We start from the raw sequence: 72,089 nt of genomic DNA on the forward strand, positions 1-72,089 counted from the left end.
TCCCAAGTTATGATAGACTCTATGTGCGCCCAGGGCTCACTTTAAAATTCCAGCATTTTGTGCTGAGGGTCAGCGAATAATATATTACATCTAATATTTTATATAATTTTATTTTAGGCACTTTGGCACGCCTTACAATACTGTTAATAGTAGGGTTTCATGCACAATAAATTCCAGCATCACACCCTCTATCCAAATTCTCACTTCCCTCCACGATTTATGTATTGCTCTGCCCCATCCATATTTTTAATGCATACAGAAAAACAGCTACAGTTAAAATTTCATGTCATAGCGGTCTAGGGTCAGAATACAACGCAAGATCTCCATCAGCTCTGAATTAAGATGGGAGCTAGATTTGTAATACTAGCAAAATTAGTTAAATAGGGAACATAATCTGTATTTGCTAGAATCAAATTTATACTGATTATCTGAACACAATCTGTAGTTGCTAGAATCAAATTTATACTTAATCTCTGAACTAAAATTATATTGAGGCTGGGGAATTTTAATTTAATAATATCATAGAGAAAGTTTATCTAGCAGCTTTATAGAAAGGCATCTCAGTAGTAGGTGGTGTTCATGAATTTATTATCTGTATTTATAGATTTTTATGTTTTAATATAGTTATGTTTTGGTTTCTGTTAATTTTAGGTCTTCACTAGCAGCAACTCAGTTCTCTAAGACTGAAAAAATAGAGACGACACAGAAAGAGCTATAAGGGTAGTACATATATTAGAAGAATATATCAATTGGAGATGGAGAGACTGTATGGTGATCAGGATTTCTGCACAGTCGATACAACTGGGTCATTAAGGTGACCAAGACCACCAGACCATAAAACTTGGTGTAATCATTTCATCTATCTTAATAACCAAATCCAACCAACTGCACAATGATACAATCAATTGCTCAGTAACTATCTATTATGATGGCAGAAAACAAAACAAAACATATTGGCAGTGTTTGGTCAGTTCAATAAAGCTACATAGGCAAGTTTGCCAAGTATACACTGGCTCTTCGTTTTATGCCTTTTTCTGTGGTCCCAATGCATTGCTTTCATTTTTATTACAATTACTTGACTTCCCAAGATTTTCTCATGCGCTTACTCCTGTCTATTAGTTTCTCTTTAATTTTTTTCAATTTATCTTTTTAATCACAGATATTTAAAGCAATCAATACTTTCTTTTTAAAAACCATCCTTCATTTTATATCCTTACCTATTTGTTATGTCTTATTAGAAAACCTGTTTGTTTTTTGTGTTTCAGATTTTTTTTCTTTTTGGGTCACACCCGGCAATGCACAGGGGTTATTCCTGGCTCTGCACTCAGGAATTACCCCTAGCGGTGCTCAGGGGACCATATGGGATGCTGGGAATCGAACCCGGGTTGGCTGCGTGCAAGGCAAACGCCCTACCCGCTGTGCTATTGCTCCAGCGCCAGTGTTTCAGATTTTTAAGCTCACTGAATACAAGCCTTAAAATTTGCCTTCTTTTTGAAAGGATTAACTAAATCAGAATGCTGGTGTAAGTTGTATTCTGTATTTGCAAACAAAAATATATGCATATTATTTTAAGAACATTGATTCAAGTATATGTTTAATTTTCTTTCACTTGTGACGTAATTCTATGAGATTTTACAATTATTTCATAAGCTTTAGCTTTCCAAGTTTGGGTCCATATGTCATCAAACAGAAGATAAACATTTGGTAATCTAATATTTTAAAATAATTTTAATGGATATGCATACAGGAGAAAAAAAAGAAAAGTTACTTTATTCTTTCCTATAGTGTTTGTTTTTTTAATATGAAAATTATCAGAATTTACTAAATTCTTTGATACACTTAGGTACAGAAAATAATTTTGTGAAAACATTTATTTCCTGGGGAAAAAGTTGACTATTGAGAAAGTTTTACATTACCAATACAAATAATTTAAATTAAAAATAATTACCTCTGAAGCGATAGCACAGCGGTAGGGCATTTTCCTTGCACGTGGCTGGCCCGGCTGACCCGGGTTCAATTCCTCTGCCCCTCTCGGAGAGCCTGGCAAGCTACCAAGAGTATCTCACCCTCACGGCAAAAATATCAATCTACCCATGACATTCATATTCTATATGCCAAACACAGTAACAACAGATCTCACAATGGAGACATTACTGGGCGCACTCAAGCAAATTGATGAACAACAGAAGGACAGTGTTACTACAGTGCTAACTCTATGTGCTAGGAATTTCAGAAAACTTTCAAATATTGAGCTATTATTGTATACGTATGTATGTTGCAAGCATGCATGCATACAAGTATATATGTGCAGTTACATGTTATTTTTCTTGGGCGTTATCAGTTAAATAGCAAGAGATGGGTTACTCACTGCGATAACTGGATTACAATAATTGTGTACATGCACCTCAGGCTATGCTACAGGAGCAGATGGTAGTTGAGGTCAGGTGAGGTCATGTCTAGCCAATTAGAATAAGGACTGATTATAAGGATAAATGGCGACAGGTGACATACAATAAGGGTGTGCTGGGTCAGTGTAGGCAGCCACTATTGAAGTCGCTTGAGATCAGAGACAATGTTCAGGCAATGCAGTCAGACAGGTTTTTGGACTCTCGATATGTACAAAAGTATTTCTGGCAGACACTGTCCATGGTCATGGCATGTTTCTTGAAGTAGTTTTAACAAACTCAGTGATCCCAAGAGATCATGTAGTCTCAAGCTCTTAGTCTTCCACAAGCATTTCTTCTGGATAATGAACATCAGATAGCATAGCTGACTTAAAGCTTATCTTCGTGTATAGGTTTCTTCTTATTCTTGATTTGGGCTGGAGCAATAGCAAAGCAGGTAGGGCATTTGCCTTGCACGTGGCTGATTCCTTGTTCCCTCTCGGATTGTCCAGCAAGGTACCAAGAGGATCCCACCTGCACGGCAGAGCCTGGCAAGCTCCTTGTGGCATATTCAATATGCCAAAAACAGTAACAAGTCTCACAATGGAGATGTTACTGGTGCCTGCTCGAGCCAATCAATGGATAATGGGAGAACAGTGCAGTACTACAGTGCTTAATTTAGGATATCCAGACTTGCCAAAGGCTCTGAAAGGTATGACATGCTGAAGGAGAAACAGTGGATAGGTGAAGATGCAGTAAGGATGTAGAGGGTTGGCATAGACAGTCTCTGCTGGGGGCACTTGAGGCCAGAGACAATGTTTCAGGCAAGGCAGTCATACAGGTTGGTGTCTTTTCACTCTTTGTAAATAGATAAATTGCAAGAAATTCATCTTTCGAAGTATATACTTATTGAGATTAAGGTCATATATACTTTTCTTCTTATACAATTTCTTCCCAATGTTTAGGTTTAATCCAGACTCCACAAAACTTTGTGGTAGAGAAGTAAAAAGACGATAGTATGTAAATTATATTCATTTGCTTCTCCCACTAACATTGCTTCCATTGCTAAGAGTTAAGAACTGAGAGTAGAGGATTTCACCAAGCTCATACTCCTCTCTTTTGTAGGTTTTGTGAATGTGTCATTGCTAGAGGAATAAAAGGCAATGTGTAGCTGTCCAGTTTTGCCAGCACAATTTGTTAAAGAGGCGTTCCTTACTCTACTTCACATTTCTTGCTCCTTTATCAAAGATTAGATGATCATATGTTTGAGTGGAGATGTCAGTACATTCAACCCTGTTCCATTGGTCTGCAGTTCTGCCTTTGTTCCAGTACCATGCTGTTTTAATTATTACTGCTTTGTAGTAGACTTTGAAGTTAGGGAGGTTGATTCCTCCCATTTTCTTTTTCCAAAGAATTGCTTTAGCTATTTGTGGGGGCTTATTGTTCCATATGAATTTCAGGAGTGTTGGCTCCATTTCTTTGAAGAATGTCATGGGTATCATTGTAGGGTGTAAGATGACATTGCTTTGTCCTTTCTCTCTTTCTCCACAAGGAGCTTAGGTTTATCTGCTTACACCCATCAGAGTGCTCCTGAGGCACTTTCATTCCATTGTGTTATCTGTAAATTCTTCCCTATGCTCTGCTCCCCAACCAGTTAATCAGTTTTCCCCCTAATCAGACTCTGTTAACTTGTAAGGTTAGATTCCTGAGAAATCTGTGATTTTATATATGAGTGAAATATTGCCTTTCTCTTCTCCTTATGCCTTTTGAACAGTTTACTTTAAAACAATGCCCTTTTTGTATAGATACAGGAAGATCGTTAACATTATGCTTTGTAACTTAGGATTTAATTGGCTTTGAATATTATTCACTCCCGGGCATCTGCTTTCTCGACTTAAGCCTCAGTTGCCCTTAGTTCCTAACACCCCATAAACAGGGTCCCGATGAGGGACTGAATGGACCCAGGGCAAGCGGTGAGCTACCCTGGCATCGAAATGGGCCAGGCCAAAGTGCCATGATTCTTAACTATAAGTTAAGAGTTTGATCATAGACAAATGTTGTCATGATCCAAAAGTAACGACGAGACTAGGATCCTGCTAGGGGTGGGAAAGACTATCTGGTCTGAGCACTGTAGTCTGAGATCGAGATGGCTCTAGGAGGGCAATTCTATAAGTTTAAGATATTTCTTACTGTATCCATAAAAATGATTTATATTATATATGCTTATATGCTTGTTGGACAAGGAGAGGAGAAATACACCCATGGGATTCCGCTCTAGGGTGGGTCGTCCTGCTGAGAGAGGATCTGTCCTAGGAGCGGCTTTCCCTGAGGGAAAGAATTCTACCCCTATTGATTGTGACCACACCAATGTGTAATTGTTACCCCAATCCCTCATCCTGGGAGATATAATGAGACTGTAGAATGGGCAGGGGAAGGCAGAGGAGAGAGACTGGAGTGGATGGAGAGAGGATTGGAATAAACTGCGACTAAGACCAACCAGCCTGACCCTCGTTTCCTTCCTTCACCTGCTCATCGCGATCAACCTCCCGGGGGTGGGGGAAGCATCATGAGACTAACGAACGTGGGCGGTGGGAGAGGCAGAGCCACTGCTATTGCAGCTGTGCCCTTTTTGAATTTACACAGTAGGGATCACATTGAATTTGTACAATGTTTTGGGAAGTATTGCCATTTTGACAATATTAATTCTCCCGATCCAGGATCAGGGGATATTTTTCCAGTTTCTCGTGTCTTCTTTTATTTCCTGAAGTTTTGTAGTTTTCTTTGTACAGGCCCTTTATTTCCTTACTTAAGCTGATTCCTAGGTACTTGATTTTCTGAGGCACAATTGAGAACAGGATTGTTGTTGTTTTTTTTTCATGTCACTTTCTTCTCTCTCACTGTTGGCATATAGGAAAGCCATGGACTTTTGGGTATTGATTTTATAGCCTGCGACTTTACTATACAAGTCTATTGTTTCTAGGAGTTTCTTGGTAGAGGTTATAGGGTTCTCTAAGTATAGTATCATATCATCTGCAAATAGTGAGAACTTGATTTCTTCCTTTCCTATCTGAATGCCCTTAATAACTTTTTCTTGCCTAACCTCTACTGCAAGTACTTCCAGTTCTATATTGAACAGCAGTGGAGAGAGTGGGAATCCTTGTCTCTTCCCTGATCTCAGAGGGAAGGCTCTCAGTTTTTCCCCATTGAGGATGATGCTTGCTGTAGGCTTGTGGTAGATGGCTTTAACTATGTTGAGGAAAGTCCCCTCTATAGCCATTTTGGCAAGGGTTTTTCATCATAAATGGGTACTGGATCTTGTCAAATGTGGCCCACATCCAAAAGAACAAAAGCAACTGGTGCTGGCATGGATGTGGCAAGAAAAGAACCCTCCTTTACTGCTGGTGGGAATGCCAACTGGTTCAGATCTTTTGGAAATTAATATGGACAATTCTCAAAAAATTAGAACTTGAGCTTCCATTTGACCCAGAAATACCACTCCTGGGAATACATACCCGAGAGGCAAAAAAGTATAGTCGAAGTGACATCTACAGTTGTTTGTTCATTGCAGCACTATTTACAATAGCCAGAGTCTGGAAAAAACCTGAGTGTCCAAGAGCAGATGACTAGTTAAAGAAACTTTGGTACATCTACACAATGGAGTACTATGTAGCTGCTAGAAAAGATGAAGTCATGAAATTTAGAGACAGGTGGTACTACATGGAAAGTATCATGCTAAGCAAAATGAGTCAGAAATAGAGGGACAGACATAGAAAGATTATATTTATCTGGGGAACATGAAGTAACAAAATAGGAGACTAACACCCAAGAATAGCCAAGATAAGTACCAGGAGGTTTATTCCATGGCTTGGAGGCCAGCTACAGATGTTAGGGGAAAAGGTGGCTCAGATAGAGTAGGGAGCACCAAATAAAGGGGGTTGGGAGCATCCTCCCAGGATGGAGAAGCATGCTGAAAGTAGACTATAGACTGAACATGATTGCCACTCAATGCTTCTTCTGCAAATCACAGCACCCCAAAGTAGAGAGAGAACAAAAGGGAATGCCCTGCCACAGAGGCAGGGTCGAATGTTGGGGGATGGGGGGTGGAAGGGATATTGGGAACCATGGTGGTGAAAAATGGGCACTGGTGTAGGGATAAGTACTTGATCATTGTATAACTGAAATCCAAGCACAAACATTTTTAAGTCTACAACTGTACCTCATGGTGTTTGACTAACAAAAATATTTTTTTAAAAAAAGGCAATGTGATAGGAAATGTGGCATAGTAAGACATTTTTCACTGCATTCTTAGTTTCTGACAAAAAGTACTTAAGTCCTTAGAATTTTCTGAGTAAAAGGATAGTGTTTTGTTGTTTAAGAGAAGCTCTCTTTTATTATACAAGAATTTATGAAATCATTTTCCACTGGATGAGAACTATTTACCAAAAAAGCTATTCACCAAGAAGTCACACCAAGTGTCTGGAGGGTGAGAATTCATATCTCTACTCCCATCCCTCAAAGTATGGGAAGGGGAATGGGGACTAGTGACAATCCAATATCTAGGTGCCATTCTCCGCTTCAACATGGAAGTTTGGAGAACTTCAGAATCTGTGAACAGATCTACATGCTGGGAGAATTGCACACTCAAAGCAGGGAGGAAATTTGCGATCTGACCACTCTTCTTTGTCCGCTGCATCTCTTCATTAGAGCATTTTGCTTTTTTTCCCCCCAATAATAAATCACTCAACACAAGTGAAGAATTTCCCTGAGTTCTGTGATTCACTCTAACCTATTACTGAATCTAAGGAGAGTAATAAGAACTCCCAGTTTATAACTGACTGATCAAAGTTGAATGAGAATTCAACTGATGCTCCTAGATTTGCAAGAAATTTTAAAGACAGAGAAAACCCTTGTTTACTTGGGCTGTTAGCCTATATGGTTTCAGATAAGTCTAAGTAGTTAATGTGATAATTGAGCTAATCTGTGTGACACACCAAGTTGGTGTCAGGAAAAATATCATATGGGATATTGAAGGCCATTGTAGAATTCAATCACTTCATTTTTTAAAACAATAGCACTCATCATATTTTTGGGAGGGTTCCATGACTTTCGAGAATGAAATTTGAAAACAGTTACATCTACCAATTAATGGAGTTAAAAGAATATGCATTCTAAGGAAATTTTATGATAAATTTAATCAGTTTAGTACATATTTTCCTAATCATTTTTCTTAGAATTAAGCTTAATTTATATGTCACTTCAGCATGCCAAAATACCAGAAGAAAATACTATTCTTTATAATTTATAAGACAAAATTTATATGACAAAAATAGAGATTAATTGATTGGCACTTAGAGCTCAAAAGAAAAAGAGCACTTTTCCTATTGTAAACCTACTCTTCACCATTTTGATATGACAACTTTTGAAGATAGGGCTGGATTCTTAAGAAAAGCAAGGACACTATCTGTATTAGTTATGATTTATTCATGTAACAGGAAACCTGAAAAATAATGTCATAAGCAGAGAAGATTTTCATTTTTCTCACTTAGCAAGAATGACGGTAGATAGAACAAGACTGTTGAAGCATTCAGAGAGGGTTTTGGGGACTGAGGCTCATTCTGCATTTCTACTTTTCCATCTCTACCTTCTTGCTTTTGTCTCAGTGATTACAAAATGAAAGCTAAAATTATAAAAATCACTCTCATACTTCAGGGTGGGGGAATGAGTGAAGCAAAGAGTAAAAGAAATCAAAAAGCCAGTTGTTATTCCTTTTAAAAATATCAATGAAGTCTCTACAGAGATTTCTGCTCATGTCTCATTGTCCACATAATCATAATCACATTGATTGTGGTCCCTCAAAATGCAGATACTGCAACCTATTTATTGCTGAGGTGTTTTTAAGAGGTAGAGACTTTGGTTGGAAGATAGGTCAGAATGACAGAACCCATTATTTAATTGAATCACTGTGAGATGGGCTGGAATGATAGCACAGCGGGTAGGGCATTTGCCTTGCATGCAGCCAACATGGCTGACCCGAGTTCGATTCCTCCTCCTCTCTTGGAGAGCCCGGCAAGATACCAAGAGTATCTCGCCCGCATGGCAAAGTATGGCAATCTCCCTGTGATGTATTCAATATGCCAAAAACAGTAACAACAAGTCTCACAATTTGTTGTGAGATGTTACTGGTGCCTGCTCGAGCAAATCAATGAACAACGGGAGGACAGTGCTACAGTGCTGCACTGTGAGATACAGTTACAAAGCTTTCATGTTTGAGTTTCAGTCATACAATGATCGGACACCCATCCCTCCACCAGTGCACATTTTCCAATGCCAATGTCCCCAGTATTCCCCACACCCTATCCCAACCCTCCCCCTGTCTCTTTGGCAGACAACTTCCCCCATACTCTCTACTTTTGGACATTATGATTTGCAATATAGATACTGAGAGGCTATCATGTTTGGTTCTTTATCTGCTTTCAGCACACATCTCCTATCCCTAAAAAACCCTCCAGTCATCATTATCTAGTGATCCCTTCTCTATTCCAGCTGCCTTCTCCTTCTCTCGCTCGCAGCTTATGAAGCAGGCTTCCAACTATGGAGCAATATTCCTGGCCCTTGGATGACAGGATCTTTATGAGTCAAATGGAGTTCTGACTGAAGGGCCAAGAAACCTTTTCTCTGTCCTGTGAGGTGTAGGTAGAAATTGCTGTCTATGAACTGAAAAGTGGGTCTTCATCATACAAGGAATGTGCTGGGCTTTGATCTTAGAAATTTCAACCTACAGAATTGTGAGAAAAAGATCTTTAAAGAACTCAGACACACGCAGCCTCCTTGCTGTATCTGTTCTGGGGTCATTAGTGTTTGGGTCGAGCATAAAGTTACTTAATAAAAACCACAGATCTGAAGCACATATTAAAGGAAAATAGATGTTATGCTAGAGTTAGCCATGACACTTTCACTAATTGTAATGTAAATATTAATCACCTACAAAAAAACCTCCATGATTTCTTTTTTTAAAAAATTTTATTGATTCACTGTGAGATATAGTTACAAGCTTTCATTTTGAGTTACAGCCATTCAATGAGCAAACACCCATCCCTCCACCAGTATACATTTCCCCACCAATATCCCCAGTATACCCCCCATTTCCCACCCTCCTCCTGCCTCCATGGCAGACAATGTTCCCCATAATCTCTCTCTACTTTTGGGCATTAAAAACCATGATTTCTTAGTGATTAACCATAAAGCTCTAGAGATCAAATACTATTCTCTAACATCTACTTCAGAGCAAACCTATTTATCTTTCTTTTTACTTCGTTTTCTCTAGTCTTCCCAATTTTTCTTCTGAAAGCAAATCTCTTCCCTACATTTCCTTTCTCTATTTAGACCATTTTTTCTCACTTCTCTCATTCTCACCCTTTAGTATTTTCTTTCATAACAATATTAACTTTTAGTATCAATGTACACTTTTATGACTTATTTACGTGGTAACAGAATATTTTTTTTTCAAAATTTCTGCTGAATAAGACACTACTGTTGAAGTTAATGACTTAAAACAAAGCCAGCACTTTTTTTTGTATAGAGTATACGGTAAAGGTAAAGGTAAAGGTAAAGGCCCACCCGTTGATCATCGATTTGATCAAGTGGGCCCAGTAACGTCTCCATTGGAGACTTTCTTGTTACTGTGTCTGGCATATCGAATACGTCACGGGGAGCTTGCCAGGCTCTGCCGTGCGGGCGAGATACTCTCGGTAGCTTGCCAGGCTCTCCGAGAGGGGCGGAGGAATCGAACTCGGGTTGGCCATGTTGGCTGAGTGCAAGGCAAACGCCCTACCGCTGTGCTATGGCTCTTTATTGACACATTCAATATTTTTAATTAAATTCTTAATTTTATTATGTATATAATATTTCTGCTTTAAAGTTACCCTAAGTGTCAATTGTCTTCATTTTTCTACCATATCTAACACAGGTCCCTTTTCTCTAGTCTTGAATAGAAGTTTTGTGTTCTTCTAGACTCAACTCAGAGTTTCTTCATGTTTGGGCTTCCATTTTTCATCCAATCCTACATCCTATATTAATCACATTTTAATTTTTTTGTATTTTATGGAGTTTTTTCATCTGCACCTTTGCTGACCTAGGAGACACTGCCTTCCCAGGCCTAGCTAATTTCTGGAGCGAGCAAAGAATTCCATTTCAAGTCTACCTATTATATATATTTAACAACTATGTGAAGTCAGTTACCTCCCCATTCTCTTTTTTTAGTGAGCTCTTAGAAATCATGACTGCCCTGATCAAGTATATATATGTAGGCCTCTTTATTCATTTCTACTCTCTCACCCTTCAAAATTCAACCAAATTTTGGTACTGTTAACCAGATTATCAGGTATGGTCTCTACATCCTGATCTCTTTTTATCTTTTCTCTTTAATGTTTTTCTCTTTTTACTTTCAGATTTGGTGTCTACTAGTACCACAGATTACCTTTTCAATGGCAATTGAAGTTTGATTTTTAAAAATATTTGTTGAGTTGTTGTGATTTACAATACTATTAATGATAGTTTAATGAATAAATGATTTGAACACCACACTCAACACCACTGTACATATCTGTCTCTACCAAGGTCTCAAAAGACCCATCCTATTCTACTCCTAACCCCTACCCAAGCTCAGTTCTATGCATCAATTCTCCAGTTATATCGCCTTTGACCATTTGTTGCTCTCTTACTTGTATGTCTTTAAACATTACACATGAAAGAGATGATTATGTTATCTAACCATTTCCCTCTGATTGACTTCACTCAGCATGATATCTTCTAGTGCCATCCACATAGCAGCAAATTGCATGATTTTACTTTTTCTTATAGCTGCACACACACACACACACACACACACACACACACACACACACAGACACATGCATATCTTGATCCATTCATTCATAGTTAGGCATTTGGATTATTACCACATCTTGGCTAGGTTAAATGCTACAATGATCATAGATGTGCAAATGTTCTTTTGAATTAATGTTTTTGTGTTTGGGAGGCAGATGTCAAAAAGTAGATGCCAAGTATTGTTTGTATTATATGAGAATTCTATTCTTACTATTTTTGAGAAATATCCAGATTGCTTTCCATAAAGGCTGAACCATACAACATTCTCACCAAGAGTGAATGAAGGCTTCATTCTCTACAGAACCAACCCTGATATTTCCAAACTTTTTAATATATGCTATTTTCATTTATGTTTTTGAATTCCTTAACCATAAATGATGGCGGACACTCTTTCACACATCTATTGGCATCTGTATGTCTTCTTTAGGGAAGTGTCCATCACTTCTCCCCATATTTGGATGGCATTGTTAGGAAATAACTCATTTTTTTTAGCTTTATCACACCTGAATAAAAACAAATCCTAGGTATTTTAAAAAGAAATTTTAATAAAATATATTTAAGCTTTTTATTCTAGTTCTTCCCTATTTCTGGAAACCAATTTCTGAGTTATTTGCTGTTTCATAGCAATCACCACCTAATCCTGTGAATGAAAATATCACTGATCCCTTAATATTCACAACTGTTTAGGTTGAGTAACACAGCTAGTCATTCTCTTGCTCCGTGTAGTGGAATTGACATTACTTGAGTGGCAACATTCAACTAGATGCTGGGAGACACCATCAGTAGGAGCTGGTATACCCAAGATGATCCTTGAAGGACATCATCTACTTGTAGTCTTAAAATTTAATAGTCTAGACTGAGCTTATTTGAAACATGGCAGCTGGCTTCTAAAAGTGAACATTCGAAAAGACAATCTTCAATATGTAAATATTTACCAATTATCTGCTTGAGTCATGCTTGCTAACATCTCCTTGGCCAAACCATAAGCTAGGTCATATTTTATGTGGGAAGGAACCACCCAGGGCTGAGTACTATGAGTTATGAGTCATATGTGGCGACCAGTGTACTATCTCCAATACTAATATGCCCATTTTTTTCACTAACCAGTGTGAATAAGATAATATTGATAACAATATTTAAGAATGGGCCTCCCTCACTATTCAGCTGCATGTGTCTTGTTGGCCATTCCTGGTGATACTTCAACTAGTTTCCACATCTCATAGTACTTAGGTCTGAAAATGCAATGGTGCTTGGACTAGCAGTGCTTCAAAGCTAGGAGGATCACACCTAGTGCTTAGGGGCTACCAGGCCTACACTTGGGTTAGGTAAATGCGAATGGTTGGTGTGAAGTACTGGAGTCAAATTGGGGTCTTCACATGTCCCAGTCCCTATTGCTTTGATTTTTCACTATCCAACTAAGTATGTTGGGATCCCAGAGACACAAACTTTACTTTACTTTTCCTAGAGTATAAGTTAGGATTAAATAGCAAAACACAACCATTACATTTTTTATCTATTTGAAAACCCTATCATTATTAGATAAGTCCATTGTGGCTAATTTCATTTGAGATTATAAAATGTGGTATTAAAAAAGTTTTCATTATAATAATTATTTTTCATTTTCCCATAGAGATTTCCTTGGTTATATTGACATTCTGAGAAGAGATAGTCCTTAGCAATTGTCTATGTATTATTTGGGGCAGTCTGTTCTTGCTTATTTCTCTCCTTTGGCTAATTTTGTGAAATTGAATATTTATGAATAGTTTCTTAACTACAGAAATAACTTGCTTACACCTAGAATTGCTGTAAAGATTCTGCAATTAAGGTAATCTCCATGAGTCTGAATTATTGAGATAAAAGGGAGTATCAGGCTACCACCTGGCTTCTAAAATCTATATGTTTGGGAATATCTTTGTGCTTTAAGAACAGATAAAGACAAACTGCTACTCACTCTATTGTGAGGTTAAAAAGCTGCAGGGCTTCTGTTCATCAACCCACTAAATCCACATGTCATTCTGAGTTGGGCCTCTCCTGAATATATTTACTATACTCTATGACATTAACCTGGGCTTCCATCTTCCATTTATGATGCATTGCTGCTTCTGTGTCCTGGATTCATTTAAATAAATCCTGCCTTGCAAACCTCTGTAGGATTTTTAAAGTAAGTTCCACTGATATCATTCATGAAAAGTATTTAAGGTGTCACTTTAAAATGAGAATCCTTGAGCATTGTCTCAGATCTACGACAGCAGTTTCTCTGGTTTGAGTCTGGAAATTTGTGTATTTGACAAATGCTTATGTTTTCTCCCTGTACTTTAAAGGTCAAGCGTCACTTCTGTAAAGGGAAAGGCAAAAATGTATTTTTTTTATAAAAGGATATTAGACTCAACCTGAGTTAAGTCATATTAATATTTGACTTCTGAGATGGGAAGAAGATTGGTAAAATTCAGAACTGAATTTTGCCTCTGAGACATTTTCATTGTTGTTCCATCTCCTTTCCCTTTCATTCTTCAGCAGTAATTGTCTTTTGTCAAGATTCCATTAGATCATGCACTGGACCTAAAAATAGTATAATTTTCCTTTCCCATTTTGCAAGTGAGAATGTTGAGAGTAGTATGATTAGGATTTTAGTCCAGACCAGAGGTTAATGGAAAGTAGAATTAGGATGTGAGCTAATGCTAACATCTGCTTTCAAGTCACCTGCCTGAGAAAATAATTCACATCATGTTGTTAGTCATTACACCTTCATATTATTGAATGTTCCGACATTTTCTTTCTATTCATAGGTTTACTGGAGCGAGCCCCAGGGCTGGAGTGATAGCACAGTGGTAGGGTGTTTGCCTTGAGCGCATCCAGCCAGGCTGAGCCGGGTTCGATTCCTCCACCCCTCTCGGAGAGCCTGGGAAGCTAACGAGAGTATCTCGCCCGCACGGCAAAGCCTGGTAAGCGACGTATTCAATATGCCAAACACAGTAACAACAAGTCTCAAAATGGAGACATTACTGGGCCTGCTCGAGCAAATCGATGAACAACGGGAGGACAGTGACAGTGACTGGAGTGAGCAGATGCAACTGGGCTACACTAGCAAGTGACAGGGACAAATAAAGACGTTACTGATGCCTGCTCGAGCAAATCAATGAGTAACGGGATGTCAAGTAATTAAGTGATCATAGGTTTACAGAAGCTTCTACAATGAAACTCATCAAAAATACTAGTCTTAGTCTTTAATCAATAATGCAGTTTCCTTTTTTTTGGATATGCTTACCAATTATTTGTATCAAAGAATGAAAGGTCAATTTTCTTTGCAGCTTAGCCACTTGTAGGATGTATGCTATTAGACAAAATGTAAACTCTTTGGTTATGTAATAGATCAGATATCTTCTATGAAAAAAATAAGTATTAAAGGTCTTATTATAGAAGTCTTTCTTCATAAATGAGTTCACTAGAATGAAGCTAGTCTGGTAAAAGACTCCATTCACTAGAATTGAATACCCTACATCTACATATTTTGGTCACTGTTTGGACTTCAGCACATAGAAGTGTTTGTGGTGCATCAGTACTCACAAAACACTAACTGAATAGAGAAAATTACATTTTCCCTTTATATCTTTGATCAAAATTTCAGAGACCAGGATAGCTAAGCTCTGGAAGTTTTCTGGAAGTAAGGTTGATCTCCCAAATAAGTTAACCTCTGTCTTCTGCACTGACCCGAGTAAACAACACATTTGTATCTGGTTCCTAATATGTGCTAATGGAATGGAACTTCCAAGAGCTTCACTGGGAATATTTGTACCAAAATTGTTAACTGTCTAGATATTAAGCTAAGTTATATCATTCTGTTAAATCTACAGATTCATTCTTTTCCTCCTTAAATAAATATGTATTGAGTATGTACTATGAGAAGATACAGATCTAGGTACTGTGAACATAGCAGTTGACAAAATATCAAAAATTCTTATCTTTGAGGTCAGAGCAATAGTACAATAGTACCAACCAAGTTTGATCCCAAGCATCCCACAGGGCCTTCCAAGCCTGCCAGGTATGATTCCCGAGCACAGAGCAGGAGTAAGTCCTGAGCAAAGTGAGGTGTGGCCCAAACGCAAAAATTTTTTAAAAACTGCGTCCTTATAAACTTTATTGAATTCTGTTTAGGGAAGAGGTCATGCTTGGTCAAAGGAAAACAAGAACACAAGTAGGTATATTCGTCACAACAGTTAATACAAGAACCATAATATTAAATCAACCCAAATATCTGAAGAAAGATGAAGAGATAAATATGTTCTGATACATAAACACAAAGGAATACTATGCAGCTATAAGAAAAGACAAAATCTTGTGGTTTGCTGGAACTGAATTATATCATTAATTAAGTCATTGAGAAAAAATGCTAGATCATCTCACTCTCTGGTAGAAAGAAAAATTAAATAATTAGGAAACAAATCCTTGGCCTTTTGTTGTAAAACTGAAATTACAAAATATTGAGTGGGAAAATCTCAGTAGGGAAGAAGAGCAGAATAGAAGTGACATCAGGACAGTGATGAGTTCTTTGTGGTGGTAAGGAATGGTAACACTACAGAAAAACCATACATATTAATGCAATTGTAAAATGCATTTGATAAAATGCATTTTATCAAAACTACATTTGTTTTGTAAAATTAATTTTTAAAAAGATTTTTATTAGTGAGACACCATGAGGTACAGTTGCAGACTTACAAATTTTTTGTGCTTGGGTTTCATTTACACAATGATCAAATAAATACCCATCCCTCCACCAGTGCCCATTTCCCACCACTACGGATCCCAGCATCCCTTCCAACCCCCATTCCCTCCATCCCACCCTGACTCTGTGGCAGGGCATTTCCTTTTGTTCTCTATCTCCTATTGGGTGTTGTGGTTTGCAAAAGAGGCATTGTCTGGCAATCATGTTTGGTCTATAGTCTACTTTCAGCATGCTTCTCCCATCCTGGGAGGATCCTCCCAACACCCTTTATTTGGTGCTCCCTTCTCTATCTGTGCTTCCTTTTCCTCTAGCATGTGTGGCTGGCCTCCAAGTTATGGAACAAAATTCCTGGTATTAATCTCGGCCATCCTTGGGTGTTAGTCTCCTATTTTGTTACTTTATGTTCTCCAGTTGAATGCAATCTTTCGATGTCTATCCCTTTCTTTCTGAGTCATTTTGCTTAACATGATACTTTCCATGTTGTACCACTTGTATGTAAATTTCATGACTTCATCTTTTCTAACAGCTACACAGTACTCCATTGTGTAAATGTATCAAAGTTTCTTTAACCAGTCATCTGTTCTCGGGCACTCAGGTGTTTTCCAGATTCTGGCTATTGTAAAGAGTGCTGCAATGAACAAACAAGTGCAGATGTCACTTCCACTATACTTCTTTGCCTCTCTTGGATATATTCCCAGGAGTGGTGTTGTTGAGTCAAATGGGAGCTCAATTTCTAATTTTTTTGAGAAACGTCCATACTGTTTTCCAAAATGGTTGGACGAGTCGGCATTCCCACCAGCAGTGAAGGAGGGTTCCTTTCTTGCCACATCCGTGCCAGCACTGGTTGCTTTTGTTCTTTTGGTTCTGGGCCAGTCTCCATGGTGTGAAATGATATCTCATTGTTGATTTGATCTGCATCTCCCTGATGATTAATGATGTAGAGCATTTTCTCATGTGCCTTTTAGCCATTCGGATTTCTTCTTTGCTAAAGTTCCTGTTCATTTCATCGCCCCATTTTTTTATGGGGTTGGATGTTTTCTTCTTGTGGAGTTCAATCAGTACTTTGTATATCCTTTATATCAACCCCTTGTCGGATGTGTATTTGGTGAATATCCTTTCCCATTCTGTAGACTGTCTTTGTATTTTGATCACTGTTTTCTTTGGAGGTGCAGAAGCTTCTTAGTTTAGGATAGTCCCATTTGTTTATCTCTGTTTTCACTTGCTTGGCCAGTGGCATGACATCTTTTGAAGATACCATTAGCTTCAATGTCATGGAGGGTTTTGCCAACTTTTTCCTCAATGTACCTTATGGATTCCAGTCTGATGTTGAGGTCTTTAATCCACTTTGATCTTACTGTTGTATATGGCATTAGGCAGAGGTCTGATCTCACTTTTTTGCATATAGCCATCCAGTGAAAACTACATTTTAAGGTCAAGCATGGACTAGAGGAAAAATGATGCATCAAAAATATTATCATAATTATTCTCTATCTTTCCTTCCACACCCCTTAAATCTCTCTCGTTGGAACCTATATTTCTACCCAGAAAGTGAAAGTGTAGGAAAGATTTTTCCTTTACACAATGACCATTGGGCCGTGGTTCTGTTGCTTTCGATGAGTTTATACATCAGGGTTTTTATGGAACAGGTGCACAAAGAAGTTGAGATGGAATCTGCTCACTCTTGACTTGCAGGCAGCAACAGGAGGCTTTGCTAAGACCAAACACAGCATCACCTTATTCACTCTTCTGGGAAGTGTCGTGCCTTCCTGGTGTCTCAGCCATAAGAGGTGATTCTTATTTCTTAGAACCTAGAAGGATTTCCCCCTATGAGAACCCATACGTATTTATTTGGTCCATTGTAAAATTTCTTTGTCTTTTGTTGGTAGTTCAGGCTGCACCCGGGACACCAGCTGTGGCTATCCCGTTTTTGTCCCTTGGCCCACCTGGGCCAGAGCTGCATATTCTTCTTTCGCCGGGGTGAGCGAGGGGGGATTACACATGAAAGGATGTTTGTGGGCTCTCTGTTCAGCTCTCTTTCGCTTCCCCATCGGGAACGTCTGTTGCCTTGGACGGACCACGGAAGAACGAGGGTCAAGCTGGTCGCTGATTCGTTGCCTTGTATTCAATTTCTCGTCTCTCCCAGCTCTATCTAACCCTCTCTCTAACTTGCTCTACAATGCTCTTCGTGACTTTTCTCCAATTTCCCCAGCCACTCTTACTCTCTCTTTTCAGCCTTCTCTCTAACTTGCAACCTTTCCTTCTAACTCTGTGTCTCTTCTTCTCTCCATCCCTGTCTCTGTCTCTTCCTCAATCTTCCTCGAACTCTCTGTCTCACTCAATCTACTTCTTCTCCTGTCTCTCTCTGTGTCTATCCCAATCTCCTGACCTCTTCTCTGTCTGTGTCCCTCTGTAACCGTCTGTCTCTCTGTAACCCTGCAATTCTTTCTTCCAGCTGCTTCCATCTTCGTCTCTCTACCCCCAAGGCATGCTTCCCCCTTCTCCTTGCAGCCACTCTTTTTCTTCTCTCTCCATACCTCCCCAACCACGCCTCTCCACGGGAAGCACAATCAAAATGTTTTTCCAGTCTTCCTGACCACCTGCAGCCCATGAGGGAAAAACAGCCCGTAAGGCATGTATTTCCTCTCCTCTCCTCTTGATTAACATCTTTAATTATACTTCCTAATATTGGCCATTCTATACAGACACAGTAATAGACACTTTTAGGCTTGTCTCTCCTGGGAACATCTCACCACAGACTCAGACTACAGTGCTCAGGTTGGATTAATCATTCCTAACCCCAGCAGGGTTCAAATCCAGTTATTACTTTTTGGATCATCACAGAATTTGTTCATGACCATGCTCTTAAATTATAGTTAAGCATTATGGCACTTTTCCCAAGCCCATTTTGATGCCAGGGTAGCTAGATCGCCACTTGCCCTGAGTTCATTCAATCCGTCGTCTTCTGGTTTTCTTCTCTTTGCTTGGCTTCAAATACAGTCCGGGCACAGTCTGTTGTCAGGGTGCTGAATAATTCCATGGCCATAAAAAGAACATAGCACTGTTGGGTTTTTGAGCAGGAAGAGAGCAGTTGGAGCAATAATTGTTCACCTTACTACTGAGGGCAGCTAATAGATTAATCATGACCTTATGGCAAGCCTTGAATATTAGTTTAATATGGCTTGATGAATACTCAAGATTGGTGTCTGCATGCCTGTGAATAGATATATGCAAAGAGATCTATGAAGTCTCCCGAGAAACACTTTCCTCCCTAGGACTTAGTTTTCCTTGCATCTTTGTCTCTACTAGCAAGTGCAAAATTTTAACCCATGTTGACCCCAAGTCTAAATCTGGGGCTCCACCCCTCTCAGAGAGCCCAGCAAGCTACCGAGACTATCTCGCCTGCACGGCAAAGCCTGGCAAGCTACCCGTGATGTAGTCAATATGCCAAACACAGTATCGGTTGTCACGATGGAGACGGTACTAGGCCTGCTAGAGCAAATCAATGAACAACGAGAGGACAGTGACAGGACAGTGACATTTAAAAGAATGAACAGTGGGATTTGTTGCGGCCCAGCTGTGGATAAGTGGTCTGTCAGCCATTTTGGATTCTCCCATAACAATTTGAGTGCTGGTAAGAAAAGTGATTATGAGGGGATGACGGAATGTCAGAGACTGAAATCTCAATGGGAAATTTACTGATATGTAATTAATCACCATAAACCTCAGTTTCTTTATTAGTGGAGTACCGGTAGAAGTATCTACCTCAGAGTGTTGTGGAAGGGTTAACTGAAGTAATGAATATAAAGTGCCAGCACGATGTCGGCCACATAATAAGTGTTTAATAAATGTCAGATGCTATTAATAATCCTCCACATTTTTATAACATTTAATTATTTTTCAAGTTACGTTCACAGTTTCACATGGTCCTAACAGCCCACCAAGTACAAGATGCAAGACATGGAGTATATCCTCATTTTTACAATTAGGAAACTGGGTTTATAAATGATTAAATGTTATAACTGTAATTAACGAGGACCCATTCTGGCAGCTTCTCCCTCAGCCTTCCTCCCTACTTCCTCTCCCACTTTGCTGCTTCTCCCCCCTCATCACTTCTCTTGCCTGCTACTTCTCTTCCACACCATTTCTCTCCTCCTTCACCCCATGTCTGCCCCCAGCTGCTTTAAGGCACCAAATCAAGAAACATTTTCTATTCATATCAGAAAAAGTACCCAACTCTAAGTATCCAATTAGAGTTCTACTTTAACAATGGTGATAATACAGGGTTTTATTCAGGGTTGATAATGTATGGTGTGTGGTCTTTGACTTCCCTTAACAATGGGGTTGGGTCCAGTGGACTTCAGCAAGCAGAGACAACTCCTCTGCTCATTTCTCCTAACCCTCTCACACTTCCATGACCCTTAGAACATATCTGCATTGGAGGTTTTTGCTTTTATAAATACATGATATCCAAAGTAGTGTTTAACTCCAGGGGCAAAGAAGAATTATCTTTGTTTTTTTTAAATTTTATTAGTGAAACACCATGAGGTACAGTTGTAGACTTACAAATTTTTGTGCTCAGGTTTCAGTTATACAATGATTGAGTACCCATCCCTCCACCGGTGCCCATTTCCCACCTCCGATGCTCCCAGCATCCCTCCCCCCCCCCACCTTCCCATCCCACTCCACCCCTGTGGCAGGGCATTCCCTTTTGTTCTTTCTCTCCTTTTGAGTGTTGTGGTTTGCAAAAGAGGCATTGACTGACTATCATGTTTGGTCTATAGTCTATTTTCAGCAAGCATCTCTCATCCTGGGCTGGAGTGATAGCACAGCAGTAGGGCATTCGCCTTACAAGCGACCAACATGGCCGACCCGAGTTCGATTTCTCCGCCCCTCTCGGAGAGCCCGGCAAGCTACCAGGAGTATTTGATATGCCAAACACAGTAACAACAAAGTCTCCAATGGAGACGTTACTGGGCCCGCTCGAGCAAATCGACGATCAACGGGAGGGCCTTTACTTACTTACTTTATGTCTCATCCTGGGAGGGTCCTCCCAACACCCTTTACTTGGTGCACCCCTCTCTATCTGAGCTGCCTTCTCACTCAGCATGTGCAGCTGGCCTCCCTCAAAAGATACAATAACCAGAATTCAAAGACAATCTACAGAATGGGAAAGGATATTTACCCAATACCCATCTGATAAAGGGTTGATATCAAGGACATACAAAGCACTGGTTGAACTCTACAGAAGAAAACATCTAACCCCATCAAAAAATGGGGTGACGAAATGAACAGAAACTTACCCAAAGAAGAAATCCGAATGGCTAAAAGGCACATGAGAAAATGCTTTACATCACTAATCAACAGGGAGATGCAGATCAAAACAACAATGAGATATCTCACACCACAGAGACTGGCCCACATCTAAAAGAACAAAAGCAACCAGTGTTGGCATGGATGTGGTGAGAAAGGGACTCTCCTTTACTGCTGGTGGGAATGCCGACTGGTTCAGCCCTTTTCGAAAACAGTATGGACGATTCTCAGAAGAATTATCTTATGTTACCTCTAGTGCGGGCTGGAGCGGTAGCACAGTGGGCAAGGTGTTTGCCTTGCACACAGCCAACCCAGGTTCGATTCCTTCACTCCTCTCAGAGAATCCAGCAAGCTACTGAGAGTATCTCACCCACACAGAGGAGTCTGACAAGCTCTCCATGGCGTATTTGATATGCCAAAAACAGTAACAACAAGTCTCACGATGGAGACATTAACTGGTGCCCACTCAAGCAAATCAATGAATGACGGGACGATAGTGCTACAGTGATACCTCTAGTGCAGCTAGTTTAATACTTCCCAAACAGTACTCAGTAATAATTTGTGGGCTGGTGATTTTATAATTTTGGGTTCTTTAGGCATAACCAATATCTACATAAAAGTCATCGTCATTATCCACCAAAATTTTTTTTTATATTTTTATAAGTGTAACCATTGAAATAAGTGTAGCTTCATATTGAAAGGAAAGGACTTTAGCATGGTATGTAAAGATCATGAATTTTTTTTTAATGTTGGTGGAAGGCACTTTGCTCTTTGGGTGGAAAGAATTATACATGCATAGAGTTATGAAGCTATAACCCTGGGATTCTACAATATCATAAACCAATCTACTAAGACAAAAACCTTTAAAAGACATAAAAAAAGTGAAGAGTAAAAGGGTATACAAGAACCAGAACAGTAGCACAGTAGACAGGACTCTTGCTTTGGTATGTAACTGACCCAGGTTCAATCCCCAAGTCTGCCAGAAGTGATACCTGAGCATGGAGCTGGCAATAAGCCTGGACCACTACTGGGTGTGGCCCCCAAATCAAAGCATATAAAGAGTAGGAGGGAGAAGATATTTTAGCCTTATATATTTTTAAAAATAAATCACTTGCTTTAAAAGTCGCAGACATTCCTACTACTATTTATTGAGAAGAGTACCAGTTTGTCAATATTTGAGTTACAAGTGAATGTGACCCTGAGATATGTACTAGACCAAGAAAACTTGTATATTATACACTTGCACTAGACATCAAGGACACCCTTTCTGTTTTGCAAATTTGTATTTCAAAGCAAACTATTTCATAATTTTTATACAAATGGGATAATTTTCGGTTTAATTATGGTATTTATGTATGGCTTCATGATATGTAATCATGAATCATTGAGAGCCTACACCTGAGTACAAGGATATAGTTAATTTTGCCTTTCTTTTGAAATTAAACTTTATTATGAGAGGAAAGCTAAACATACAACCAAGCAATAATGTGCTTCGGAAATGTTAGTATACCAAAAACTAACAAGAAGATTGTAAAAAAGATAAAGGTAGCCTACTTGGAGGATTAAAAGAGCATATAAATAAAATACCACTTTACTTGTATCACTTGTCTTCCTGTTAATCTTGATTTGCTCTAGCAGGTACCAGTAACATAAATAAAATAAATAAAAATAATTTTTTGAATGAAGGATTGGCTATCCCGAATAACCAAACCAAGATTTTCTCAATACATATACCCTGGCTACAGGGCTCAAGTAAATTGGGATTCTGCAGGCCTCAGTTAGGATCAGTTGAGGCCCTGAAAAATGAAGATTACCCAGTATTAAGGTCAACTTCAACTCTCTCTCTCTCTCTCTCTCTCTCTCTCTCTCTCTCTCTCTCTCTCCCTCTCACTTGTGCTCTCTCACTCTTTCCTTCTCTCTTTCCCTCCTTCCTTTTTCCCCCTCACTCCCTTCCTCCCTCCCTCGTTCCCTCCTTCCCTCTTTTCCTTCTTTCCTTCTTTTATATTTTTGGCTTTTTAGATCATACCCGGTCATGAATAGGGGTTACTCCTGGATCTGCATTCAGGAATTACTCATTGCAGTGCTTGGAGGACCATATGGGATGCTGGGGATTGAACTCAGTCTGCCACATGCAAGGCAAATGTCCTACCTATTGTATTATTGCTCCAGCCCCTCCTTCCTTTCTTTCCTCTCCTTTAATTTTGTCTCATATCCTGTGCTACTCCTGGCTTTGTGCTCAGCAATGACTCCTAGCAGTGGTCAGAAGATTGTAGGGTGCTGAAGATCAAATTAGATACAGTCTCTTTCAAGGCAAGTGCCTTAAGCTCTCATTATCTGTCTGTCTATCTGGCACACGGTCATATTCTTTTTAATAAAAATCACTTATTTCATGGCAGGTCAAATACGTAGAATACTTTTTTCTGTCACAAGAGTAATCATCTTATTGTCGTGCAGGACTCCTTTCTTTCTCCGTATTTCCTCTGGTCCTTCTATTCATTAGTTGAAGGTTAACTCTGTGGTCTACCACTGTAGTTTAGAATTTAAGCTATGTAAATTCTCCATATATATGTAATTAAATTAGTCCTTTCCCCTATAAAACATGATGATACTAATTTGTTTGCTCTACCAATCCAAGAAAAATACAAAATAACAGAGATGTTCCCCATTTATTCCTATTATGGTACAATAAATTACAATAAGATATTAATATGTAACTCTATTATCAACGTATGTTTAATAGAATTTTGATTCTAACTATGAAGGGTTATAAAATAATTCAAATTTTTTAAGAGAAAACACTTTTCAAGACTCACATTCTGCTTTTAAATATATTAACTTATCATCAAATACCCTTACAAGTAACTTTACCTTACTTTGCTCGGTAATTTATATTATCTCCTATTTCATTTGTTATGAAACCATTTATAGACTTTAAATTTTAAAATGTTGATATTTTTAATTTCCAAAGAAAAGAGACAGCTAGTTTTTATGTAAAATGCATAAAATAGATTTTCCTTCAGTTTAGTAGCTTTTTTTTTTACATAAAAACGTGTACTAATAAAAATCTGCAGAGATTGAGACTATATAAATACAATATTATCAAAATTTTACAAATAGTTGGAGAAAAAATAATTATTCTTCGCTTATTACTTTGACGAGAGCAAAGTGATGTTTTTTAAATTCTGTCTTAGACTCTTTCTCAATTTCTGGTGTAGCATTCTATTATCAGAAGAGCTTCCTCTTCTTCACTATCATTAATTTAGTTACTTATTGTAACATGGAGTTATTGGGTATTATTTTTCAATGGATCATAATAAATTACTATTATTATCCATTTCAAAGCACAAATTGTCACATATTTTGTCAAACAGCACCCTTTCAAGTTGACTAGTGTTCTTTTGACAAGACATCATTTTATGATCATTTATTTTGTAGCACAGCAAGTTGCTCTAAATTCATCTTGGAATTTCTTTGCCCCAGTCCTGGAATAAGCTTTAGTCTTTTTAAAGAAGGAATGGAACTTAGAATAAGAAATGTAGACATATGATTAGATTTTTTTAAAAAAATATTCTTTAAAAGACATTAGGTATTGCTTTTATTATATCTACAGTGCTATTTTGAGCAAAGCTAGCTTTATCCATAGAGCAAGACTAGAAAATATATATTGACTATTCTAAATATTTATTAAAGTACAATGTGTTTGGGACCTGAGAAATAGTACTTTAGGCTTGCTTTGCACATTTAAAACCTTTGTTCTATCCTAGGCATTAGGTATGACCAGGAGTGATCCATGAGCATAGAACCAGGAATAACCCCTGAGCAGTCAGGTGTGGATGTAAAAGAAAACAAAAAGTAAATTACTATATATTTTTCTATTTTAATGCATCATACTTTTAATAATGGCTTCTTGGTGCTGGTTAGAGGGTAAAGATTCTACATTAAATGTTCATATTGATTACAAGGCATCTACTAATTTCAAAAGCATCAAGATGTAAAAATTTGCATCTTAGAATCAAGAAAACAAGCAATTTGTCTCAAAGAACGTATCATTATAACTTCACACAGCATCTTTCAAATGATTTAGGAAAAACATCACATACTGCTATAACTTTGTTAATGCTTCTTTTCTTATTCTTAACTATTCCTTTAATATTCATTGGCTTGCATTCAAGTTACAGAGGATAGGTCCAGTGGGTCTATTTTACTTTTGTAACTAAATAAAAACTGAGAGGGATTTGATTCATATCTTTTATCCCCCAATTATTGTATTAAAGAAGATATACTAAGTTCTTGAAATACATTATATTGTTCTACAGTTTCTCATCTAAAATTTGGTAGTTCTATTATACTATTTCTGTGACTCAAGAACCAAGTGAATTTTAAGAATATTTTGTGTGTGCTTATGGCTAAACACTTTGAAATAACAATATTATCAATCACAACAAAGCATACAAACTCATTAAGTAAACTTGTGGGATTCTTAATGCTCTGGTAGAAGTTTTCTCTCTGCTACTTATTGGATTTGTACTAATGTACAAATTACTTTATCTCATTAGTCCTCTATTTTCTCATCTGTTAAAGAAGGATAATAGCATCTACCTCACAATGTCATTGGGAGGACTGATTATAAGCAATCAGCTATGATATATAGAGTAATAAAAAACAAGGGAGTATACAGCACCAAACGATGACGAACCCTTAGTCTTTGATCACAAAACTCAGATTACCAAGCAGTTGAGGGTGGGAGGCAAAAGCAGACTGAAAATGACATAAAGACATGATGAAGGGTCTTGACATTTTGGTGGTGGTAAAAGTTCAATGTCTTTGCACACCAAACCATAAGCATTATTACTATTATAGCCAAGCTACTTAAGCTACAATAAAAAATTAAGAAACCACAGATCTCAAATGGAACTTTTCATGCATTATTTCACCAAGACAAAACACCTAATCTGACTGCACTTTAGTCTCTTTAAAAAGTATAATTTTAAACCAAGTAGAGTTTCTTGGTTATTCCTTTGGGAAAAGTAATATATCTATCTGATTAGACTCACCCACTCCTCCCCTTTCCCAAGAAATACTCACTAAAAGACATATTTACTAAAAGAAGGTAGCAATGACTGAAATAATCTTTTTTTTTTCATTTTGCTAATAACCCGTCTCATCCTCTTTTAATCAATTACAACATTCCATTTTGTATAACTTCTTGAAGAAACTATTTGGTGTGTGTGTGTGTGTGTGTGTGTGTGTGTGTGCGCGCGCGCGCGCTCACGCATGTGCACATGAGGGGGCTATTATCTGATTCATGAACCATTTAATAAAACTAATAAGATCTCTAAAATTAATTCAGGTGATTTTTTTTAACAGAATGAAAGGAAAGGATTCAGGGAAGATATGCAGACCTTCAGTGCTTGGAGAATAATAAAAGTTAATTAATTTTAAAAGTAGATTAAAGACAGAGGTTAGAGTTAGTCTAGTATCTCAAGTGCCTATATGACTTTGCACATCACTTATAAAACAATTTACCATCTTCCCTCCTAATTATAAAACTAGATTTACTAGGATGATCTTAAATTGTAACTCAGGATTATGGTTAAGGAAGCTGGATGATGGGACAGGTAGTTGGGTTACCTAGACTTCATTTTACTCACTGACAGCAGTTAATTGTTTTATGTACCCTTTTTTGGGTTTATTCTAATCTATACAAAGGTCATGGTTCAAGTAAGCTGTTGTTTTAGAAACTAGAGCAAAACCTTTGCGTTCTAGATAAACCAAGAAAGGGAGAGAACAGCACACTCCCAGAAGATTTGGATTGTCCTGTCTCACTGGGGTTGTGTCTGCATCTGAGTGACTTATTCTGCCACAGTGACAATCATAAGCATTTCTGACGGTATTATCCTGAAGCAGTATCACACTGCTGATTAATGTTTTATAGAAAGCAGAGACAATATCCTTCATGTTCACAACAAAGCTTTTATGACGTCCCTTGAAATTCCTTAATTGGCCTTTCTAATTAGTGGGATTTGCTACTGGATGAGGCAATAGTTGGCTCTAACAGTTTTCTATGGGTCTGCTAAATACTTTTTGTGTCTTAAAGGAATTCTGGCAAGTCCTACCTCTTTCTAGGGTTTCTTTCATGCTATGGGAAGAATTTAGGGAACTGAAGTCAAGGCTGATCTCCTAGTTTGCCAAGGAAGGGAGCCTGGACTTCATTGCCTATTTCAGAGCAATTACATCACTCACTCTGACTTGGATCCTACAATGGTTGGGCAAAGAGGGATGAAGCAATATGTGTGATTAGACTGTCACAGGTCCCCTGACACATGCCCAACACTTATCTTCTAGTTTCAGCAGCTATGCCATTAACTCTTGGAATAACTTCCTAAATTCTTCCTGTGAAATTAGTTTATGTCTAGGTTCTATTTATCTTAAGACTATGAAAGTGAGAATATCTTTATTTTGAAGATATTGGGGGAGATGTGTGATAACTGCATTGAATGTAGTTCACTGTGGATTACATGGAAATGTGGCTTAAACAAATAACAACAGAGATGTAATTACGTGATTATCATAAGGAGCTATTTGTAACAGATCTTTAGGGAGGCCCATTCCACCTTGTCCTACAGAAACCTCGAGTGTTTGTTCCAAGGTGCAAACCCACCAGTTGTGCAAAAGCTTTTAAAAACCAAGCAGCCCACAGCATTTAGTTTCATTTTATTCTGTATTGCAAGCTACCGAGAGTATTCGATATGCCAGACACAGTAACAACAAAGTCTCCAATGGAGACGTTACTGGGCCCACACGAGCAAATCGACGATCAACGGGAGGACCTTTACATTTACCTTTACCTTATTCTGTACTGCTCAGGCAATTCTGCTCCATTAATATCCCTTAACTTCATCTGACCAAGTTCCCTCAGACCCACTACCCATTTCACTGGAGTTACACTCACAAGTGTCTCAATTTTGAACCTTATCTGAAGAAAAATAGTGTTTTCTAGAAGCTGACTGATGTGGCCATCTTCTCCATTCTAGACATCAGTTTTCTACTCTGAATCTGTTCTCTGGCTCTTTGTCAACAAAGTAGATCTCCCCAGCTTCAGGGCTTTTGATGACTATTCCAAGTCTATGATTTTCATCCTTAAGTTCAAGGACTAACCAAAAACCAAATGCAGCAGCCTGTCTGCTTCTGGTTCTTTAATTAGCTCCCTGGAGGCTTTTCTTCTGGATGACTTTGAAAGGGGACTTTCCTATGTATAAAGCTCACTCCTCATCAGAAGGTCTGGCTTAAAGCTTGCCTTACCCATCCTGATATGTGTACTCTACCAAAATCGTAGAATACAAAATCATGCTACTCAAAGGATCAGAGATGAAATAATTTATATTCTGATGGCTTTATTTGCTTACCAATGATGAATTAGTTCTGATACTTTCATAGTGGTCTTGTATTCCAAATTTGTATTTCTTAAACTTCACTGTGGAGGAGAATCTCCCGAAGAGCATTTCTCTCAAGTTTATTTTTACTTGAATAAACTTTTTTTACCATGAGATAGAGAATTAAAAACTTATTCATGATTGTATTTCAGTCATACAATGTACAGTACCCCTCCCTCAACCAGTGTAATTTCCCAGCACCAGTGTTCCACCCCTTTAAGCCACACCCCCTGCAGCCTGCCCTTCTACTTTTATTCATCTTGAGGAACTTTTTAAGACCAGATGAGCAAGCCTCATAACTGAGAGCATGATTCTGCTGATGTAGAATGGGACCTGAATGGGACCTGTAATCTTTACGAACATTGCCCCACGTCTTGAAGTCTCTCCCTCCAGAGAAATATTATGGGGAATATATGTCTACTGCAAGAAAAATAAAAAAAGAGGAGACCCATCTCAAGTATTTGTCATCTTCCTCAAGATCTATGTCCTTTTCAGTCGCTGGTTTGAAAAACAGTGAGTGTTGGCAAAACATGGTACAGCTATCCAGGAAAAAAAAACACATAAAATATAGAACTTAGGTTGTATCTCTAATCATGTAAAGATGTGTTTTATTTCTATTAGCCCTTTGACCTCGGATAAGTCATGTGACTTCTCTGTACTGCAGTTTCATCAGCTACAAAATGGTGTAAATAATAATGCCTCCTTTTTGATATTGTAATATCAAAAGGATATTATAATTAACAAATGAAGAAATGGTTACATTTTATTGCTATCTTTATTATAGATTTTTGGAAAGTTATATTCTCATAGGTATCAGAATTTTTAAAAATACTTATTAAGAATATCAGCACGGGGGTGTGGTGCCGCTAGCAGGTCAGTCTGTACCTGTGAGGCAAGTGCATCAGCAGCCTTATGGCACCGTCAGGCTTTCAGATACCCCAAAATTGCTACTATGCCTTTGGCCAGACCTCAAAAATTGGGGCAAAATTTACCAATAAAGTAAACGGCCACAAGTAAGGTATGTGGGAGACACACACACAAACCACCTCCGGCTCAGCTATATAATTGGAGGCATGGCCTCTCTGGTTCCTGACTGCACTGCTTAACGGCCATGATCCCAGAGACTCAGAAACGAATCTCGGAACCCAAAGGCTTTTGACAGAAATGCGTCCTGTTCCCGCAGTAGGTTACTGGTGCTGGGCCACTCCAGGTGGGAATAGGTTTTGTGCCTTGGCCTGATCCCCCTGGTGGCCCGGTGACCGCCATTCTCCAGAGGCCACTGGACAGTCAGGTTTGGGCCCTCAGTGACGAGACACGCGGGGCCTCACCAGATGGGGGTGGAACCGGCCCTTTCCTCCCCATCCCAGCGAGACCTCGAGTTACTGCCTATAAACGGCCTCTCTGGCTCCTGATCAAGCTGCTTAATGGCCATGATCCCAGAGACTCAGAAACAAATCTCGAAACCCAGCAGCTTTTGGCAGAAATGCATCTGGACTGCATACAAGGTGGCCACCACCTCAGAGCTTATAGGAAAGCCAGGTATGACCCGGTGGTGATGGGGCAACTGCAGTCTCATGGGAAGGGGGGCGGTACTGGTTCGTCCTTCACGCCCTACTGAGATCATGAGTTTCCCCCCACGAGTGGCTCTCCAGCACAGCCATAACACCAGACGCACAGAAACCAATCTCATAATTATCTGGCTCTTTGCAGAAGTCTAAAATCATTATATGATTCTCATAACCAGCTATAGAAAACAAAGTATTTCACAATGCCTTTTCAGCAATTCTGATTGTTGGGGGGGAAATTCTAAACAATAATGGTGCATCTTTTGTCAAAATAATGAATGTAATCAATGTAGAGAAAAGTTAAGTAGAAATCATCTGCCTCACAGGCATTGGGAGGGGTGGGAGGGGGGTATATTGGGATTCTTGGTGGTGAAAAATGAGTACTGGTGAAAGGAAAGGTGTTTGATCATTGGATGACTGAGACTTAAATCTGAAGACTTTGTAACTTTTCCCACAGTAATTCAATAAATAAATATAAGAAAAAAAAATAAATAAAATTATGAAAAAAAAGTAAGGTGGAGTTCATGCCCAATTCAATCAGCTAATCAGTGGCTGAATAAAGAGCAGTACTCCTACATAAAAATAAATAAATAAATAAATAAATAAAAGAATATCAGCAAGCAAGTGCATGAGGATTTGTTGGGGGCTAAATATTTTTTCTTTCCTAGAAGAATTATGCTGTTTTTAAATAGCTCTATCCATTCACCAAGATTGCATTGTGTATATTATGTGTGAATTATGTTTCAATACATTAAACTCACATCCAACACATTCTTAATGTAGGTCACTGAAATAGGTGCAAAAGATAGTAAGATAAGAGCATAGTTTTTCTGGAGGGAGTCCTGTTAAAGAAAACAAATTAGAGAAAGGCAAAATCTAGATGATCTGACTCATATATTCTAGAGCGAAACACAAAGAAACACAGCTAGAGAACAGACAATTCCCAAAAACAAACGCGTGGACTAGGAACACAGAACCAAGTCGACGTCACTAGGGTAGGATGGGGAGGAACAGACGGAGAAGGTGGAGGGGCTCTAGTGTGGACTTTGATGGTGAAAGTGGGATGGAAATATTGAATGTTGAGTCCCTTAAACATATAAGCATTTATGCTTTTGTTGGACAGTATATTAAAGAATATTATCCAAAATAGAATTTAAAAAAATAGAGAAAGAAAGTACAATTCCAAAGGCCCAAGACTGCAAATGGGAGCTAATCAGAGCTCAGTTGAGTGCCCTGACTCACCAGTTAATACAGCCCTAGAGCTTACTCCAAATCTCAAAGGACAGCATGCCTGAGTGAGTCAGTCAGGATGGCACACAAAGGTCCCCTGTATGAATCACCTGCTAGCACTTTTAGTCATCAAGGGATTGGAACTTTTTATATTCCATATTTTTCCCTTGTGAAGCCTACCTCACAGTGCCTCTTATCAATTCCCTTTAATAAAGATTCTTGGAATAGAGAGGGTAAGAAGAAGGCAGCTAAAAATGAAATTTCAAAATTCTTCATGTCAGATTTAAGGAGGGGATTTGAAACTTTACACAATGCAAAGTTTCCATTAGTTTAGGATTATTACAAGTTCTGACTAACACCAATACCCCCTGATAGTGTAAGTTTGATCCTATGGGTACCTCACCAGCTGCTCCCCCAGAAATAGTAATGCTGTAGTATATCTAAAAGTGTTCTATTTGTTGTTTATTATTTTTGGGGGGAGAAGACAAAATTATTAAATTTCAAGATTTTAGACTAAATATCATTCTCATGTCCATAAAATCAGTTTAAAAAGGTTTTAAAAGGGAAAAAAGATGTAGTAGATCCTTAAAGATGATTATTTGATCAGCATGACAGATGTCTTTAAGAACGGTGGAGAATCACTGCCATATGGCAGGGGAGTTGGCGAGACCTGGTTCTCTTCTGCTTTCTTAGTGGTCTTTGTGACATCAAAAACTTTCTGTTTTTTGACTCCTCAATCAAAAACCAAAAAATAAAGCTGCATGATGCTTATCGCTTCAGACACACAGTCCATGAATGTGGTATGAGAATGCAATCCCACATCTCATAGAATCATTTGGATTACTATATGGGATTTAATCTCAATTGTTATTAAACTGATGGACATGCAACTATTAAAGGAGAGTTTATTAATTCTTCTAAGTCTGGACAGGCGTTTTCAATACTTTAAAGACTCCTTAGACTTGTATGGTATTTCTTCAAGCCAAGTATTATGTCTGGTGGCTCACAAATTAATTTCTCACACATTTAAATCTTATAATTATCACCACTTTCTAAAATATTAATTTACAGATTAGAAAAATTAAGACCTAAAGAAGTGAAATATTCTAAATCAGAAATATGGGGGCTGGAGAGATAGCACAGCGGGTAGGGCGTTTTCCTTGAACGTGGCGGACCCAGGTTCGATTCCCAGCATCCCATATGGTCCCCTGAGCACCGCCAGGAGTAAGTTCTGAGTGCAGAGTCAGGAGAAATCCCTGTGCATCACCAAGTGTGACCCAAAAAGCAAAAAAAAAAATATGATAAGTGCCATATCTTGGCTTCATAATGAGCTATTTCCATTTACATTAGATGTTTTATGCTATTTTTATGGTAATCCAAATTAATGTCTAAGGAACTAGAAAGCCATGGTGAAATGTCAATTGATACATTTTTTGCCATCTCAAAATGAGCTGCCACCTATTTTTTTGGTAGTTTAAGAGCATTTCAATATTTGTAAATTAAAAAATTGTGGTTCTGAATTAAGCAGGGCTATATATATATATATATATATATATATATATATATAACAAAGATAAAAGAATAAGTATATAAACAATGCTTTTATTTTCTTGCCCTTTTTTATTTATTGAATCACTGTGGGAAAAGTTATAAAGCTTTCAGGTTTAAGTCTCAGTCATGCAATGATCAAACACCTTTCCCTTCACCAGTACTTATTTTTCACCACCAAGAACCCCAATATACCCCCCTCCCACCCCTCCTAATACCTGTGAGGAAGATGAATTCTAATTAACTCTCTATCTACTTTGATTGCATTCATTATTTTGACAAAAGATGCACTATTATTGTTTAGAATTTACACCCAACAATCATTGTGAAATAATTTGTTTTCTACAGCTGGTTAGGAGAACCATATGATGTTGTGCGACTGCGATAGCGGCTGCATAATTTTGGATTTCTGAAATTTTACTTATTAAGTCTGGAGGGATTTCTGCCAAGAGCCAGATAATTGCGAGATTGATTTCTGTGGCTCTGGAGCCATGGCCGTGCCAGAGAGCCGCTCGTGGGGGGCAACTCGTGACCTCGGTAGGGTGTGAAGGATGAGGTGGGAACGCGCCCATTCTCATGAGGTTGCAGTTGCTCCATCACCGCGACTCATACCTGGCTTTCCAAAAAGTTCCGAGGCGGCTGCCATCTTGCTGCCCATGGGGAAAGAGGTGGACGGGAGTGACATCCCTTCCCTCCTGGGGAGGCATGGTACCATGGATTAAGGCATAGTCCATTCACTTTTCTGCTGCAAGCTGCCAGTCTCTGCGTTAAGTCCTTGTGCCTCTGGAGCCATGGCTGTGCAGAGAGCCACTGGTGGGGGGCAACTCGTGACCTCTGTAGGGAGTGAAGGATGAGCCAGGAACGCCCCCGTTCCTATGAGGCTACTGCCACCTCTTTTTGCAAGCACTGACCACTGATACCCATTTATGTTATTTACTTCAATAACATATCCCCCAGTTAGACCATTATTCTTGCCCTTTTCTATTCCTTGCATTTTTATTTTTTTTATTTATTTATTTTGCTTTTTGGGTCACACCCAATGATGCCCCGGGGTTACTCCTGGCTCTGCACTAGGAATTACTTCTGGCAGTGCTTATGGGACCATATGGGATGCTGGGAATCAAACCCACATCAGCCGTGTGTAAGGCAACCACTATAACCACGATGCTATGGCTCCAGCCCCATATTCCTTGCCTTGTTAATACATCGTCATTATTAAGTATTTCCTGTCATCTTTGAGTTATTTTATTTTTCTCTTATATATAAAAGATTATTAAGATTCACATTCTTCCCTGAAAATATCATCAATCCATCTTTCATCATCAATTCCTCTATGCACTACCATTTCCCAATACTTTATATCATCTAATCTCTCTGACTCAAATCTATCCATTGAAAGCATGTCACTAAATATATTTTCAGAATTAGAGTCCTTCCTCTGTGTATTTTTCCTAAAGTACTTTATCACCTTTCTTCAAAAAATCATTTAACTTTTATAAAAACTCCATTGTATATCATATACATATATAACCATTTAATTTCCTACTTACCTTGCCTGGCCTTTCTCTTAATTCTCCACAACACTTACCTAACACTAGTGGCTCCTGATCACTCCAGAAAACATATAATATACAAAAAGAGAAGAAAATATATGACCCATTTCTAGAAACATCAAAGAGTTAATGGCAATTACAAAAACAAGCTAGCTATTGTACTAAAAAATATAGAACCACCTTGGGAGTAAAAGGTCCAGGATTCGTTAAGGAAAGTTGTGAAGAGGAGATTTTACTTTTACAAAAGATCAAAATATAAGGGCAGAGAGATAGCCTAAAGGCGCAAAGCACATGCTTCCAGGTGTTTGTATTCTAGGTTCAACTTGAGCACACATAGTAGTTGAGTGTTGCAGGGAGAGGCACTGCGACTGCCTTCTGTGTAATACTCCCTGCAAAAAAATGGAAAAAAGTGGTCTAAGTATAGCTGAAAAGATCTTAATGGTATAATAGAAGCTTTGAAGCACAAAGAGGCAGAAATGGCTGAGTGGAACTCTGTGGGAATATTAGAGATACTTGGGCAAAGGGAAGAGATAGAATACATAAATGGATCTCACCTTATCACCCCCAAACTGGTTACATTCTGATTAATAGGATTCCCATATAGCAATTATCTTCAATGGGTAAATTGGTTTTTCTACTTTTACTTTCTTAGAGCTTACTAAAAGAAGTTCAGTTAAGCAATTGTGACTCAGATATCAATAAGAAAATAGGGAATGAAAAGATAAAGAAGAAAAGAACTAACTGCTAGACTTTGTCTGCAAGAAGCCCGTAAAACTATGCTGGAGAATAACATATAAATAATTATAAAATAGTTATAAAGGCAAACTGAAAACATTGGTGGTAGATCCAATTTTTCTACTATGAAAAAGGATCTGGGGCTGATTTTGAAGTCTTTATCTTAACACAACCCTTGGGTATTTAAAGTTTGACTCTTTTGCACATAAGGCATGTTAGGCTTCTAAGCATGACAATAATTACAGTAACTAAGTGTACAAATTATGATGGTTCTAAGCCAGACTTGCCATGGAGTAGGAAAAATTTTCACTATACTTATGACTTCTCACCAAGTCAAGTTGAGACTCTCCTGCTAGTTTGGGCTTTTGCCCTCTCCTCCCTGTCATTCATCCTAGGAAATTATGAAGCTTCAACTCTTCTAGTGACCATTGATTACATTTTTGCTCCTCTTCTTCTGTGAATTTGGGACTTCTGAACTCTAGTGATTTCTCTAACCATTCCACTAGTATGGGCAGGATGGAGATACACCAAGGACTGTCCTCCTTTCTTAAAAACATGGTATGCTTCCCCATACTCAGTCCCCACAGTTCTGAGTTCACAGATTTGTGCATTTAGATAGATCTTCATTGATGTCTCTGGTTGGTAGAAAAGAAACACAAAAATAGAACTTCCTGCAACTGCTTTTACAGGTGGCTGATCTCAGAGCTCAAGGGCCAAGGTTCATATTCACAAGTTCCATATATTATTTCTTGACCAGCTCCGTGGATTTGGGCCTCCTTCCAAGTATTTCTCTGAAGCAAGAACTGTCTAGATTTCAGATGCCAATAGCAATAAGCCCAGACTGAAAAAGAAGTTGAACTTTGGTTAAGTGTTAAGTTCTACTTTCGCAAATTTCATGACTTATTCAGAGGCAACCATTTACAAGGTTGATTGCCTGTGTGAATAATTACTTTAGATAAATGTGAAAACACTCCTACCTACAGTATCTGACCCTATTTCCAAATTTCGACAAAAAAACACTTAATGAAGACATTAATAGTGAATGTTTTTATAAGGTAGCTGGAAGATACTTTTCTAAATATACTACTTAATCCAGTCCAAGATAGTCCTTTTATTTTATTTTATTTTATTTTATTTTATTTTTTTGCTTTTTGGTCATACCCGGCTATGCACAGGGATTGCTCCTGGCTTTGCACTCAGGAATTACCCCTGGCAGTGCTCAGGGAATCATATGGGATGCTGGGAATCAATCCATGTTGGTTGCATGCAAAGCAAACGCCCTATCCACTGTACTATTGCTCCAGCCCCAGTCCAAGATAATCTTATGAGATTATAATAATTTTTTATTAATATTATAATTTTCACACTTTATCATGAGGTAATTGAGGCACAGGGTAGTTAAACAATTCACCCGAGATCAAACAACTGTTAAGTGTCAGGATTGGTATTTAAATTTACGCATTCTGAATTGCATGCTGCTACTTAGTCTATTATTTACATTTGCTCATAAGAGAAGTACATTCCCCAAGTATGAGTCATTCAGTTTTCTTAAAGTTGAAATTTAATTCACAGACCCTATATTTTCTAATATAAAGTGTAAAGTTCAGTGTTTTAAAATATATGAGTAGTGCAAATATCACCCACATTCTAATTCTGCGGTTTCGGCAGCGTTCTCACAGATCTCCTTCTATTTGCAGCTATTCCCCATCCCCGCTCCTTCCTTTGAGCCCCTTGTAAACGTCTACTTCTGCTCTACAAATCTATAGATACGTTCATAATGAACATGTCTTACATATGGGAAAATGCTCTACGTGATCCTATCTGGCAGCCTTATTTCACTTAGCATCATATTTCAAGTTTTATGTTGTAGCATGTATCAAAACTTCACTTTTAAATTGGGAGATGTACCCCACTATATGGATGTACTGAAAGAATCCATATTAGGGCATCAAATTTTTGTGTACTTCAGCTAACTTGCAACATTGCTTTCTGTAACGCTGCTTGGCTGCTTTGCACCTGGGGGAGAGGGGACTTGGAAAGTGAACAGGGCATAACTTCTTTCTAAACCAAATGTGACAGGATTCAGGTGTATTTACTGTCCCTGAAATGTATTGTCTCAGTAAAGTACCCTGCAGATTTGGGTAAAGGATAACTCAGGATGCCGGTGGTTGGGGGAAATTGCCCTTTCCTGGAGTGTATTGTCTCACTAAAGCACCCTGCAGACTTGGGTAACTCAAAGTGAGGATGGTCAAGGGAGATTACCTAAGGCTTAATGATTCCGGCTATAACCTTGCTTGTGCTGACAATCGATGTACGTAAATGCTGATCTTTGAATCTATAGGCTAAGGAGTGAGGTACTTTTAAATGGATTGGTTAAGAAAGTATATGTTGTTACAAATCTATTGGCTATGAAATGCGCGGGCTTTGCTGTAGCGGCCAGTGAAGGCCTATATAAGATCCCCTTTGAAGAAGTTCGGGGCTCTCAGCCACTGCCCATTTTTGGGGTATGCTGTGGAGCCCCAGCATGCTGGTCTAAATAAACCCCGTTTTTACTCCTGCAGGAATTGTGTCTATCTGGTCTCTCCGCACCTCCCAGGGCTAGGGAACTCCCGATCCCAACAGTACCACCTTCTTTTTATTTATTCATTATTTTATGGAAATATGGATTGTGTCCACTTTGAAGCTATTATGAGTAAAGATGCTGTGCAATTTTGGGTCCACACTTTTATGTAGCTGTATGTTTTTATCTCTTTCAGGTTATAGAATTCGTAGTGAGACTCTGGGTAATTCTGTTTATTGATTTTTCATTTTTGAATATAGGACATCAAAAGTACAGTGTAAATGGTATAGCTACTGCTTTGATAGTTATTTGTCTCTTTTAAATAGTTTTTTACTGAGTGAAGGAAATAGCCAACCTGCATTTCTTCATGGACTCTAGGGCTCAGCTTAATATCCAGAAGATCTAAGAATATACATTAACAAATTTAAATGCACACATTCACCAGAAATATAAATAAGAACTGATAGGTAGAATATAGTCTAAATCTGAAGTTTAAGTCTAAAAATAGGTAGGATAGAGAATAAATAAATATCCTCCTTACCCTTATTCAAACCTGAACACTTACAAGTCTTTTATGAAGTAATGTTCCTTGGGTTTACATCATAATCATCATGCCACCAAACCAATGTATCAGATCATTAAAAAAATAGGGGTCACATAGTGAGAATCAAATTTAGGACCTCACACATGCTAGTAATATTACCTAATAGCAGATCTATATATTACAGGCCTTCTGCGTTTTTTAAAGGAACAATATGTAGATTCTTGCCTTACATTTTGATGACTGCGGTTATTTGGTGATATTTACAGACAGCGCGAACAATTCATCCTTAAGTACTAAGTTCCTTTCTCCTATAAGAGAGAAAAAAATATTTCTACTCTCTCCAGTTTTTTTAAGGTTTAGGGAAAAAGCACTTTTACAACTTGAACATAACAGAAAGAAAGCCAAAATATACAAATTTAGCTCAATTATTGATTTATTTTGTTTTGACTGGTTATAGTCAGTGGTATCCAGGGGAGGTACTCTCCGTTCTGGGCATGGGGGTTGTTGTACCCATCAGTATTCAGGGGACCATGCAGTGCCATAGCTTAATCCCAGGCATCCTCCGTACAAAGCCTGGCTCAGCACTTGAGCCATCTCCTGACCTTTAGCTGAGTCTATTTAAAAGCAAATATATTGCCCTAAAGGTCTAAAATATAGCATAAGAATTAAACAAAAGATGACGTACTTTATGTTAATAGTGACTTTGTTTTGGCTTTGGTGTTGGGGAGATATCTTTCCACATAGTGCTTAGGAATTCCAGCGCTAACCCCGGTCTCTGGTCTCTTGAACTGGGATTCCTGTCTGCAAAGCAGAAGCAGAGCTCACTGAGCTGTCTCTCTAACCCTTGGCCTATTTTTAAAATATAGTAAGCATTTCATGTTGCTAGATTATTCCTGACATCCTCAAACCACTTTCCAGGGTTTTTGTACCACTGTTTTCCATTCATTAAGGGCTTAAGGTTTTTTTTTTTTTTTTTTCTGGATTCACATCCTAACCTTTACTTCCTTTCAGCTCTCCTTATGGAGTTCCATTCTGGTTGGCATATTCACCTAGACATTGTGGAAGGAAATATGATTCTCATCCGCTGGGCCACATTGACAATCAGCAATTCTGATTAATAAAAATCTATTTCCCCAGAAATCTGCCTTTAGATTGAAAACAACAGGTTTGAAAATATAGCAAGCCTTCAAATTTCTAGAGGCACAGAGTCCTAGAGGGAAAAAAGCAAACAAAATAGACAAACAAATTAGGGACTGGATAGCACAGCAGGTCACTCCTTTTTCTTGCATGCAACCAACCTGCATTCCTCCTGCCATCACAAATGGTTTCCGAGTCATCCCATTCACACCCTCCCAGCCCTTCTAGGAATGACCCCTGAGCTCAGAGATGGCTCCCAGACAAACAACCAATATAACAAAATTCTCACAGAAATAATTTTTAAAAATAGTCTCTCCATTTAGGACAGATGCCCAGGCTTTTTAAAGCAAAAAAAAAAAATCGCAAATTTCTGAGGGTTAATTGGGTGAATGCCATTTGTTCTGAATTTAGTCCATCAAATAAGTTTTGGACCAACATCCGTCTTAACCTGACCTCTTATTTCTTTCAAGTTAGGTAACTGACCTCACACATAGTGTTTTTGGGCTCCATATCATTAATTTCTTTTCCAGTGAAAATTTCTAAGAAATCCCCAGGTGGGTTGAAACCATCTTTGGAACTGAGAGACAATTGGATCTGTTTGCGGGACTGATTCTTCTTGTTAAGCTTCCTGACCCACATGTGAGTCTGTTTCTCTCTTGACACCCTCACATCTGCTTGCCTGCAGAGACATTGGCTTTTGACCCATTTAATGGGTGAACTATGATGATATGCTGTTCTTCCTTTCTGGTTGTGAGCCAACAGTCAAACACTAGCATAACTATTCTCTGATTATGTCCTTTTCTATTCTGGAGAATCATGGTTCTCTGTGGTCTGTTCTCTCTTCCATATTTCCATCTTTCTCTCTTGGTTCAAAGTTCATGCTTTATCTTCAGATCGCTACTGCTGTCACTGTAACCTAGAACAGTTTTACTAAGGATGTGACCTCTGCTCTGCATTAGAAGATACTCGATCAAGATAATTTAATTCCCTTCCTTATTCATTTAAGAAAATCCATATAGACTACAGAAGGTGGTTGAGGAATAGAAAAAGAGTATTTTTCCAGAGACAGCATTTTGAAAATTGTCAGTGAATCTGTGTGATGACTCATCATTTAATTAAAAAGATAAAGCTTCTCTAAATTGAGCATAATAAATTTACTGAATTCAATAAATTCTAATACTATTTTAAAAAGAAATACCCAAAGGAGAATGCAGAAAAATAATGTCTATTAATACCTATTCTGATATTAATTAACTGTTAAAGGCATTAGAAAACCTGTATATCTATCTATCTATCTATCTATCTATCTATCTATCTATCATCTGTCTATCTATATATCTGTCTTTTTGACTCTCTGTGTATGTCTCTGCCTCTCTCTTTCTCTTTCTCTCTCTCTCTCACACACTCTCTTAGAATCAGAGGTCCCCCCATGTACTAACTTTGAGTTTTATAATTAGTTTGGTTGTCAAGTAAGTTACCATAAAATATAATAAATTAGGTTGTATTTTTTAAATGTGTCAAGAACTGTTAAAGTCTTCGCATTTATTTTCTTATCTAATCTTATATTTTATTAGGTAGGTATTATTATTGCACCATTTTAGAGAAGGAAATGCTGATGCCTGGATAAACTACCATCATCCTCAAGATCACTCGTCTATTAATGATAGATTAGTGACTCTAACCTAGTTATTTGACTCTAAAATCAAATTGACTACTAGGAGAATTCTCTAAGTTGTGTTCTTTTTTTACTCTTCATATCCTGATGTTCTGATCTTAGCATAAAGGAAAACTATAATGTAGGTTTATTTAAACTGCACTGCTTATGCTAATGGAGAGAACAGTAGTTTAGATCAGTGAGAAAGCCCTCAAACTGTTGTGTAAAAAACACTGTTCTATTTTTTTAAATATGCATTAGTATCTGAATTTCTATTAGCCTTGGGAAGATGTAACTCATATTACCTTTATATTCTTTCAGTCTTCAGAAGGAACTAATTACCCAGAACATAAAAAGTCACACCACAGATAATGCGAAATTAGCAATTTTTAATAACACTTGTGGGATGATTCATGATAACGATTACTTAATACAATAAATATTATTTAATATGCTTCTATACATTTGGTATGTTTTTCTTCAGTTTACCACACCTAGAAGGCATTCCCTTTCCTTTGTAAGTCTATGAAGAGTATCTTTGCCCATTTTCCTTCCTCATCTCTCCTTTCCCCATTTCTCTTTTATATTCTTCCTTCTACTAGTCTCAGGCAACACCCAGACTCCACACTTCTATGTTTTCTCGGCATTCTTCCCACTACATATGCTTCAGGTTAAACATATTTTCTCTCTGACTTTCTTTTACTCTGGATATATTCTCAACATAAATTAAGCAGTCAGTTGGATTCAATTATTTAAAGAAAGAAATCAATTATATTCTAAAATCTGCTTTTTAATTGAATTCAGCCATAATTTTCTCTTGCATAATTCCATCTTCCTGCTTCCTTGTTGCACTAAATTTGTTACATGACAGTCCCTTACTATGTATCATGTTCACATATAGCCTTTGTTCATCCATCCCTTAGTGTATAAGTTGTCCTTTCTTTAGTGTGTCCATCTGTAACTGAGCTCCTCTGTCCATCTGCAAGCTCAGTAGTCAGATGAATCAGTCCTCTAATGATTTTATATGCTTTCTTTAAGTAGTGGTTTCACCCCAGCTGACCTTTCTTCTCCAGTTACTCCCTTTCACTGATATCCAGTTAACACTGACTGATGATGTTCATCTATAGGCCCTCCATGGTTCTTTTGCAAATCATGGGGATGGTTTTTGTCTTCATCAATGGATGAAGTGCTACTGCCAAATACGACTGCCCAAGGCTAGCATGTTCTGCACATAAATCCAGAGTAAAGGATCCTGAATCCCTAAACCCTCCCTCCTTTGTTACAGATTTAATACTAATATAGAAGATTTTTTTCAAGATTTGACACAAAATTGGTGGATATAATCACCTCAAACTTTAACCTTCTAAGATGTTATGTGCAAAAATAAATTCTTTTAAAAGACAGGATAAATGCTTTTCTCACTGACAATCAAGTCAAAAATTATATTGTTAGGCCATTCTTCTTTAGACTAATCTCTTTGTATAATGTACATTAAAAGGCCAAAATGAATGGATTCAGACAGTTCAATATCTATGTTGAGCATTACCAGTGGTTTTGAACCTGCCTACATCAGTATCTCCAAGGTGACAGAGGATTTTAGCTGCTGCATCACCAACCTGTTGCCAAGGAAACAAGAAAGGGCAAAGAAAAAAACTGAAACACACCTCAATGATATTCAATTTCAAGACAGTCAAGACACCCTGAAAAGAATTTCAGGAGTCCTATGAAGGAAGCTGAAATAGGCTTCTAATTATAAATTCTAAGCCATCTCCTTTTGCACCAGTTTATACTGTCTCCTAAAAGCTCAGTAGTTTTGTCTTTCAGTCGTCTCTGTTCAGCAAGACATGCATTTAAGATGCTAGACTGTATCTCCCTGATGATTAGTGATGTAGAGCATTTTCTCATGTGCCTTCTAGCCATTCGGATTTCTTCTTTGGGAAAGTTTCTGCTCATTTCATCACCCCATTTTTTGATGGGGTTAAATGTTCTCTTCTTGTAGAGTTCAACCAGTGCTTTTTATATCCTTGATATCAACCCTTTATCAATTGGTTATTGGTAGATATCCTTTCCCATTCTGTAGATTGTATTCTAGTTACTGTATCTTTTGAAGTGCAGAAGCTTCATAATTTAAGATAGTCTCATTTGTTTATCTCTGTTTCCACTTGTTTGGTCAGTGGAGTGTCATCTTTGAAGATACCGTTAGCCTCAATATCATGAAAGGTTTTGCCGACCTTGTCTTCAATGTATCTTATGAATTTTGGCCTGATGTTGAAATCTTTAATCCATTTTGATCTGACTTTTGTGCATGGTGTTAGGTCGAGGTCTAAGCGCATTTTTTTGCATGTGGTTGTACAGTTATGCCAGCACCATTTGTTGAAGAGGATTTCCTTGTTCCACTTCACAGTTCTTGCTCCCTTATCAAAGATTTAGATGTTCATACATTTGGGTTTGTGTTTACGGATATTCCACCTTGTTCCATTAGTCTGCCACCCTGACTTTGTTCCATATCATGCTGTTTTCATTATCACCGCTTTGTAGTAGAGTTTGAGGTTCGGGAGGGTAATGCCTCCCCACGTCTTTTTCCCAAGAATTGCTTTAGCTATTCGTGGGCGTTTGTTGTTTCATATGAATTTCAGGAGTGATTGATCTTTTTCTTTGAAGAATTTCATGGGCATCCTTATAGGGATTACACTGAATCTGCATAATGCTTTCGGGAGTATTGCCATTTTGATGATGTTGATTCTTCCTATGCATGAGCAGGGGATATGTTTCCATTTCCTCATGTCTGCTCTACATCACTAATCATCAGGGAGATGCAGAATCAAAACAACAGGATCCGTGGTGGTGGGAAATGGGCACTGGTGGAGGGATGGGTATTTGATCATTGTAATTGAAACACAAGCACAAACATTTGTAAGTCTACAACTGTACCTCATGATGTCTCACTAATAAAAATTTTTAAAAAATTTTAAAAATAAATTAAAAATTGAATCACAAAAAAACCAAAAACAAAAACTAAAAAACAATGAGATATCCTCTCACACCACAGAGACTCGCCCACATCCAAAAGAACAAAACCAACCAGTATTGGCACGGATGTGGTGAGAAAGGGACCCTTCTTCACTGCTGGTGGGAATGCCGACTGGTTCAGCCTTTTTGGAAAACAGTCTGGACGGTTCTCAAAAAATTAGAACTTGAGCTTCCATTTGACCCAGCAATACCACTACTGGGAATGTATCCTGGAGAAGCAAAAAAGTACAGTCGAAATGACATCTGCACTTCTATGTTCATTGCTGCACTATATACAATAGTCAAAATCTAGAAAAAACCCAAGTGCCCGAGAACAGATGACTGGTTAAAGAAACTTTGATACACAATGGAGTACTATATACCTGTTAGAAAAAAATGAAGTCATGAAATTTACATGCTAGTAGTAAAACATGGAAAGCATCATGCTAAGTGAAATGAGTCTGAAAGAGAGGGAAAGACATAGAAAGATTGAATTCATCTGCGGAACATGAAGTAACAAAGTAGAAGACTAACACCCAAGAATAGCAGAGTACCAGGTTTTAAGTACCAGGAGGTTTGGAGGCCAGCCTCACACACTGGAGAAAAAGGCAGTTCAGATAGAGAGGGGAGAACCAAGTAAATGGTGTTGGGAGAATCCTCCCAAGATGGGAGATGCATGCTGAAAGTAGACTATAGACTCAACATGATTGCCACTGAATGCCTCTTTTGCAAACCACAACACCCAGTAGTAGAGAGAGAACAAAAGGGAATGCCCTACCACAGGGTTGGGGTGGGATGGGGGGATGGGGGGGTGGGAGGGATGGTGGGAGCATTGGAAGTGGGGAATGGGCACTGGTGGAGGGATGGGTACTCAATCATTGTATAACTGAAACCCAAGCACAAAAACTTGTAAGTCTACAACTGTACCTCATGGTGTTTCACTAATAAAAATGTAAAAAAAAGATGCTAGAAAAGAGAGCTTTTCTGGATGGAAAAAGAGGAAAGGATACAAAGAAAGTAAGAGAGTGACTAGGGAGGTAATAAGTAACAATGGACAGTTAAGCAATGGTACAATGGGTAGGGTGTTTGCCTTGCAAGCAGCTGATCCAAGTTTGGTCTCATGCACCCCAGATGGTCTTCTGAGCTATGCCAGGAACTGGTCTCTGAGCGAGGAGCCAGGAGTAATCCCTGAGCACAGCCAGGAGTGACCCCAAAGCAACAATAAAAATAAAGCAAGTAAAGTAGGAAATCCCTACATAACAGAGCTGGCATCCATCTCAGTTTATATTAGAATTTAAATGCATAAATCCATATTTAAGTAGTAATTAAGTAGTATTTTGTACACATGTATACATTTAAAAATCAGAGATTTTCTCCACTTTGTGTTGTTGATTTTACATTCAGGTATGAAAAAATGTATCAGGGTTGCTGAGCAACTCTGAGTCTCCACATACATAAAACTACTGAATTCATATGTTTTATCAGCCTTTGTCAAATATAAGTATGCCAAGGTTTAGCTATCATAACATGTTTCCAAGTATTTTTCATGTGGAACAGTGTAGAGGGGAACTAACATAGATCTTTGTGAGGATACTGCAGTGATCTGCCTTGGCTTTCAGTTTCTTTCTTTCAAACATTTCCATATAGACCCACCAGCATCCTGGTTGCAGATTTTCTTCCCTGTGAAAAAAAATATGTTCTTTTTTTTGGGGGGGGGCACAACTGACAGTGCTTAGGGCTCTGCACTGAGGGATCAATCCTGGGAAGTTCAGTAGAGCAAGAAGGTTGGCACATGGGGTGCAGAGGATTAATTCCAGATCAGGCACATGAAAGGCAAGCGCCCTGCCTGCTCTCTCCTATTGAAGCCCCTTCCCCGTTTACTCTCAGAGGAGAATAAACTACGTTGGTGCTTCTCAAGATTTCATGAACGTTAAGATCATCCGGTTTGGATTCATGAGGTCATGAGGTCTCAGGAATGCTGGGATTACTGGTCTCAGATAAACAAATTCTGAAGTCAACAACTGACATTAAATAATGTCTAACTAAGTGACTGGCAAGAGGTAAGTTTTCAATATAACTTTTTTGAATAAAATAACCTTATAATACTTCCTACTCTTCTACCACCTTTTAAAAGATTTTAAAAGTGCTACAGAATTTTATAGTTATGAAACAACAGCACTCTGTACTCACTTCTTTCCTATGTCAGGATCTAGATAATCCACGGTCAGTTCTGGTCCTTTCTTCACATGAGCACACAGCATGACTTTATTTCCTTGCACCCTTGATAATAAGTGCAGCCATTTCCCTGAGTTCTGACCAATGAGAATGGAAGTGATTTGCCACTATTTCCCACCAACTGCTAACCACCAGGTCTACAAAATGGGGTACATTGGGTTTCAAAACTATATTTCGAAGGAAATTTCATCCAGTTATAAGTCACCCTTTTTAGATTTTATACAATTCAGAAATATTTTCAAATTTTAACCATTGGGTACCATTATTTTTCTTTATCATAGCTGACATAATTAGGTTAATTTTATCTTTCTTAATGGCTCTTACTACACTGCATTGTAGTCATATGCATTTTTTACTAGAATATAAAATTTAAAAGCTATTTAAAATTGTTTATTCTTTTTTTTTTCTTTTTGGGTCACACCCAGCGATGCACAGGGGTTACTCCTGGCTCTTCACTCAGGTATTACTCCTGGTGGTGCTCAGGGGACCATATGGGATGCTAGGAATCGAACCTGGGTCAGTTGCATGCAAGGCAAACGCCCTACCCGCTGTGCTATCACTCCAATCCCTAAAATTTTTTTCTTGCTACCCTCTATGTAGAACTTCTCAATTTCTCCTTCATCATAATTGGATGTTGGTGCGTAGACAATGAAGATAGAAACTACTGGCAGTGAACCACATCTATTCAAATGTAAATGTCCTATTAGGGTTGTTAGGCATTTGAATGAATCAATGCTCATGGCCAAGTTTGTGTTGACAAGGACACAGACGTCTCCAACATTCTCTTATCGCATGTTCGGAGGAACAATTCTTCTCCAGTGTCGAAAATGGCGTGATGAGATTGGTGCCTTCTTGTCTCAGTCAGACCAATGATGTCGTACTTGATCTTTCGTGCTTGTACCATCAAGTCCCCGATGGATGCATCTGATGCTAGCGTACGTGCATTGAAAGTACAGATGATCATTTTTGTCTTCCTTCGTTGTGGCAGCCTAGTTCGGCCTTGAGATTTTATCGGCTCTCCTTCCTCATCCTTTTCAATGCTGCCATATTGGTGATGCCTTCAGGGTCAGGGGAATGAGACCCATTGTAATTACTGGTTTTGGCATATCAAATACACAACGGATAGCTTGCGAGGCTCTGCCGTGCGGGCGGACTACTCTCGATAGCTTGCCAGGCTCTCTGATAGAGGCTTTTGGGGTGGCCTCTAATCGCCCTTGTAGGTGTTACCATGATTCAAACCATATTTGAACCCTATCAAATATGGTATGGCAATTCTGGAAGATGGGTATTTAGTGTCTTATAATGTGTCCAATTATGATGAAGGAGAAATTGAGAATTTCTACAAGGAGCTGGAGAAGTTCTATAAAGAAGACTACACCTTCTAAAAGATCATTGTGGGTGATTTTAATGCAAAGATAGGACCGAGAAGATTAACCGAAGAACCCATGGCCATCAGGACCCATAGCCTAGAATGGAACGAAAAGGGTGAGAGACTGTCTGAGTTCATCATGTCAACCAAGACCATCCATGGCAACTCAAGGTTCCAGAAGGCTGAATCTAAACGTTGGACATGGGAGTCTGCCGGTGGACGATTCCACAATGAAATAGATCACATCATATTAAAGCGACGGTTTTGCCTGACCGATGTCGCTCTTGTCCCAAAATTCCAAACAGGATCGGACCACCGTCTCCTTCATCCAAAATTCTACTTCACTGAGCGAGGAGAAAGGGCTGCAAAGTTTAAGAAGAGAAATCCCAGAATGACCACCAACTGGGAGCTCTTTGGCACTATTGCTGCAAGATGGGAAGATGCTGTTGTTGACAATATTGACGAGGAATACGATCGACTGGTTCAGCACCTCCATGATTGTGCGAGGAAAGTCAAGAGATAGCCACAAAACGCCTGTCTTCGAAAACTCTTGAGCTTATTCGCCAACATGGTTTGGCGCATGCCTCAGGCAACTGCAAGCGAACGTCTGAACTCGCAAAGCAGTGCAGAGATGCGATAAGGAAGACCTCAAAGAGAGAAGAGCAGAAGTGCTGGTAGATGCGGCAGAAGCCGGGAGAAGTATTCATAATGCCTGCCTGTCCTTTGCCAACTACAAGACCAAGATGACTGCCCTCTAACGTCCTGATGGATCTATCACATCTTCCAGAACAGCAATGGAGAAGATGACTTCTACTTAAATCTCTTCGATAGACATGTCCACCTGCCTACATACCAAATTCCACAGGATGGATATGTCATTCCCAATGTTCTCCCTTCCAAAATCCGACATGCCATTTTGTCAGTAAAGAAACGAACAGCACCCGGCTCAGACAAGGTCAGACCTGAACACCTGAAGAACCTGTTGTCAGTACTCATCAATACACTGGCTCTGCTCTTCACATGTTACCTGTCTGGATGCAAGGTTCCATCCCAATGGAAAACCAGCAGGACTGTACTACTGTACGAGAAGGGAGACATCCACAACATTGGCAACTATCGCCCAATCTGCCTATTGTTTGTCATCTACAAGTTGTTCACTTGAGTCATCCTGAATAGGATTGGCAGAACACTAGATGAAGGACAACCATGCGAGCAAGCAGGGTTGTGCAAAGGATTCAGCACCATAGACCATATCCACACGATAACCAAGCTCATTGAGGTTTCTCGGGAGTTCAAGATGCTGCTCTTTCTAACGTTCATTGATGTAAAGAAGGCCTTTGATTCTGTTGAAACGCAAGTGGTCATTGTAGCCCTAGCCAATCAGGGAATTCAAACTCAATACATCAGGATCCTCCATGAGCTGTATTACGGATTCTCTACCAGGATCTCACCATTCTACAAAGAAGTGATCATTGATGTCAAGAGAGGGGTGCAGCAGGGTGATACCATTTCACCGAAACTCTTCAGTGCCACCCTCGAGAACATCATGCGACGACTGGAATGGGAAGGAATGGGAGTGAAGATAGATGGTCGGCAACTACACCACCTCCGCTTTGCTGATGACATTGTTTTAATAACACCAAACATCAGCCAAGCGGCATAAATGCTGGCCGACTTTGACCGTGAGTGTGGAAAGGTAGGACTACAGCTGAATCTCACAAAGACAATGTTTATGAGAAACAGCCTCGTTGCTGATGCTCCATTCGCTCTCAATGGAACGACCATCTCCGAATGCAACAGTTATGTGTACCTACGTCGAGAAGTCAACATGACAAATGATTTGGCACCCGAGCTGCGCAGGAGGAAGAGAGTGGCTTCGAGCGCCTTCAAGAGTGTCGAAACAATAGCTAAGAGGACGAAGAACCTCCGGCTCCGGGCACATCTCTTTGATTCCACTGCTCTTCCTGCTTTAACATATGCCTCAGAGACCTGGGCCCTACGCAAACAGGATGAGAACGCTATTCGGGTCTCCCAAAGAGGAATTGAAAGATATGCTTGGAGTATCACGTTTCACTCAAATGAGAGAAAGAATCCGGAGTTTCAACCTCTGTTGGCGATCAAGAATCAGGGACGCTGTCTCATTTGCCAAGGTGTCCAAAATCAGATGGGCTGGTCATGTAATGAGATTTAGAGATGACCACTGGAATAGAGCCGTTACTGCCTGAATTCCACGGGATGTCAAAAGACCGCGTGGCTGCCCACCTACCAGATGGTCAGACATCTTCATCTAGATCATGAACAATCGTTTGAGGATCTTCATGTTCCTAGAGTGAACAGATGCCATTGGGCTACACTAGCACGTGACAGGGGCTAATGGAGACGTTACTGGTTCCCGCTCGAGCAAATCGACGATTAATGGGAAGTCAAGTGATCAAGTGACTCTCTGTATATGCATTAAAGTGACTGAAACCCAGTAAAAAAGCAAATTTACTTTGTTTTAATAAATGAGGATGGAATTATTAGTCATTTACCTATTCAATGTATAGAGTCTGCTATGAAAACCGTTTTACTTTAACACCCCATTAAAAAATAGAACTACAGAAAAAAATCAAACTAATTTAATTATGTTTCGACTTTAGTTTCTTTCTCTGGGGCATGTTGCCAATAGGTGGAATAAAAAAATGCTACTAAGGTCTCTTTTCCTTCATTTATGACATGTGTGACCTTTTCATGACAAATTTTATTTCCATTAGGGATTTGATTATACAGAATGAAAAATTGTGATGAAAATGGTGCTAATAAGGGACTAGAAGCTTCAGTGAGGGTGAATAGGTCTTGAACACAATAGTATAAAAAATTAGAACATTATAAAATAGGTTAGGCAGTTAAGGAAAACATACATATATATTTAGCATATATTTCATATAGATAAATATTATTGATTAATCCATTTCTATTGAGATTTACCATTTATATAAAGCTTCTTTTGGCTTTATATATAACCTATTTATCTTTACAATAATTATTATCATGAAAAATTGTTATTATTTTATTGATCAGGAAATAAAGTTTCAGAGAAAATATACGAAGTATCTTTTTATTTGAACTCGTCCATATGGACTCAAAGCTCAGATTTTTTGTACCTCACTATTAAGCAAAGAATGTACCTAGATACTTTATGAGAGAAGTGTTGAAAACAAAATTAAGAATATGGTTATTGAAGTTGGTCTGAGGGACTTTATAAGCAACCTTACCTAGTAAATATGCTCTCTTGATTTTCAGCCTCCATAAAAGGCAATTTTCCTGCATGTACAAAATTATTTTGACAAGAGGAAAAAGAACACTTTCTGGAGATCATCATGTGCTTGTTGAAATATAATCAAAAACAAAATAATTTGTTCTCTACCAGTAAAGGAAGTGAGGATTGTGATAACAACAACTTCCACAGTATAATGGACAAAATTACAGGAAGTAAAACTCAAATTTTCTTTCCTCTAAATCGCTGCTATTTTGCTGGAGTATCTCTTCCTGCCCCTGAAGATGTGGGTCAGAGATCTTTAGAATCTGTCAAAGGTGTGGGTTATAGGCTCCAATATTTGAATTTATTTTAAAACTATAATCAAGGAACAGTTAGATTTGAGTATTTTCTTATCGATATAACTGTATACATTCTAATAAAGACAATTTCCAAGTATAGTGTTATTTAGTTTCGATTTTATTTCCTAGACTCTTCATTTAAAAAATACTTGCTGTAGGTTGGAGAGATAGTATAGTAGGCAGGGTGTTTGCCACACATGTAGACAAACCGGGTTTAATCAGTATTTTCACATATGGACTTCTTGAGCCCTCAGTTCCCTGAGCATAGAGCCATGAGTAAAATCTGATTATAGCAGAAATTCACCCAAAAGTGAAAGAAAGAAAAGAAAAGAAAAATGAAAGGAAGGAAGAAAGGAAGGAAGGAAGGAAGGAAGGAAGGAAGGAAGAAAGGAAGGATGGAAGGAAGGATGGAAGGAAGGAAGACAGGAAGGAAGACAGGAAAAAAGAAAGGGAGATACTTCCTACCGGAAACCAATTATCATGATTTTTTTCTGTATTTTTCAATTGTTCCAGCTATCATCTTGATGCCTCATCCAAACAGTCCTTCAAGTATTATAATTTTCTTCCTCTTATTATAATACCATTCAAAACTAATATTATATAATTCGTTTGTATATTCAATTTTGTATGAATTTAATTTTTTTAAATTTAATTGTATGATAAGAACAAGAATCTGGTCTTTCACTATGTCATGTATGTTAACTCCTTGGAGATAGGGTCTGCACTTTTATACATTTCTGAGCTCCTTTAGCATTTCCACATTTAATACTTTGTATATTATTTTTTTCCTTCTTCCTGTATATTCTTGGAGATAATCAGCATTCTCCACCACCAATGTTCTCAGTATCCAGTCCACACCCCCCCCCCCACCCAGGAAGAGGCCCTGGATTACTAAGTTTGTAGGTACCAAATTCAGTGTTATATGGTTATTTAAACAGTACCACCAATATCCGAGTGTACTATTTTAACAATAGCTTTCATAAAAAAACCTGGTATTTAAACATCACACTAATGGTACTGCCACAGATTTTTTTCTATTTTATGTGTAAGAGAATTAAATAGCATAAATAACAGTTGTTGGAGAATATGGTCAAAATGGGGATGGATATCTCTGGCTTTTAGAAAAGGAAAAATAAAAACCATTCTCAGAATTATAAGATCAGATTATTATTCACTCTTGAATTTGTATTAATGCTAATATCAAAGCATGTTGAATGAACTCTGGTGAGTCAAAGACCTGAAACCAAGGTAAAACTGAAGTCAATATTTGTTACATTTATTATTTATTATGCTATTAGAGTAAATAACAAATTAAAAAATATAATTTTCTCCTGTTTTTATGTAGAAAATTCTATTATCTATTGTACACAGTATTTTGAGTTATATATATGGATATATACATTATATAATTATATATTATATATAACTTATATATAATATACATTATATATTGTATATTATATACATTATATAATATATAATTATATGATGTATATATCCATATATAATGTATATATCTATATCTCCTTTGGTCACTTTTTAATCCACATCATCATCTTTTGTCTTTAGGTAATTGTCTATACTATAAATATTTTAAGATGATACTTGGCAGTCTCTGTATTATGCAAGTTGTGGAAAGGTAGCCAATAATAGATATTATTTAAGCAGTGTTGTCAAAAGTCTAAAAGCTCAAATCAGAAACTACATTTCACTCATTGTTAGTGTTACAGATGCCATAGTAATCATCATTATACCTTCTATTCTGTAGAAAGACACTAATTTTAGAAACCTTGAGTACATTTTGAGAATGCATAATCAAATTTATTCTACTCATTTACTCACATCATAAAAGATTTTGTATCTGTTCAGGAAATTCTTTGATATTAAGCTTCATGCATTTTACACCATGTCCAAGATGTAAATGAACCATGACCACATGTGAACAAAATTCAACGGAGAGTCGAATGGAATACATTTTAGAGTTGGTACAAATTAGACAGGTCAACCCTATTTTCCTGTTTGATTTCTTATTTCTGGTTCTAATATTTTTTTCTGGTCTAGAATTTTTCCATATTCACTCTGTTAATGAATAATGAGATATGCGTAGAATTATAGAAAAGATGCAAAACAGCAACGGAATGTTAGATAAGGAGTTTTCAAAAAGAAAAATGATTTTTTTGTGTGTTTTTAAGTAAGAGATAAGGAAATACTAGTCAAAGAGAAAGACATCTCATCCCTGCAAATAAGAGAACATGATTGGGGAAAAAAGCCCAAATATTTCAAGACAGACTTAGATCTACAAGAAAAACAAACAACAAAAGACAATATTTTCTTCTCTTGCACTAATTTCAACCTCTGAAACAAGTTCTTTGGCTCCTGGACTACTATCATTTTACTCCCTACTGTTCCTGTCAAAATTCTGACAGTTAATTTTCCACAGAAACAATGCCTTTCAGAGATAAATCTCAGTTCCTTGATTGAGTTCCCTTTCATCACATTCTCCGACCCCCATCACTACCATTTTCCCTTTTGCAGCTCATTGCTCTTCGATCCCTAACTATTGTGACTCCTAATATCAATAGATCATGCACACTCCTGTTCTACTGGCTGAGTCCTCCTGAGTTCATGCTTCCCCTCCTTACACATCTTAAATTCCATAGCCAATTATTAGAAAAGATTCATGTATTTCAACTCATTTGTTCCTCTTTTTGTAATAACAGCAAGTTAACAAACTTGCACTTAATATTCTAACTCTCCCTCTATTCCTTACCGGAACTCTTTTAGCTGAATGTGACCTGTAGAAAATGTATAAAATACTTGCTCCTTTTCCTTGAGCAGGCCTATAAACTGATCCTATTTCCAGGTTTTGTTCACTCTCACATTCCAAGAGGGTTACTTCATAACTTCTCTTCATAAAACCTCTACCACCTTCCTCTCCATCCTTTATCTCATCTTACCATTACCAAGTTCATGAAAATATGAAGCAAGCAAAAAACAATACTCACAAATTTTCATTTCATTACTATGCTTAAATATTTCATGAAAACTGTGCTCAGAAACCCTGTGTTTCTTTGGGTCCCATTTTCTTCTCTGCTTTCTACTCTTCTTTTTCATATTTATATATTTTATTTTCATAACTTTATTCACAGTAATTAACTAGAGATCATATTCAAACACCGATCCCACCACCGAGCACCTTCCCACCACAATAAGAGGGAAGCGTGGGAAGGTTGTTGTATTTCATTCTGGAGCCCTTTAAGCCCTAATATAGGAGCATATAAGCAAGTATGTTAAAACCAAACAATGTGTGCTACTTTTGGTAAGTAAGTCAGCTAGAATATAAGAGGTCACACCACTGCATTTGCAGCTTCAGGAAATTCTGCAGCGCTCCCTTCCGGGAGCTTTAGTTTATAGTTTCTGGGTCTTAGCCGTTGATGAGACTACATGGTGCTGGGGGCAGTGTGTGGGTGTGACTGCCAAGGTACTGAAAACTGGGGACCTGAGGGGAAGAGGCCCAGTCCCTATCCGAGCGGGCGTGGAGATCTCGGTCATGGGGCCCACATACCTGGGTTTTTCTGCCAGTTCCCTCTTGGATGAGGTTCGTCCATGCATGTGAAGGGTGGCCTTGACCACGGCCTTGAGAATGGCCTTGAGCATGATTGGGTTCTGGAAATTTTCAGCTGCTGGGGTTCTGCTTTGGGCGAGAAGGAAACTCAACCCACCCCCTCTGAGGTGCCCCAGTGATGACAGCTTGGCGCGGGGTCAGGACATCTGCTCTACTCTTAAAACTTATGATTGGCAAGTTTTGCCCCACATAGAACAGATATGTCTCTATCAAAGTTGTCAGTGACTTGCATGTTGTCCTTCCTTCCTCTTGAAATGCTTTTTTTTAGAAACTTGCTTATCAGATTAAAAAGCTTATCAGATTAAAGTTGCTTATCAGATTAAAATTGCTTATAAATAATATATAAAAATTGCTTATCAGATTAAAATTAATTTTTTATCAGAAAAATTATTCTCTTTTTTCTTTTTATACTAAACACATATTTCTTTATTTCCTTTACTTATTTCATCTTATATCAACAAATTTTTACATTTTGAGAACCCCAAGTATTAAGCCTTTTTCATAGGCACCCATACTGTCATTGGTGATAAACTCATGTAGACTCATTCATGATACATTCATGTAGACTCCAGATTTTATTAACATCTATGTATTTATGATTATCAGCATCCTTCCTTTTCTCTGAACTTACGAATCCTAGACTTATTTTCTATTTATATATTCAATAACTACACTCAGAGGTCCAACAGGCATTTCAAACTGTATGTGTTCAAAACTTAGTAAGTACCCACATAAAGACAACACTATTTTTTTACTCACTCAAGCTCAAATCCTTGAAATCATCCATGACTAATCTTTTTCCAAATCCAAGACACATACAGCAACACATCCTCTTAGCTAAACTGTGGAATATCATCAGAATATGACCATTTATTACCATTTCCCATGCTGATGTTTACCCAATTGTTTTCATTCAGATTACTGCAGCCCCTTAACTCTTACTTTCATGATTTAGCTTTTTACTATGTCTATTTTACATAGTACACAATCTAACATTTAAGCCCTATCATTAGCATTATTGCTAATTATTATTCCGGCTCAATGGGCCCGGGAGCAGAGATCCTCTGCCTGCTGCCAGCAGCCCGCAGACCTCCATTACCTCCACTACCTCCACTACCCAGTGCAGACGCCCTCCAGGATGCTTTCTGGACACCTCAGGCCTGGACTCATGCATGATAAGTCCCAGAGAGCCAGGGAAGCGGAACTCTGTGACCTCAGACTCCAGGCTTAACAGACCCAGGAGCAGAGATCCTCTGCCCGCTCCCAACAGCCCAGCAGAACTCCATTACCTCCACTACCTCTATTACCCAGCATGGACACCCTCCAGGACACTTTCTGGACACTCAGGCCCAGACTCACACACGAGTGAAGCCCCAGAGAGCCAGGGAAGCGGAACTCTGTGACCTTGAACTCCAGGCTCAATGGCCACGCAACACATCCTAAAACACTTAAAACAAGATTACCGCACCATATTTGAATGCGTTGAAATATGGTTTGAAGCATGGGAACACCTGTAAGGGTGATTAGAGGCTGCCCTAAAAGACTTTATCCCTCTCGGAGATCCTGGCAAGCTACCGAGAATGTACCGCCCACAGGGCTGAGCCTGGAAAGCTATCTGTGGTGTATTTGATATGCCAAAACCAGTAAATACAATGGATCCCATTCTTCTGACCCTGAAAGAGCCACCAGTGTGGCAGCGTTTTGAAGGATCAGGAAGGAGAAGCTCATAAAATCCAGGGCCGACCAAGGCTGATAAAAGAAGGAAGGACAAAAATGGCTGTCTGTACTTTCAATGCATGTATGCTGGCATCGGATGCATCCACTGAGGACCTGATGGTGCAAGCGTGAAAGATCAAGTGTGACATCATTGGTCTGACTGAGACGAGAAGATGTCAATCACATCACGCCGTTTTCGACACTGGGGAAGAACTGTTCCTCGGAACATGCGACAAAAGAGGGGTCAGTGGTGTCGGTGTCCTTGTCAACACTAACTTGGCCATAAACATTGATTTATTCAAATGCCTAACAACCCAAATCAGATGATTACACTTGAATAGATGTGGCTCACTGCCAGTAGTTGTCTACACATCAACATCCAATTATGCTGAAGGAGAAATTGAGAAGTTCTACATGGGGCTGGAGAAGTTCTATAAAGAACACCACACCTTCTACAAGACCATTGTCAGTGATTTTAATGCCAAGATAGGACCGAGAAGATCAGCCGAAGAATTCCACATCAGGATCCATGGCCTAGAACGGAATGAACAGGGTGAGAGACTGACTGAGTTCATCATGCCGACCAAGACCATCCACAGTAACTTGCAGTCCAGAAGGCCAAATCTTAACGTTGGACATGGGAGTCTCCAGGTGGACAGTTCCACAACAAAATTGAACACATCATATTCAATCGATGGTTTTGTCGTCTTTTAAATATGGTTGTTCAAATTTGAGTATCACAATTTCAGGGCATTGACTCTGTGGTTTGGATACTTAGTTCTATCATTCCTTAACACCACTCAGGTATCTCAGTTCCCTTGACCCTTGCTCCTATTGCTTTTCAACTATCTCTTCGCCCCCTCCCCCAATTCACTCTATTTCTTTCCTTCTTCTTAAAATTTGGGACCTAAGGGAAACCCCCTTTAAACTATAGCATTTCCCCCATCTAATTACTCTAAATATATATATATATATGATATAATATATTTTATATCATCCTGTATTTGTCCTTCTTTTGACTTAATTCATTTAACATGATACCTTGCAGTCCCATCCATGTTACAGTAACTGCATGATTTCATCATTTCTTACAGTTGCATTGTACTCATTGTGTAAATGTATATTGATAGCACAGCGGGTAGGGCGTTTGCCTTGCATGTGACTGACCAGGGTTCCATTCCTCCGTCCCTCTCGGTGAGCCCATCAAGCTACCGAAAGTATCCTGCCTGCACTGCAGAGCCTTGCAAGTTCCCTGTGGCATATCCAATATGCCAACAACAATAACAACAAGTTTCACAATGGAGATGTTACTGGTGCCTGCTCAAACGAATCAATGAACAATGGGAGGACAGTGCTACATCACTTAATCACTTAATCACTTAACTTCCCGTTAGTCGTCGATTTGCTCGAGCGGGCGCCAGTAACGTCTCCATTTGTCCCTGTCGCTTGCTAGTGTAGCCCAATGGCATCTCTTCGCTCCGGGAACATGAAGGGCCTCAAACCGATCGTTCATGACCTTGACAAAGAAGTCTGACCATCTGGTAGGTGGGCGGCCACGCGGTCTCTTGACATCCCGTGGAATCCAATCAGTAACAGCTCTAGTCCAACGGTCATCTTTAAATCTCATTACGTGACCAGCCCATCTGATTTTCGACACCTTGGCAAATGAGACAGCGTCCCTGATCCTTGATCGTCGACGGATGTCAGAACTCCGGATTCGTTCTCTCATTTGAGTGAAACGTGATATTCCAAGCATAGCTCTTTCTATTCTTCTTTGGGAGACCTGAATGGCGTTCTCATCTTGTTTGCGTAGGGCCCAGGTCTCTGAGGCATATGTTAATGCAGGAAGAACAGTGGAATCAAAGAGATGTGCCCGGAGCCGGAGGTTCTTCGTCCTCTTAGCTATTTCTTCGACGTTCTTGAAGGCGTTCCAAGCCGCTCTCTTCCTCCTGCGCAGCTCGGGTGCCAGGTCATTTGTCATGTTGACCTCTCGACCTAGGTACACATAGCTGTTGCATTCGGAGATGGTCGTTCCATTGAGAGCGAATGGGGCGTCAGGAACAAGGCTATTTCTCATAAACATTGTCTTCGTAAGATTCAGCTGTAGTCCTACCTTTCCACACTCACGGTCAAAGTCGGCCAGCATTTGTGCCGCTTGGCTGATGTTTGGTGTTATTAAAACAATGTCATCAGCAAAGCGGAGGTGGTGTAGTTGCCGACCATCTATCTTCACTCCCATTCCTTCCCATTCCAGTCGTCGCATGATGTTCTCGAGGGTGGCACTGAAGAGTTTTGGTGAAATGGTATCACCCTGCCGCACCCCTCTCTTGACATCAACGATCACTTCTTTGTAGAATGGTGAGATCCTGGTAGTGAATCCGCAATAGAGCTCACGGAGGATCCTGATGTATTGGGCTTGAATGCCCTGATTGGCTAGGGCTTCAATGACCGCTTCCGTCTCAACAGAATCAAAGGCCTTCTTTAAATCAATGAACGTTAAGCAGAGCGGCATCTTGAACTCCCGAGAAACCTCAATGAGTTTGGTTATCGTGTGGATATGGTCGATGGTGCTGAATCCTTTGCGGAACCCTGCTTGCTCACATGTGAGCACATATATATATACACATATATATGTAAAACACATCTTCACGATCTACTGATCTGTTGTTGGACATCTAGGTTAATAACAAATCTTAGCTATTGTACTGAGTTTTGTAATAAATAGAGGTGCATATAATTCCTTTGAATGAATGCTTTTCTGTCCTGGGGGTAGATATCCCAAAGTGGAATTGACAGATTCTTATGAATATTATATTCCAAGACAAATCAGGATAAATAAGGAAAAGTTAACAGATACATCATTAAATAATAGATTTATAAAAGTAATAATATGTCTTCCAAAAGCTCAGGGAATATTTTCACCAGTAAATTCTACCAAACATTTCAAGAAGAAAGTGTACTTTTCCTTCTAAATCTATTAGTAATATTGAAAATAAGAAAAACTTCCAAACACATTATTTGGAATCAACATTTCTCTGATTTCAAAACCAGAAAAAGGCTTACAAAAAATGAAAATTAATATAGAACTTGTATTCATGATCAAGTGTAAAAACCCTAAACAAATTACTGTAACACTGTAGCACTGTCCTCTAGCTCTGTCCTCCTGTTGTTCATCGATAAATGAAGAAAAATACTAATTTCTTCATAGATAAATAAAACAAAATACTAACAAGTTAAATTCAAGAATATGCAAAAAACATATACCATGATCACTTGGTATTAATAATAAATATGCAAGGATTATTGAGCATATTCGCACTGATAGATACAATATGCCACATCAACAAAAAGAAGACTTTATATATCATATTAATTTATATAAAAATTTGTCAATTAGATTTAATATCATTACATAAACCTACAACAAAAGGGATATAGACGCAATGTACATCAATATGATAAAAACTATAAAAAGTCAGAGCCAATATCACACACAATGATAAAAACAAACAAACAAACAAACAAACCTGAAATCCTTTCCTCCAAATCCATGAATAAGATAGCAAAACTGCTCTTAGTGTTGGAAATTCTACTAACAGCACTTACACAAGAAAATGGCTTAAAATAAATACAATAAGAAAGAAAAAGTTAAACTGTCATATTTCTACATATATTGTCTGATGAATAATATACATAGAAAATCCCTAAGACTCTGGTAAGAAGCTGTTAGTTATAATAGGTGAATACAGTCAAGTGACTTATTGCAAAATTAGTATTCCAAAATCTATTATATTTCTAAATACATATAATGAGGAAGCAGAAAGAAGTCAGCAAAACAGTACCATTTGCAATCACACCCAGAAGAAACAGAAATCCTGGAATAAACTTAACCAAAGAAGTAAAACAAATATATGCAGAGAAAAGTACAAGATGTTGAAAGAAGTAGAAAAAAACTTAAGGAGATCGAGGTGCTTATGAATTGGAAGAATTAATACAATCAGAATGACTATAAGGCCTAAGGAAATATATAGATTAAATGAAATCTCTTTTTTTATTTTTTAATATATTTTATTTTTATAAAGTTGTTCGTAATAGTTCATTATAGATAATATTCAAACACCAATCCCACCACCAGGTACCTTCCTACCACCATAAGAGGAAAGTGTGTGAAGATTGTTGTATTTCATCCTGGAGCCATTTAAACCCTTATATAAGAGATTACAAACATTTATGTTAAAACCAAAGAAATGTGTGCTACTTTTGTTACGTCAGTGGGTTACAGTATATGAGGTTGCATGGTCACATTTGCAGCCTTGCACTCCAGGACGTTCTGTGTTGCTGTCTCCTGGGAACTTTATTTTATAATCGCTGGATCTTGGCCATTGAGATTATATGGAGCCAGGAGCAGTTTGTGCATGTGACTGTCAAGCTAATGGAAAACTGGGGAGCTTCAGTGAGGAGGACCAGTCCCATTTTGAGTGAGCTTGGAGATCTCAGTCCCTCATACCTGTGTTTTTCTACAGGTTCCCTCAGAGGTGAGACTCATCCAAGCTGTGGAGAGTGGCCTTGAGCATGGCTGCAGTTGGGTTCTGGAGGTTTTCAGCTGCCGGAGTTCTGCTTGGGGTGGGGAGGGAAACTCAATCGCCCCCTTTGAGTTACTCCGGTGATGACAGCCTGGTGCTGGGTCAGGACACTCTGTGTTGCTCTCTTCCAGGAGCTTTATTTTCAATGAAATCTCCTTCAGCATTATTAACAGAAATTGAGAAAAAGATCAAGAAATTCATTTGAAACTACAAATGATAAAAAATATTATGGAAATTCTGAGTGGGAAAAAAGAACAATGGAAATATCACATTCCCTGACCTCAAATTATACTACAAGACATAAAATTTTGCTATAAAATATTAGTTAAAATAGTGCAATGTTGGAATACTACATAGACCAAAGGAATAGGATTGAGAACTCAGAAACAGAATCACATATTACAAATAACTAATTTATGACAAAAGAAAACACAGAAACCTACAGCGGATTTAGGGAAGTAATAATAAATTGTTACTCAATAGACGACAGTAAGATTTTATCTTTTCTTTTGGTTGAGTGGTGTTCTTTCATGTAAACATAGTACATATCCTTTATTTTTTTCAGATCTTGGCCACTATAAACAAAGGTAATACTTCAATGAATATAGATGTAAATATACCTTACAAATTTTTGAAATCTTGCATCCTGAAACAATGTAGATGGACCCTGACATGGTCATGCTAAGTGAAACATCAGAAGAAGAAAGAAAAATACTAGATGATTTTAATCCTGTGTAGTATATAAAGAAACAAGAGAAGAGACAGTCTCTATTAAAAAATCTTCAGATACTGATCATAGAATTGAGGTTATAAAGGGGTGGTGTAGGTCAGCTGAAAGGGTCCAATGAACTGTAAAGCAGGGAATATTGGCAATTTGTTGATGGACAGATACAGTAATTTTGTACACCTAAAGTAAAACATTTTCAGTTTTGTAAACCAGTATTACTTTAATACAAATTTTATATTTTTAAGTTTAATCACAACTTAAAATATTTTTAGTGTTTTAAAAACTAGAGAACTATGCAAAAGAATAAGACAAGGCTACTACCTAATACGGCAAGCTACCGAGAGTATTCGATATGCCAGACACAGTAACAACAAAGTCTCCAATGGAGACGTTACTGGGCCCGCTCGAGCAAATCGACGATCAACGGGAGGGCCTTTACCTTTACCTTTACCTTACTACCTAATACCAAACACAAAATTTAATTCAATAATGGTTTAAAGACTTAAAAAGTGCAGAGAGGAAAGAACTAGTCTTATTTCCCTTGACCTCAGACACAAAGACATGCCAGGAGAATTGACTCCAATGACAAAGGGAAACAAAAGCAAGAAAAGGCAAATTAAACTACATAAAGACAAAATGCTTTTGCACAGTGAAAGCAACTTAAATAGAAACAAAAAGACATCCATCAAATGGGAGAAGACATTTGCACTATATATGTGACAAAGAATAATATACACAACACACAAATTGGAGCTGAAAAGTAGTACAATGTGTAGGGCATTTGCCTTGCATGTGGCTGACCTGAATTTGATCCCTAGCATGTCACACATGATACACCCTGGCAGTGCCAGAAGTAATTCCTGAGTGCAATCCAGGAGTATTTCACAGCTGTGTGTGACCCCAAACCAGTATGTATATAAATATATATTAATTATATACAATAATTTATATATATAAATAACTCAAAACTCAACAATTAAAACTAACAACCCAATTAAAAATAAGGAGAAGACAAGTAAATACTTATTCAAAGAAAGACATCACAGATGGTATCAGACACATAAAAAGATGTCTTCTTATTAAAAGCATGCAAATCAAAACCACAATGACATGCAATATCACACCTGTGAAAATAACTATTATCTAAAAGATACATCAAATTTGAGAGTACGTGGAAAGAACAAAATATGTACGCCCTATTGGCAAGGATGTAAGGTGGTATAGCCTATATGAAAGTATTAAACAAATTCCTCCAAAAATAAAAAATAGAGATTAATAGTCATCACACTTGAAAAAACAATTTTAAGAGATACAGGCACTCCCATTTTCAATGCAGGATTACTTATAATAATATCCTTCAACTTTTCTTATACCTATAGACTGTCCTACAGACCAGTCGATGGATTGTCAATTATGACCAAGTTGATAGGCCAGTGATTTTCAACTTTTCTACACCTTTAGACTGACACTGGTATAATGATGTTTGGAGATCACTGACTTATTATATACCCAAGAATTGAAAATAGCCTACCAGTCTATTGACTTACAAATGGGTAAGAAACATTTTAATATATATAATATGTATATACAATATATTATATATGCAATGAAATTTTATTCAACTTTCAAAATGAAATCCTGTCATTTGTAACAATACCTAGTATTATGTCAAGTGAAATAAGGAGAAAAGAGAAAGAAAATCACCGTATCATTTTCTATGTGGCATAGAACAAACAGAAGAACTAAGTAAGTCAATAATAAATTTTGGTGTCATGAGACTAATATTACTAGAACGTAAGAGGGAAGGCTGAGTGGCTAGCTAGTCAATCAAGATTAATGAATGTAAGAACTTATTTTAATTGTTCAGTACTGAAGCATATAAAATGATAAAAAGCAATAATACTTCAAAAATTTTTTAAATAAATTTTATTTCCAGACAAACATAGAGATGTCAATCAATTTTATATTTATCAAGTACAAAGCCATTACAAATAGCCTGGCCTTCTGGAGAATAAGGTGTTTAACTTTTTTTTAAAAAAAATTAACTTTATTCTATGGAGCTTTTGAACTATAACACGCACATTAAATTTTATGTGAAAGTAACTCACAAAGAATTTATGAATTTATGCATTGAAATTTAGTAGGCTATTTTTCCTGTTGTGTAATTTTTTTGCAATTATTTTAGCGATACTTGTAGAGGAAAATTATATCCTTATTGAAGGAGTTTTAGACAATAACCATTTGGTGGTAGAAACTTTCAGCTGGTATTTTTAGGGAGAATTTTCTTCTTGCTTCCATATGTACAATCCCACTTTCTTCATAGCAGCAATAGTAATAGTAAAGATGATTCAGATCGTGTAAGGTATTTAAGCAAGATAATTGAATGAGCAGGAGAGCTGCAGGTGTTACCCAACTCCCCCCAAATAATAATAATGGTTGAATAACTTCCAATTCTATTTAAAATAATACTCATATTCTTTCCCAGAACTTTAAGATCCTGCCTCATTTAGCAATTATGTCTCTCTCCAGAATAATATATTACATCATTCACTTCTGTGTTAATTTTTATTTTCTTTTTGTTCTATTTTTTAAAAAGAGTGGCCATACCCACAGAAGCTCAGGATTGACTTCTGGCTCTGCACTCAGGGATCACTCCTGGTCATGCTCAGGGGGACCATACAATGGAACCCAGGTTGACGGTTTTCAAGGCAAGCACTCTACTTTCTGCACTAACATTCTAGCGTCTGTGTTTATTTTTGTCCATTCAAATAGCTCATGAAGTATTTTATAGCTCAGGGTCTCAGTCAGTTCTTGCTATTCCTTCCTCCAGAGCTAGGATAAAACACCTTGCTCTGAAAATTATCACAAGGCTTGCTCACTTACCAGTTTCTTCTTAATATGTTATTTCCTCAGAGCCCCCTTTTAAAATACTTCCTACTTGTAGGTCTCTATATTCCAAACCCATCTTTTTGTTTGCATTATTTACAGAAATTAACAATGTATGGTTAATTTTATCTATTAGCTTCTTTATTTGGTTGGCTGTCATTGCCAACTAGATACTAATCATTATGAATAAAGGTAGTGACTGTGTCCTTCTAAAGTACCCTTTTTTCTGAAGCTGGGGGCACACCTGGTGATGTGCAGGGGTTATTCCTGGCTCTGCACTTCAGACGTATCCCTAGCCATGCTAGGGGAACTACATGGGATGCCTGGGATGAACTTGGGTGATTGTGTGCAAGAAAAAAGCCCTACACACTGTGCTATCTCTCAGCTATTAAAGTACTCCTGAATTCCCAACTTCTAGCTTGGAAACTGTCAATGCTGAATAGATACTTACTAAATGAATAAATGAACGAATGATTATGAAAAATTATAAAGAGTCATTTACATATTAATTCTAATAAGTCTCAGAATTTGATGAGATCACCTAAAAGGCACCAGTGTCAAACAAAACAAGTCAGAGGGAGAAGAACAAATATGGGATAATCTCACCCAAGGCACAAAACAAGGGAAAAGAAAATATCAATGACAAATTCTAGACCTTGGATTATGAAACTCAGATTAGTAAATTTTGGGGAATAGTTGAGGGAAGAAGAGGTGACAATAGGTATAGTGGTCATAGGTTTGGAGCACTTTGATAGAAGTGGGGTGCAGTGACTATACATCAATACCAGAAATATTAAAAATATTATAAATATGGTGTTTAAATTATAACTTTATAAAGCATATGGACAAAGATGATGATTATTAATATCACTCTGTTAGCAAAGCTCTAATGTTCATGGAACAGACAAAAGAGAAAGGACATGTCAAAGAAACAGATGAAGTAATTGGTGGCTTAAGATAACAAGACTTCCTGCTCCTCTTCACATCTTTGATGAAGGAGAAAAAAATGTGAAGGAGAGCAAGGAAAGCCTCTTTAACAAGTGGTCCTGGGAAAATTGGAAAGCTATACGCAAAATAAAAATGAAATCAGATTTCTCTCTAATGCCAGGCGCAAAAGTCAGACATGCATGGATAAGGTACATGAATTTAAACATAGGCAAAACTCTCCATGACACCAAAGCTAAACATCTTTATAGCTGAAACAACATTAATCAAACAAGTGGAAGCAAAGAAAAACAAATGTGATTATATTAAACTAAGAAGCTTCTGTGCCTTAAAAGAAAACAGTAACCAAGATACAGAAACAGCCCATGAAATGGGAAAACTTAATTTCCCAATCCCCATCAGAAAAGGGGTTAATATCCAAGATATATAAGACATTGATAAAACTTTAAAAGAAAAAACATCCAACCCCATCAAAAAACATGGAGAAGAAATGAACAGAAACTTCCTCAAAGAGTAAATACAGATGACCAAAAGACACATAAAAACGTGTTCTACATCACTAATCATCAGGGAGATGCCAAAAGAACCAGCAATGAGGTATCACTTCACATCACAGAGACTGGCACACATCAAAAAGAACAATAACAACCAGCGTTGGCATGGATGCACAGACAAAGGAGCTCTCGTTCATTGTTAGTGGGTATGCCTACTGGTCCAGTCTTTTTGGAAAACAAAATGCACATTCCTCAAAAAAACGAGACATTGAGGTTCCATATGATGCAACAACACCACTTCTAGGAATATACCCCAGGGGAACAAAAACACAGTACAAATGCCATTTGCACTTTTATGTTCACTGCAGCACTATTCACAATAGCCATAAACTGGAAGCGACCCAAGTACCTGAGAACAGATGACTGGATAAAGAAATTATGGTGCAGCCACACAATGGAATACTATGTAGCTGTTAGGAAAACTACAGTCATGAAATTCACTTATAAATGATGGGCATGAAGACTATCATGCTGAGTGAAATGAGTCAGAAGGAGAGAGACAGGTGTAAAGTGATTGGACTAAATTGTGGGATATAGTAATAAAAAACAGTATGAGACTAAAATCCAAAGGCAGTAGAAACACAGGCCAGAAGAATTTGTCCGTGGTTGGAAGCCTGCCTCAGGTGTTGCGGGAGAAGGTGGTTGAGTTAGAGAAGGAACCACTATGGCAACGATAGTTGGAAATGATCACTCTGGATAAGAACTGCATGTTTAAAGGAGCTAAAGTAGGCAAAGGAACAAAACATGGAAACCTCTCAGTATTTATATTGCAAACCATGATGCCCAAAGAGAGAGAGAGAGAGAGAGAGAGAGAGAGAGAGAGAGACAGAGAGAGAGAGACAGAGACAGAGACACAGAGACACAGAGACACAGACAGACAGAAAAAAAGTGCTTGTCATAGAGGCAGGTTGGGGTGAGAAGTTGTAGGAGGGAAACTGGGTCATTGGTAGAGGGAAATATACACTGGTTTGAGGGGTAGATGTTGGAACATTGTATGACTGAAACCTGATCATGAATAGTTTTATATCTATATATCTCATGGTGACTCAATTTTAAAAAAAGAAAAGAGAAAGATCGATAACTACTGGGGGAATCAGAAGTCTTTCTTTGCTCCCGGATACGTACAAGTTTACAGAATAATTCCTGTATGTCTTAGGTGAATATTGGAAAAGTTTCAGCCTTTGCTTATATAGAAGAAGTACTTGTTTTTTGGCATATTGAATACATCACTGGCCAAACACAGTAACAACAAAAGTCTCCAATGGAGATGCTACTGGGCCTGCTCGAGCAAATCGATGAACAATGGGAGACAGTGACAGTGACTTGTTTTTTAAAATAATTAATTACTTAGTAAGCCCCAATCATTAAAGTATTACCATATTATCAAATCAGCCATTGTTCTAATGTTGGATCAGTTATGCACTAAACATTTTAAAGAGCTGTTCTCAGTAATTCCCACAAATTTTCTGTGTGATCTGGAGATAGATTTAAATGCCTACAACCATTATTTATTGTTCAATTTGTTCAGAGGAAGTTTAATTCTCTTATGCAACAATGGTGACAAAGTCAGAGGGCCTGGTTTTGTCTTTATTGTCATAAAATATACCTTTTTTGCTCATCAAAGCTATTGTAACTTTGTCACTCCCTCAACCTGTCACTCCCTGAAAGATTAAATTAAGACCCAGAGATCCTGAACTTTGCTGAAAACCAGTGTTTCACCATCTTAAATAAACATCTTTAAAGACATTCTATTGACATCTTTTTAAATCAATGAGACTAGTTTCATAACTGGAAAATTGTTACAAAACGTTATTTATTCATTTAAAAATTAGGTTATGTCCCCAGTGACTTATTTCTACATTCATTTTCTCAAGTTTTCCTGAGAAACAGAACTATTTTTATTTTCTGAGTTCAGTTAAAAAAAGAAAAGGCGAATTGACTTTTTAATGTTTTTGATGGTTGATACTTCTGTAGTTCTTATGAATATATTTTTCACTTGATAATCTCATTAAATCTTAAATTAAGTCGAGCTTTAGATTCTTTCATGTTTGTATTTTTCATGATGCTGTATAAATTGCTGTGTGTCAATAGACTCGGGAGGCATGGGTTAGTAAAACAGAGACAAGTATGTGAGGAAATATTGAGCCAACTATTTGGAGAGATGTATGTATAGAAATTTAGAGAAGATTTTAGGGTAAAAAACTGCTTGTGTGGATGAACAATTTGAATGCTGAAATACTTAAGACTAGGAATTTTTATGTACACATATCTTTATAATAGTCATATAAAGTATAATAGTTAATTATTTGTGTTAAATAAATGCAGTTGTAAATAAAACTATAACTACATGAGGCATAAGCACCAAAAGAACTGCAATGTCAGAACATCAATTCATCAAAATCATCACACAGAGGAGGTGCATGTTCTAAGTACTTACTACTGATTGGTCAGCTGCTGTTTCCATGGCAATTCAAGCACAGTTCATACATTATCCTACATTATCTACTTTACAGAGCAGTGAATGCCAATATTAATAAGCAGGCATATTCATAAATATGTGGTAATTAACATTAAAATTTTTGTTGATATTTTAATTGTAGAATAGTTGTGGTCTATTTCATACCTTCATATATGCAAGATGCTAAAATTTAAATAAGTACTTTTATATTTGCCTTGCACGTGGCCGGCCTGGCCAAGCCAGGTTCTATTCCTCTCTGCCCCTCTCAGATTGGACGGCAAGCTAAAGAGAGTGTCTTGCCCGCACGGCAAAGACTGGCAAGCTACCCTTGACATATTCGATATGCCAAACATAATAACAAGTGTCACAATGGAGACATTACTGGGCCTGCTCGAGCAAATTGATGAACAAAGGGAGGACAGTGCTACATATTTATATATCATAATAAGAAATATGACAATAATTTTTCCTGACTTAATATAATAATGTGTGCTTTAAGCTGGAAAGAATAAATTCTCAGGGATTCTTTTTTGACATAAACATTTGTAATTGCATGTAGAATGAAAACATTTATCCTAGGTGTGTCTGGTTTCCAATAAAGTATTTCAGGCTAAAATAGCAAGACTTTCATACTGTAAATACAGAAAATTGTAATGATTACTACTCAGCAACTGGACCCAGAAACATCTATTTTTCCCAGATAGTTTGAAATCATTGTTACCTTTACTAAACCAACCCAAATTTCTGAGTTACCATTGTATTGGAATTTGCTGCTGCAATGAAATTGACCATCTGGTTTCCATTAACTCTGCTTTTGATAGCACTAACAAAATGTTTATCTTGTTTATCTTGGGAAAATTAATCCATCCTCATTTAGAGACCGTGCACTTGTAAGTAAACTCATTATGAAACTCCAAGGCAGACCAGCATTTAGGTCTGATAATTTATTTCCCTGGTAATTAACTGAAGAATGAGATTGAGACCAATGCAAAGTCAGGAGTCAAATAAAAAAATTAATTCACGATTTTTTTTTTGCTGTTTTAGCAATCAGAACTCAAGAAAAATTCCTCCAAAGGACTTGAGTTTAAGAAGATATAAATTTATATTGATTAGAGGAGAATTGGGAAGGAGGAGAAGGAAAGAGGAACATATAAGAGAAGGGAAAGAGGGACATATAAGAAAAGGGAAAAATTTTCTGGGAATGATACTACACACAGCAAAGAAAAGAGAAAGCTGTAAAATTGGAATCAAGTCAACATGACTCCTTCCTCTCTTGCTCGCTCGCTGCCTCCCTCCCTTCCTTCCTTCCTTCCTTCCTTGCTTCCTTCCTTCCTTCCTTCCTTCCTCAAAATTATGATAGTAACACAATCCTAATTGAATACTGTGTGATTTAAACTAATACAAGTTATCGTTATCATTACAATAAGATTCTTCCAAAATTCTTTAAGTCTGCTGTTTTAACTTGTTTTCTCTAGCAAGTAATAAAATCTCTAGCCATCTCTATGTGCATATATAAAATTTCAATGTTAATATTCATTAGTCTAGCACTGGTAGTCTTGTTTTTAATTCATTATTGTTAAGATAATGCATTAGCGATGAGTTTTGTGGTTGTGGTTATGCTGTTATATCCCCTCCCCTCACCACCACTGAAGTCCCAGAGAGTCCCACCCAGGTCCCTGCATCCCAGATACTCCTCCTGCTTCCCACCTAAAGCACTTGCACTCTCTATTCATCTGTTCTACTAATGGGCATATATATAAAATGCAAATGAAGTTTGTCACAAAGATCATTACTCAAATACTAATTATGACAAAAATTTCAAGCACATGGTTTGTCAAAGTAAAAAGGTTAAGTACATTTAGTCTTTTTGTACAATTAACAGATATGTTTTCATTAATGTTTTGGTTTATGATAGCCAAAAATAAATAAAAAGAAAACACAAATAGTATAATAGCATATGTTTATAGTATATGCACATATAATATGAACAATTTAATTTGTATATTAAACAAGGAAATTTCAAAAAAAAAAGAAGACCAGAAGTAGCTATTTTTTAAAGTGGCTGTTTTTCTCTGAGTCTTGTAGTAGAAATGTTGTGAATTTTTTTCTCCTCTCTATATCATCCATTCACAGAATTTTATATACTGTAAAATAGATCCACTATTAATTTAAGCATATATTTAGAAAAGGAAATTTCAAAAATGCAAATATGTGAAGAATCTGAAAAATGTTCTCTAAATTTCCACATTCTTACAGATTTTGTAGGAAGCTGAGAGTGAGAACTTGTAACTTGACATCTCACAGTATTTGGCAGCTATTTTAAGACTTAGAAAGACATAAATGTGAATCATATTTCAGTTTTTCATTTTGATTAAGACGCATTTTTCCCTATATGCGGCAAAGTGGACTCACTGATCTAAATTTGCATCTGGTTTCCATAGTAACTGCATTTTGGATTTTAACATGAGACACCACCTGTTGTTCTGTGGACAAACCACCAAATAACACCACAGATTATAAAGAGGAAAAGAAAGTAAAACATCTGTCTGGAAATAACTGCACTTCTCTAATATGCTATTATTCTCCAGTGACATTTAGACATACACTATCATGTACCTGCTTGAACATATAGCAGCTATATTTCCTGAATTAAAAAATATTAAATTCACCATTTCACAATGCTATGGCAATATCAAGCTCATACAAAACACGATAGAAAATTATATTATAACTATAGAGCTGTGCAGTGTATTGAATGTGATATTTAAAGACTCTGAAAATTACAGCAGGACTAAGGCTCAAATACACATTATTTCATTGCCAACCTTTACACAAAAACACGCCACACACAGAGTCACACTTTTAAGTATGTCAAGTTATTTTAGAAATTGTGTAAACCCCTTTTCTCTGATTCATCTTTAGACTTTTCTGCTTGCAAGCAAAACAGCTGTTAGGAAAGTCATAGGGATTTTCCTTAATTAGGATTATTCCTCTGGCTCTGATGAAAAGATCTTAAATGATCTTAAATGATTTAAGATTTATTAATTTTTAATAAAATTAAAAATTAGCTTTCTTATATTTTTTCATGATTTAAGATATATTGTGAACTTCTTAGTTTAACAAGAC

This window comes from Sorex fumeus, unplaced genomic scaffold, assembly GCF_029834395.1.
Source record: "Sorex fumeus unplaced genomic scaffold, SorFum_2.1 ptg000265l, whole genome shotgun sequence".
Lineage (NCBI taxonomy): Eukaryota > Metazoa > Chordata > Mammalia > Eulipotyphla > Soricidae > Sorex > Sorex fumeus.